Here is a 60948-nt window from a genome sequence, read left to right on the forward strand (position 1 = left end):
GGTTTGTTGTTCTTTGGCCAGCTGTTCCTCTCTCTGCCACCGCATCCTCCTTTCAACGAGCTCCTCATCCGTATACTCTGGCTCAAGACGGTAAGAACATCCATCATAAACAAAGTCGTCGCCCACAACCTCAGAATCAGAAAAATATTCAGCAATGCTGCAAAAAACTAGCAGTAGCAAATTACAGGTAAACAAGCTGCGTGGGGTGCTCAGATATGACATCATCCAGGTCAGAGGTTAGTAGGTCAATCTACAGACCCCGGATGCTGATAACAGGTAACTCCGGACTCAACGGGGAATAGCACTAGCGTATCATAACAAAATATTGGTGAAATGAACGAGTTTTGAGGCAGATAATGTGTTATTTAGAGGCTGCGTTTCGGTGCCCCAGTCACTCCCACTATATGGATATACGCGGCGCTCCGCTGGATCTAAATATCTTTCAAACGACTCCAAATGACACCAAAGTTACATGGGTGTGTCCCTTTAAATGGGTTGCATCACACAGACATAATCTTAGGTGTCCTGTTTTTTTGTTTGTTTTTTCCCTTTAGCTCTTTTGTCGCTAACTGAAATAGCTAACTGGAAAAGATAATGTTACCAGAATGACGCTTTATATTTTGAATTAAGGGTGGGCCAGAGGCCTCACCACAACGGAGCAGGTACAATTCCTGCTCCCTTCTCTACAACTACAACAATGAGGGTAATCTAGATCCGAGCCGCGATCTCTAACCTGAGACTATTTATTCATTTTAAACCAGGGATCCAGACACATGTGGCCAGCCGTGACATCTGCTGTCCACTACTTGCGCCCAGATTTTGTCACTTCCCCTAAAGGATATATTTGTTGTTATATATACAAGACACCACAGCCGTGGACTTAGATGGGATTCAAACCTGTGGCTTTATGGTGCCAGATCTGTTTCAATCTGTCCCCAGAGTAGCACCACATTTGTTTCATGTGCATTTTTTTCTTATTCGAAGAAAGAAAGTTATGCAGAAACATAAGAATTCACTTTATAATGTTGCATTTCTAAATATTCATTAAAATATTGTCCAGTCTCCAGCTAGGAACCAAAAAGTAGGAAGCTCCTGCTCAATAAGACAGACTGCTGTTTTTCTGTGAAATTGTTTGTCTTCCTGCAATTTCATCCAGATCGACATCACTGTTTCTTAGAACAAATTACTAGTGTTTTCCTGGAGGAAATGGTTAGAAATCATTTAGGAAATCAGCTAGGCTCATTTGTAAGCTAATGTAAAACTCTATCAAATGCCCTCATCCATCGTGCCGGTGTTATTTCAGACATCCACAATTTATGCTAAAGCTGGAGGTGAATGCTTTTGATTGGACAACTACAGGGATTCTCTCAACAACTATACACATTACTCCAGGTTATAAAAGCTGAGGCATTATGAACATTTAATGCTCACTATGAATTTGGGATTTATTAATGGACATTAATTGATCCCTATTGATGGATTTATGAAATGATGGCAATAATCCAAGCAATGTAAACTGAAAGAAAGAAAGAAAGAATGAATCACATCAATAACACGAAAAAATAAAACACTGTGAAGACGGTTAGACTCTTATCCAGCTGCAAAATGTGTTTGCAGACAGAAAGGCTCCCAAACTTATGCCACACCTGGCCTAATATACACCAATCAGCCACAACATTAAAAAGTAAATAACATTGACCATCTTGTGACAGTTCAATGTTCTGCTGGGAAACTTTTGGACCTGGCATTCATTGGTGTGGATGTTACTTAGACATGTACCATCCACCTAGACCAGACCAGGCACCCCCACCCCATAGCAATGACACTCCTTGATGGCAGCAGTCATCCCCAGCAGGATGCAGCTTGACACAGACACAAAAACAATAACAACATTGTGTTTCCAGACACCGCAGGACACCCTCAGAAGGACCGTGTCCATTTTCTGATGAGTTCACCACTGTTTTGGAGGCACAATATTAGGTCATAATGTTATGCCTGATCAGTGTATATCATTCCTACATTACTGCCAGTCTCTTGTCTGCCTCCAGACAGCATGCACCCATCCACAGTCTATGGATTAAAGACTTTGGAGGAATAAATAAAAGTTTAAAGTGTATTTTTTGGCGTAACGGAAGAAATAGTTTCTAGTGAGAAACATCATTACGATCTTTACCAAGACGCCTCTTCTGAAGAATTGCTGAGGACTGACAGAATCCTTCATCCAATGGTGCAGCGACGATCACCTGAAGCTCAACACCAGCAAAATAAATGAGCTTGTGATGGACTACCGTGAGGAACAGGAGGCAGTCTGTCTTAGTTTGTCCTCTGGGGAGAGAAAGTGAAGTACGTGGACTCCTAATAGACATTTGTCACATTTAGGAATTTGGTCCTAATTAGTGTATGAATTCCTGAGTTATGGCCATAACAACTGCTTAGTGAGGTGACAGTGAGTGAAGAAAGTCCCTCAAGGTGTTGCTGAGCTATAACCTATGTGACAACGGGACTGATGGACAACCTGAAAACACAGCCAAGGCCCTCACTGAGCCCGAGGCACGATTTAAACAACCGAGGTAGCATTTCAGATTTCAGTTCAAAACAGTGAACTCCTCCTTTAAAGGTGCAAGTCGTGAACTCTCAGTCGTAGTGTTTATTTCTGAAACATGACGCATAAAATGTCCCACTACATCCCGACGGCGCTGCCATTCTCCTCTTTGTATCAGTTTATATGTTATCTTATCAAAACAGCTTCTTTACTGAAAATGAGACTTCCTGATTTCAGTCCAGAGCAAACAACGGAGTGCTTGTAATTACGCACCGTCAACAAATTAATCTACAAGGTTACAAAACCGGAGCACTGATGTTTCCGTGTCAGCCAACACCCAAAGACGAAATACTAGCTTCACCCCAAATGCCACTAAGCAGCAGGATGGGCAGAAGTTACTGCAGCTGCTGTTTATTCATGAAGGCAGAGAGACAACAGTGAGTTTCTTTGCGACCCTTCCCTCTCTCTGCATCCTCTGCTCCTGCAGTTTTCTTCTCAATTATGCTTCTGCCTAAATGACTAAACCATCATCAACTCTACTATAAGACGGCCAAAAATAAAAAATAAAACTGTGTTTCCGTGGGCTAAGCCACTGAAGGTTAAAATGCTTGCACGCGTCTGCAGAATGGACTCTGCACTTCATTTAATCTGTCTCTATGGCAGCAGGTGTCTGTGTTTAATGTTTTAATCAGTTGTCCTTGTTCAGAGCGCTCTGAGCGTCTCACTGTGATGTATGTGTTTGTTTTTGTACTCGCACCGTGTATGCAGAGAACAGTAAGATTATACCTCGGCTGTTGGACACGAGTGGACGAGCAAATGACCGGGGCGAGCGTACGGATGTTCACAGGCTCAAACAAGCAAACAAATACGCATTCCTCATTTTCTCCGCTAGCCCCGTTGTCGGCCAACTGCTGGCGATAAAGCACATGAATACAGATGGATAATTACCCAACATGCAGCGAGCTAGGCTGTCAAAGGCGACAAGCTTCCAGGGCGGAGCGGGGGTGTGGAGAGGGTGAAGGCTTTTAATTGGCATAATGAGCCTTTCCTCATATAGGGTTCATTTATACACTCTAATCCAATTATCCACTGCCATGTTCGATGCATGGAAACCCTCCAGGGCTCTGGGAGGAAAGTGGGAGTTGGTGTCAAGAGTTGGAGACAATCACATCGAATCCTAACTAACTGAACAGCGGCTGACTCAGTGCTTAGTGTGCCAATAAGACAAGGACATGTCAAGCAGTCTAATAGCTCCCAGACAATGAAGATTAAATAAGCCTGTATGAAGAGGTCAGTCCGACTGGCAGAGGTATTAAGTTTTTGAGATGGAGGTAAGTGATCATGGAAACTTTCTAAGGAAAACTACAGCGTATATTTATCACCAACAAGATTTAATACCACCAGACACCAACCAACACCAACAATTGCCTTCTTCTTCTTCTTCTTCTTCTTCTTCTTCTTCTTCTGGGAGTTTGGCTGTTTTGACACTACTGGGCGTACTACTGCCCTCTGCAGGATAGGATTATTTATGTCCACATTTCAGATTTTATTATACAGACCTGCAGGAAACTTTAAAATGCTTTTCACAATCAGATGGTGGTTCGTATTATTTCCAAAAGAGGATTTAACACAAAAAGATAAAACACCTAAATCTGACGTTCTCTTGCACAAGTTTTGTCTTTCTGCGTTATCCTTCCGACAACTGACTGAAGCGACAGGTGATTTAGAGGGAAACAACATCACATGAAACTGAATATTTGCATAAAACCAGCACCACATTGAACCAAACACATATGATAAGTATTTACATAAATACGTTTTCCTCTCAATACATACTCAACCAAACTGCATAGATAGATAGATAGTTTCTTTATTAATCCCAAACTGGGAAATTCCTCTGTTGCAGCAGCAATGTACAGGCATTCAACCATACATAAATATAACAAGAGCTAAAAATCAACAATAAAAATATAGAACTAAAAAAGAACAAAAAGTATACACAATATTAACAGAATTATAAGATAAGTGAATAAGTGAATATTAAAAGTGAATATTAAAAAAATGTTAAATTAGATTGCAATGAGGTGTACTGAATTTAGGCAAGATTAAAAATTTACAACCAACAACCAAACAAGCATGTGCAAATGTGCAAGAAAAAAAAAAAAAATCCAGAGTGTCATCTGTCACACACGGATGAGGAGTTGTACAGACTGATGGCTTGGGGCAGGAAAGATTTCCTGTAGCGTTCTTTGAGACAACGAAGTTGTCTGAGCCTTCTGGAGAAGGTGCTCCGTTGTCTGTCTATTGTGTGGTGGAGAGGGTGGTCAGGGTTATCTATGATTGATAACAGTTTGTTCAGAGTCCTCCTCTCCACCACCGATTCAAAAGTGTCCTGTCTGCAGCCAATGATAGAGCCAGCCTTCCTGATCAGTTTGTTCAGTCTGTTGATGTCACTGGCTGTGATGCTGTTCCCCCAGCAGACCACAGCAGAGAAAAGTGTGCTGGCCACAACAGACTGGTAAAAAATTTCCAGCATCTTGCTGCACACATTGAAGGACCTCAGTTTCCTTAGGAAATAGAGTCTGCTGCAGCCCTTCTTGTACACAGCAGTACTGTTGGTCCTCCAGTTCAGTCTGTTGTCGATGGTCACTCCCAGGTATTTGTAATCCTCCACCTTCTCCACATCCCTACCCAGGATGCTGAGGGGCAGAGGAGCTGTTCCCTTCCTCCTGAAGTCGATCACCATCTCTTTGGTCTTGTCCACGTTAAGCAGCAGGTGATTCCTTCCAGCCCACCCCACAAATCCGTCCACCAGCCTTCTATACTCCTCCTCATCCTGTCCACCGCTTATACACCCTACAACTGCAGAGTCATCAGAAAATTTCTGTATATGACATGACTCTGAGTTGTGCTGGAAGTCAGTGGTGTATAAGGTGAACAGGAACGGAGAAAGCACAGTGCCCTGTGGGGCTCCCACACCACTCACCACCACATCAGACAGGACATGACCCAGACACACGAACTGTGGCCTGTCTGTCAGGTAGTCAGTGATCCAGGAGACAGTGGACGCACCAACACCCATCGACCGCAGCTTCTCACCCAGCAACAAAGGCTGGATGGTGTTGAAGGCACTGGAGAAATCAAAGAGTGTGATTCTCACTGAGCCTCCACCACCATCCAGGTGTGAGTGAGCTCGCTGCAGAAGATAGATGACAGCGTCATCCACCCCCACACGGCTGGTAGGCAAACTGTAGGGGGTCTAAAGAAGATCTCACCTGTGGCTTTAGGCGGACCAACACCAACCTCTCCAGCACCTTCATCACATGGGATGTAAGGGCAACTGGACGGTAATCACTGAGGCCAGATGGAGATGACTTCTTAGGGCTGAGGCTCAGGTTGAATCCCCACTGGTTCAAAATGCATTTCTGTATTCATGTGTGTCAGTGACTGGACAGAAAGAAATGTCCAACTCTGTAGCCCTAATCTCTGAACTGAAAACAATTAGATGAACTCTTGTTTAACTAATCTACAGCCTTACTGTTGGACTTGCTGGCTCTGATTCTGTCAATTTGAACTATGGACTATGATGTAGTACGCTCTGGAAATAAAAATCACTTAACACCTTCCCTCACAGAGAAGGGATCAGAACATTTTCCTTTCAACGCAGCAGCACCGCTGAATCTCCACATTCTCTTGGGGCCGGTGAAGAGTAGGTGTAATCACATGAGGGAATTAGGCGTGTGATTAGACCACTGATTAGCTACATTAGCTTTTAGCTGGGAGACAACAACGTCCTCCACATGAGTGTAAAACAGATCAGCGACTTAAATAAGTCGGCCATGAAGGAGTGCGTCTCTGCATGCACACTCACTCACTGCTAATTGAGAGCTCAATTGACATTATCAAGAGGTGATTTGGTTCAGTAAAAGATTCACTCTTTTGAAGATGCTAAATGCTAAATAAAACACTGGAGCAGATTTTGTTGTTCATGTTTGTACAGCGGGATTTGAAGGCTCCTTGCAGACGACAGCCGGAGTCTTACACCTGCCAGATACAGTATATCTCCTCCATAGCTCCTGTCCACGACTCTCCGTGTGATCAGTCTGATTTATAGCAGAGGGCCGGTGGAATACAGGGTGTTTTTCTTCCTGCTGGTTGTACTGACAGCGCTGTATCATCCATTTTTAGGTTACAGAAGTAATCAGGGCCAATCACGCTCACGACCACGTATTCTGTATCGCAAATTGAGCTCACAATCACAGGCAATCACAAGAGAGAACATTCAAAGTCGCTTAGCGTAGTATTCTTCATCTCTCTGGGTCTCTGTCCGCTTCGTGGAACTGGAAAGAAAAAATAAATGTGTGTCTTCTTTAAAATAAGGAAGAATTAACATTTTCGAATCAATAGTGTCAAAGGACAACACACTCAGAGGTAATGAACAACCCAAACACTGATGTGATTTTTTTTTTCTTTCGCTTTCTCTTTGTCTCTTACTCTGCTGCTTTCTGAAGCACTCTTGTGAAAATGAACCTGTCCTATGAGCCATTTACATCAGGCTCTCTCAATCCATTTTCCACTCTTGCACTCTCTCACACACACTCAGCCTCACTTCCCTGCAGCAGAAAATTACAGTTCTCTTCGCTACCATCTACCATTTCTATAATCTCTCTTTCTATACATCCCGGTCCTCCACTTAGCTTTTCTTCTACTTGGGGTCATATAGAAGAAGACGTTTTTCTAGTTTCTTTTGTATTGCCTCTTGTGCAGGTTTGTGTCTATCACTCTCTTACCCCAGCTCTTCCCACTTAATTTCCATCCTTTCGTTTTTTTCTTTTAATACGACTTGTGGTGAGTCCACCACACCGGTTCAGAGCAAACTGCAACCTCAGGTCTAAAATACAAGCACTGAAAAAAATAATGCAGCTCCTTGAAAACTGTTAAAGCAGAAATAAACATATTGCAGATTTTCAAATTGGCTCATTACTCATCCAAACAATAGAGCAAATAAAGATTTGAGTGACAGTCAAAATCCTGCTGACCACCTCTAAGGCATGGTACTCTACCGCTCACCCACTCTTAGTTATAGTTATAACTTAGTTATAACTTGAGTTACAGTTATATCTGTAACCTTTTGTGCTTGATAGATAGAGGACAACTAAAAATATGTATTGTTATCATCACATTGAAACAATTGTCACGTTTCTCTGTCATTTAAGGGGAATTACCGTTTTTTACAACCTGGATCTTATTTCTGGCATAAAATATGATCGTTTACTCACCCATATAACTTTGGTGTCATTTGGAGTTGTCCATATATATCCATATAGTGGAAGTGACTGGGGCACCGAAACGCAACTTCTAAATAACACATTATCTGCAACGGAACTCTTCAAAATATTTCACCAATATTTTGTTATGATACGCTAGTGCTATCCCCCGTTGAGTCCGGAGTTACCAGTTATCATCAGGTCTGTAGACTGACCTACTAACTTCTGACCTGGATGACGGTCCACGATGGTCGGCTTGTTTACCTGTAGCTGGCCAAAGAACAACAAACCGCTGCAAGTCCGCGAATAGATAACCAGTAACTCCGTACTCAACGGGGAACAGCACTCGCGTATCATAACAAAATATTGGTAAAATGAACGAGTTTCGAGGCAGATAATGCGTTATTTAGATGCTGCATTTCAGTGCCCCAGTCACTCCCACTATATGGATATACGCGGCGCTCCACTGGATCTAAATATCTTCTGAAGGACTAAAAATGACACCAAAGTTATACAGGTGAGTAAACCATCGTATTTTATGCCAGAAAGAAGGTCCAGGTTGTAAAAAACGGTAATTCCCCTTTAAGTGCTCGTTCAGACCGTGCGTTAAAACAATTAACTTTTCACTCTGCTTTGAGGTGAGGCCATTCAGAACAACCATAAACACTATTGCCCTCTTCCCAGCAAACTATGGCCTAACATCTTGTTTAAATGTATGCAGGATTTTCATTTTCTGGTTCTCCTTCCCGACAGCTACTGCATTGCTCTGTCTGTTATTTTTTCCCCCCAAATTAACCCATGAACACAATATTCTCTGCTTCATCCACGCTCTGTCTCTCATTACCTTCCACCAGGGAGGAGATGAGAGCTCCCACTATTACACATCATCTCCCCCCTCACCTCCAGCCTCGCTCTCATTACTCTCCTTTTCAGTTTATAGCTTAATACGAGGGGCCTTTACAGCGCGCTGCTGTCCTCCCTCGTCCTCTTCCTATTTCCAGAAAATTAAAATCCCTTTTCCTCCGTTCCGCTTTTGTCTCATTACAGCTTATACCTCGTCTCCTGTGGCTGCAGTATGAAAAGAGGACTCAACCCAGGCTTTTCATGAACACTAATTCCATCCTCTGCAAGAGACCTCCAGCATTTGGGTGGGGGTGGGGTGGGGGTCACTGCACCTCATGGGGTTACTCAGTCCACTTCACACATATCGCAGAGGTGGGAAATCATTTTCCGTGCAGCCGGTGTAATAAAAAATGGACAGATTTGTGGGTTTTCACCGAATGACTGTGGATAATCTCCTCCGCAGTGAGTATATCTTCACTCCGGCGAAATAATCCAGCAGTGGCCTTTTCTCGAGAGTGTCATTTAGCCAACGGTGATCTATTAATTTATTAACATTAAAACTTCTTCTCTGGAGTATGCATGCGAATGACAGGAGGTCGGAGCGAGTGCAAAGCAATCTGGGCTTGACTGTATTTTTAATCCTTTGAGCCAGCGGCCCACGATGCTCATTTAGATAAGTGATCTAGTTAGAGCGGCCAAATGAATCTTTATATTGACGCCTGCAGAGATGAGGAGATGTGTGATCAGGTAAGTGTAATAGTATCACAAGTGTCGCCCTGCAGAGCATAAATTTGCCAGCCGAAGATTAGATTAAGGTCCTTTTAATGACTGTTTGATCTAATAAGCATTAAATGTTAAAGCTGAAGGAGACGCTGGTCACTGTGTCTGAAAGCACTCATTAATACAGTGGGTCTGTCAAGGGACAGTAATTGAGCAACATGAAATGTGAGGACAGAGTTAGATATAGACAGCTGCTGGAAATGTTTACCTTTTGACAACTGATAGACCGTTTACTCCTCTTTAAACAGGAAGAGGATTTGAAATTGTTGTCATTATTGTTGTTGGTGTTAAATTTGATCTATTTTACTGATCACCGTGTACAGTCAAAGAAGTGGTTCCAAACTAGGCCACAGTTTCCACATATAACACCTTATATGGTATATATCACTCCTTGTGGGTGGTCTTTGCTTCCTCCTTTAAGCTCACATCCTATACCAGAGGAACAGGGAGCTTGAGGGTCCGGCGCAGTATCTAACTTGTTCCAAGTACTGCACTCTTTGGGACAGAGATCTCAGATGTTGTTCCTGGAATCTGCTGGAGCCACTTTTCAGGTGTTCTTACCTCCGCTGCCTTCACCTTACACATATTTTCTAGTTCCTCTTTCAGACCTCGGTATTTTCCCACAGGATCTTGGCTCGGAGCTTCTCCACTCCCTTCGGAGGTGTCTCCCATTTTGACCTTGGGACTTCAGGTCCATGCTCTGCACAGATGTTTCTCTACAGTGCTCTAGCAAAGTGGCCATGGCTCTCTCTGAAGGTGAAAACTGGCAAACAAATGGGAAACTAAGAGAGGTGATAAATATTTCCCCCTGTTCACTCTCCACAAGAAAAGCAGAGTCTCCATTTTTAGTCAGTGTTTAATTGCATTTAAAGACGACGGAAGACTGTGCGACTGCATCGTTACAACAAGGGAAGCTTCTCAGATTCTCACGGCGTGATTGACAGTGGATGATAATCTTGAAGCTCAGAGGGCCCGGTTTCTTTGTGGTCTCACACTGAGACATGCCGGTGCATTCCTGCTCTGACAGAGGAACAGAGCTGCTGCTGTGAGATTAGGTACCTCTGGGATCCCGTCATTTTCCTGCCTTTTTGTTTGTGACCAGAGCCTCTGAAGCGTGTGCAGAGGAAGGCTAATGTGTAACGGATCACAGTTGATAGAATTTACTCAACTGATTACAGTCCCAATTTTATTTATGTTAGATAAAATACTGAAAAAAATAGCCTATACAAACTAAAATCACTTTCACAACCACAGGTGAACAAGTTAGAAAGGGTTCAAAATGAACAGAATATTAAGTTTATTATAGATAAGCACAGTGGCCTTTTTATTTAGCCTACTTTCTTACAAACCCTACAACACTGTCCCATCAACACACGCATAACAAAGTGTTTTTATCACTTTTATTTTCCAGACGTCTCTCATAAAGCCCATCTGCCCAGCAGCAGAAAGCGCGAAGTGTTGATAACGTGGAGAACAGCTTCTCGCAGGTATAATTGCAGGTTGCGAAACGTTCTTCGGCTGTTGTCGTTGCAAAGTCAGGAACAAACTGGTTTTCAAAACAAAGCAGTTTGCCTTCACCACATACGGCTACGGGAGCCTCTTCTTCAAGCTGAGAACCAGAGGCACAAATGAAGTCGAACAAAAAGAAGCCGCATGAAAACACTCCTCTCGTCTGATACGCATATAACCAACTATCAAATACATTATGGAGAAACTGGTGTGTTCTCCACAGTTATTTGAGTCTGATGAGGTATTTGGAGGTTTCACAAAGAAGGGAGAATTGTCTTTTATTTTCTCATACCTGACGTTGTTGTTCAGTTCAAGAGCCTTTTTAGAAAAATCTTAATATTGCATCTCATTTGTCTGAGTTGGTCGACACACTACGTTAGTCCAGACTGAAATATCTCAACAAATACTGGTTAGACTGATGTGAAATTAAAGACATTCCTTGTCCCCAGAGGATTGAGCCTACTGACTTTGGTGCTGTCTTAATCCCCAGGACTGATGCATGAATTCGGCACAAACGTTTATGCATTTAATCAGAATTTAAAGTTCCTTACTGACCCGCACATTAAGTAACGAGCAGCAGATTAGTATCAGTCTCTAGAGCTGAATTAGATGAATCGGGACATTTGTGGATAAATAATAATAAGGTTCAAACGTATAGCTGAAGCTGCCGCCGAACAGACACGAGGGAGGGACGTGAACATCGGAGAAAGCTTTTCAAAGGCTGCAAAATTAGTACACGCCCCTGAGTGCAATATGAGTCATGAACACTTTAACGAACTCAGACTTGTTAACATTGTTGTGTTGAAATACTATAAAAGTAAAGTAAAGTTTAATGCAAACATATTAAACATCATTTAAACACTAAATTTGGTTTCATGTTAGAGTTTGTTTGTCTTTCACACCTTGTAGCTTTCACGCTGACTCATAGGTTGCTTTTGTGGTTCACGTGTTTCAACGTGCATTCAGAGTTTTTCCATCTCTTCTGTCTGCTTTTTCTTTTTATATTTCACTTTCTCAAAGAATAAAAAGCCTCTGGTTCATAAATCTCACCTCAGGTAAAATGTGCTTAGTGTTACCGTTCATTTTTTTCGATTATTATTTTCTTGTAGACGTCATGAGTCCATTACCAAAACTCTGACCTGTCCTCTGCTCTGTACGGCGTCTACAGAGGCTCAGCACAAGCACAAAGAATCTCTATCAAGGAATTTTATAGCTGAACTGACCCCTGTACCTCCATTGTCGCTGAGCACGTCAGTAGCTCTTAGCTGCAGCTCCTCGCCGTTCCCTAAAAGCGTCATAACCAGCTCAGCTGTGATTCACCGCATGTTGTGAAAACCCTATTAAAACACTAAAGGCAACACATGCAGTCAGACCATCATCTGATAAGCTAGTTGTGGGTAACAGGACCCAGATGAGGAAGTGTTGATATGAGTGTGCAATGTTTTAATTAACAGTCGCTGGGTTTGCAGAAGAAACTGTGAGAGGGAGTTTTAACGCCAGCACGTGTAAAGTCATGTGGAGTGAGTCCAAAGGCTGAGGAGCGGCTGCTAAATGCTGCTTCGTAATGTGAGAGACGGGTAAACAGCGTTGACGAGCTTTTAGCGTTTCTAATGAGTCCATTTGGTTTGCTTATGAGTGTCACTTTAATAGCAGAGACTGATATTACTAACCATTGAATAAGATCCAACATATAAACTGAGGCTGTTGGGCTGACTCCTGTTGTACAGGTTTGATTCCACCCTGTACTCTTTGCTGCATGTCATTTCCTCTCTCCTCCTGTCTCTCCCCACTAGGAACTATCAGAAAAATATAAAAAGTACCTAAAAAAAACTGATTGTAGATTGTAGAGTGTAGATTGAAGGTTCCCTGTAAAGGTTTAGGGTTCTGTGGAGCTGTTTTTGGAGTTCAGTCATGAGGACACGCAGACAATACGTGCTGTAACCCTGTCCTGACATCTGAACACTCCAGTGGCAGCCAGTCATGTATACTGTAGCCCTGCACAGTCATGAACACTGCGTTGGCAGCACAGAGCTCAGGAGAGATGCATGAATAAATTTGGATGAAATACAACTGAAGTCTAACTGAACGACCAGGTTGACTCAGAACTTCTCCCATCGGGAGCATCGCAGCTGGACGGTAAGGAAACCAACTTCAGCCTGACTGAAATCACTCTGACTTAACTACACAACTTGGCTGTTCACATGGATGCTAAATAAAAATGATGTGGTAATGCATTGATGTTTATAAATCCCAAAACATCAATCACAACTTAATCCAAAGTGGGCTGTGCGCTGCGGAGCACTGAATCTGCCAGAAATTTAACAGAAATGGTTAATTTTTATCCTTGGAGGAACATAATCAAGCAGGATTTAATGCAGTTAATCAGAAGAACCGCAGCTGAGAGACAGACAAGCCATAAAATGACAAGAATAGGCTATTGGGAATAATTTTATAAGATTAATGGAAAAGATTTAAAATTTAAGTCTGTGATTTTGATAAAGCCCTGACTGCCCACCACTGAATTATTACAACTTTACTCATATTTATTAACCCTAACCCTCGAACAACTGCCGATTTTCTTTCTCTCCCAGAAACCGGTCACGGCGTCTGATATTTACCCCACGTGGAGCAAACGCGTGCAGTAACAATTCATTTATTGCACCCAGAAATAAATATTCTAATATTTTCCTATTTAACGTTTTATCAATGGGTTACACCACCTCTTTCAGTCCGACCGAAGATTCCTGCAGTCTGTTTAGACTGAGGTGGTGTCTTAAAACTGTGATGAAGGTTTGTGTGGTGGGAAGAAGTTATTTGAAACCAGCAACACGTTAACTTGCCCTGACCAAAAACATGCATGAAGTTGACTCCCATAGGGTCATCCTGGCTTTCTCCTCATGTCTTCACCCCCTCAGGCTGATGTATCAGGAGTCCAAGTAACAGAATTTCTTTTCTTTTTCTTCCAGCACTTCCGTCAGTTGTCCAGCATATGATTTCTGTATATATGTGTGTGTGTGTTCCTGCAAATATCGCCCTATAAGATAAGAAATAAGAAAGTGCGATATAAAAAGAGATCACTGGATTGCATCTGTCTGTGTCCACTAACCAGTCAATGTACAGTTAACATCCATGTGTGCCCTAACCTGACCTCTGACCTCTGACCTTTGACCTTTCCTCTTTCAGTGTAAGTTGGGGTTTGTGTCAGGTGTAATCACGCTCACGAGAACAAAACGGACGCGAGGTCAGAGCGACTTTGAATTTTTACCTCTGAAATTCAATCAGCGCGTCGTTGAGTCCCGGTGAACGCTTGCAATGAAAATAGTAGAAATTCCCTCAAGGCATTTCTACTACATCACACTGGAGGGAGTGAGACCGTGAAGATATAAAGCCATCCATGTCTGTCTCGGGGACTGAGACATAATAAAACTAAACTGAAATGCTTTTCTCTCACAGAGCAAACCTGAAAACATAAATCGCTCTCTGTGGTATAAAGAGATTTCATTTTTATATCATGGGTTTATTAATGTCAACAGATCGTTTATTAAAGCTTTACAGATCAGACGAGGATTAATAAAAATGGACCACGGTCTTGACCTGACCTTTAAATCACATCTCCAACTTTTTCAGCGAATAAAACATGAACAAATGGCAGGACGACATAATTTGTCTGTTCCGTTTTACATGAAACATAAATGAAAATTTATTACAGATATGACGCGATAATCAATGTTTGCTTGGACTTAGGATTATTCTGTAGCGTTCAGGGAGAGATCACAGCTCTGGATGCTGATAACTACAGCTGTATTTTTGGGGACCCTTGTTGTCACGGTTACAGTAACAAACATATGGTCAAGGTTCAGCGAGAAGCACAGGTGTATGTTGGTTGGAAACAACTGAGGCTGTCGTTCTTCTTCCCTCATTCATTTCCCCACTTTGTTCAGCTTCACAATGACAAAATGTATTATTTTAACTAAGTACATGTCATCATACAGTAGATACAACATTCATTCATTCATCTTCTGTAACCGCTTGTCCTGTGAAGGGTCGTGGGGGGGCTGGTGTCTATCCCAGCTTATGACTAATATTTGTAATAAACTGTATTAAAGCATTTAGTTCTAACAGCACCTCATTCAGCACTTCATCTCAGCTGAGGAGAGTCAGCTGGTGCCTCAGGTGTAACAATACAGCTGATTGGACGATGGCAGTGAGAAGCATCACAGCTGGGACAGTGTCATGTGTTCGAGGTTAAAGAATAAAAAAAGCTGCAGAGTGAGGAGAGCTGATTTTAGTCAAGTACTCAAAGTGAACCTACGAGAAAGCATGTGTGCCATGGTGCTGAGCTTTACTCTGAGCCTGTGTTGTCTGATCCTGCATGGCCTCTAAAAGGATATTTACCGACGATCCAGTGCTTTTAGAGCTTCATATGCCAGAGGTCTGAAACTAAAGGTCTTGGCTTATGCAGTGCCAGTTTTCTCCATTTCTCCACAAGCTATGTATCCAATGCCAACATCCCTCCCATTAATTATCACTAAACATTATATTAAACAATACATATTAAGTTACTGACGCTAATATAGAATTTTTCCTCCGTTTTGGTCACCACCAACTCCTTAGAGAAGAATCTGTCTCTTTAGCTGCTAAACGTTTACTAAGAGGGTCTCCCCCCCTCAAAGACCACACTGTAAAGACACACTTAACGCTCACGGAGGCCAGCGAGAAACTGGTTTGTAAAGTCCCTCTGTCTTCAGGTCTCAGTAGCTTCTTGCCGGATGTCTGCGGTTTGGATTCAGTCCTGTGTCTCTGTTTGTATATTTGGATATTTGGATATAGCCCTTTTTATTTTCATTTTTTAAAGTTAACAGATTACAGTTGTACAGCTGTGTTGAGTTGCTGCTTACATAAAATGAACCTTGAAGCTTTTCACTAGCAAACCACGGCAGGATGCTTCCACTGTGTAAAGTCTCCACGGCTCCACCAAAACCAAAATCTTCGAACTGACAGTTTGCCGTGGAAACATCACGAGAGCGGTCACACTGAACCGACCCAGCAATGATTCAAACACTCTCATTGGATGTGTCGCTATAAACAGCGTGTGTGGTCTCGTCATTGATTCATGCAGCTTTAATGTCCAGCAGCCAATAATGTGCAGTGTCCCTATAGTCATACAATATGAATACATTGCCACTTTATTAAACCGCATAAACCACTCATGACGCAGTTCGACCTGTTTCCACGGCAGCCTTTGTGTCCCTGAATGCATCGTATAGAAAACAACCACAACTAGTGTGTTACTTATTATTCCACTGGTCAGACATTGTTTGTAGACACAATGGGGAGAGAGAGAGAGAAAGAAAAGACATGGCCACATTGGATTTGTCATCAAATTCCAGTTTTACATTGTCAGAATAATGTGTTTATTTTAGTAGATTGCTTGTGTATTTGATCGGGATTTATTGACTGACAGAAAAGTAAAAGAAGACAAAGTAAGGCACACACACAATAGTCACCTTTCTGAGAACAATACTTCTAACCACCAAACTTCTAAAAACTAACAGCTCTCCCCTCCTGAGTCTCACTCCGAATCTATTTTTGTTCCTTCTGCTGAGTTTTCTCTCAACTCCCGTGTAGAGGGTCCTTCTGCTGCTGTGCATACATTCTCAGCAGTAATGGTGTTTTGACACGTGTTTTTCTCCAGCGACGTACCTGCCATCATCACCGCACACACACACACACACACACACACACACACACACACACGGATACATGCAAGGCCCTTAGAGAAATCTCCTGTAAAGTCATGCACAAGGCATAGAGCGCCCATAAATAAACCGGTTCCCTCTCTGCCATTTCCCTCTCAATGCTCAGCGCCGGGAGCAAAGCCAGACTCCTCAGCGTGCCCCCAGGGGCAGATGAAAGAGAAATACTGATGAAGAGGAAGCAGGCGGTGGATGTCAGAGACAGTGAGGTGAGGGCGACAATTGGGAATGAAGTCGAGAAGAGTGAAAGGTCAGGTGAGAGGAAATACGTGAAAAGCCGTGCAGGAATAACCAAATACGACAGGAGTCTGCACACTGAGCCTGGAGACATCTGGAGAAAACTGCTTATCTGCCGTACGGCTCTGAACACATACTACCTGCATGACACACATGATTTGGAGCGAGATGAAAGAGGATAGAAAAATATCTGAAATACTAAAATCCTGAGGCTCGCACATTTCAAACTCGTGTTTTTGTTTGTATTTTGATGTTTAGCAGGCTGCACTTCAAAAGGTTTCTGGAGGTCATTGTGGTTTTCTGGTGCTGAAGACATGAAATGTGCAGAAAAGCTGCACGGTGGATTGTTGTGGTGCTGCAGTAAATACAGTCAAAAATCATTAAATCGGGACAATGCGAGCCTGACATTTTGAACATAAAACAGAGCATGCACAATGTGTTGCGAGAAAGGGTTTTTAACAACATAAGGTGTACCTACTCTGGTCCTGTTCACACTTTAGAGCCACAAAGGCCATAACTGTGTAAACTCTGGATTACGGTCCACCCACGCTCCACTTAAGAGCTTCAACTAATGACTCCATCAATTAATCTGCAAAATATTTTCTAGGTTTGTTGTTTGGCCTGTAATGGTCATAAACAATGAGAATTGTCCGTCACAGTTCTTTATTAGAAACTATACAAAAACTGGAAAGTGTGGATTCACCACTTTTGCATCAGAGGGACTGATGCACATGAGTAACTGCTACATCTCAAAGTGTTCCTGATGGAGATCAACCCATTGACATGTGCGTTCAGCTGCCATAATTCAGTCAAAAGACTTTAAATCAGGGTCGTCTCAAAAGTCGACCTTGGAAATAGTTTGAGAAAACAATGCCAACTCCAGGTCCATGTAGACATTTGTGTTATAATTAATAAAAGGTTTCTTCAGATTTGACCTAAAGTCTTCAGTCAGTTGTCCCCAGACCGAAAAATATACATCAAATTATGAGATTAAACCTGAAAACGCCATTAAAATCATGATAATAATATTAATAATTAATAGCAGATTAATGTTAGAGAAAAAATCAAGAGATGGTAGTGGATTTCCGGAGGTCCAGGCTCCACCTGCAGCCCCTAACCATCAACGGGGAGTGTGTAGAGGTGGTTCAGCTGGATCAAAAACTGGACTGGTCGGCTAACATGGACTCAGAATACAAAAAAGGTCAAAGCCGTCTCTATTTCCTCAGGAGGCAATAGGAAGATTGTTTAATATCAGAAGGCGGCGTCTGTAGTAGGGGCAGAGCTGGAGTCCCTGACATCAGTGGCAGATACAAGGACTTTGAAAAAAATCCATACTATTATGAATAATGTCCACAACCCTCCACACGACGCCATAGTCAGGCAGAGATGTTTGTGGTCAGTCGTTCCTCTCCATACTCTGAGAACAGCTGATGATAGTCAGCTGGTGCCTCAAGTGTGACAATAGAGCTGATTGGACGACGGCAGTGAGAAGCGTCACAGCTGTGACAGTGTCATGAGTTTGGGGTTAAAGAATAAAACAAGCATCAAGAGTGATGAGCGCAGATTGTAGTCAAGTACTCACAGTGACAAAGCCAGATAACAATGAATCTGATGAACATGTAGAAAACCTGTGAGAAAGCATGTCTACCATGGTGCTGAGCTTTACTCTGAGCCTGTGTTGTCTGATCCTGCACGGCCTTGAAAAGGAGGGGTCTGCTGATAGAAGATATTTACTGACGATCCAATGCTTTTAGAGCTTTTAACTACCACAGGTCTGAAACTAAAAGTCTTGGCTTATGCAGTGCCAGTTTCCTCCATTTACAAGCTTTAAATCCAATGCAAACATCCCTCCCATTAATTGCCACTAAATACTGTATTATATCAAACAATAAATTACATATTAAGTTATAAAATACATCATTTTTTCCTCTGTTTTGGTTCCCACCAATTCCTTAAAGAAGAATATGTCTCTTTAACACTTTACTAAGACGGTTTTAGTCAAGGGGTGAGCGGGTAATGCAGGTAGGACCTAAATGCAGGACAGAGCGGGCTGAGGCAGGAGTTGGCAACAAAAGGTGTTCAATGAAAAAAAAATGAGCACAGAAGGGTGACAAGTAACAAGTATAGAGACAAGCACGACATGACGGCAAACAAAGGGGAAGGCAGATCTATATATACACACAGGGGACAGAGGGGTGACAAGACACAGGTGAAACAAATCAGGGCGGAGCACAACAGGAGAAACCAATGAACCCATCAAAGGGGAAAACATGGAGTAACACCAACAGGAGACCAAGAACTTAACAAAATAAAACAGGAAACTGAAACCCAGGAAAACCAATCACAAAACATGACCGTTTTCTCACACAAAGGCGAGTAAACCAGAAGAGCTTCTATTAGCTTGGAGGCTAAAGCGCTAGGTAAAAGCTACAAACTGTACTACATAGCTGTCCTCTCCTAAATCATACAGGTCAGTAGTTCTACAGCTTATTAATTCTAGATGATCACATTGTGAAAATATTTGTGTATTCAGTTAGTTGAAAGTGTGAACCTGACTTGCGGATAAACAGTATATTGATGTATTTTTCATATGTTTGTCGATATGTATTTGTGAAAGGTGCTTGATATGATTTTGACATGATTTGAAAACTCATACATATACCAAATCTAATGCAAATGTTATATTGGGCTATTTTCCTAAATCTAGCACAAAAAAAACACAGTGAACTGATTTTATTTGTGCAGTTGTGTAGTTGATATTCACATAACAGCACAATTAATAATAAATCTGCCTCTGTAATAATAAAAAAAAGATGACTTTATTTGCCTTGGCTCAGGAACAAGTCATCACAAGCCTCTGATCTACAGAGGCCCCTCCCCTCAACCCATAGGACCCAAAGGCCCCCACTAACAACATTATGTTGCCAGACACCACAGGACACCCTCAGAAGACCCATGTCCATTCTCTGATGAGTCACAACGAGTTCTGGAGGCACAAGGGAGACCTACACAATATTAGGAAGGTGGTCACAATGTTATGCCTGATCGGTGTATGTCTGATGCTTGGACAAGGAAACAAAGAGATCAGTATCATGTTTATTCGTCAAGCACCTGTGCTTCTTCTGTATTTCACCAGATTTTATTCCTGGAGGCAAAGATTAGAACTTAGACCGTTTCAAATCCTTCCAAACCTCCTCGCCGTCTGTGTTTCCGCCTCAGCCAGATATATGGGGCTGAAATTCTGCTGAATGCCCCTCATCCTTCCTCACTCCTCCACCTGTCTCTTTGTTGCTTCATTCGCCATCTGAGCGCCGACTGCTTCTGCGTGTGTTCACGGAGATTTGACAGGTCGACGTATGAGGCTCTCTCATGGGAGAAAGCCAGTGAGCGCACAAACAAAAGAACAAGTAGGAGGTGATTTAAAACACTCAGTTTATAACAGAAAATACAGTCAAATTAATACGTAGTTTACATTTGTATTGAGTTTGGACTCAATATGGATCAAAACCTCAGGGTAAAAGAGTCACATGAGGTAAATGTTTTAGAGGATTGTGGGATTAAACTGCGCCTGCCTCAGGGCAGATATTATTTATTTATTGGAAAGCAACAGAAGCTGAAAGGCAAGAGATATGACTGATAAATAACCCAGAACAGAAGTGCTGTGTTACATTTTACTGAATAAACAACGTCGTGAGACCATGGAGACCAAGGCACAAGTGAAAAATGTAAGAGCAAACAGAAATGCACAGACCTCCACATCAAAACGATGAATAAGAGACATTCATTTGATCATTAGAGCCAGAAATGTAAACATCCTTAAGATACACGACAGATGGCCTGAAGGAGAAATAAAGGTCATCATGAGAAACAGTCCTCCCTGACAAGAAGAAGAAAAGCTGAGACTCAAGCTGTTAACCATCAGCTCCTAACAATGCTCTCGTTATGTCCTCCCTGCAAAGTCTCACACCAGTTCACACACTGATCCATGTCAGAGTCGACCCTCTCACCTGTGACGTGAGATATCATGTACATGGACAGCAGAGGTTTAAGGTCTGGGTTATGTGCTGCCTTCGAATGAAACCGGTGAGCTCATGGTCACGACAAGTTGTGCACACATAATGCTTGGAAATTCATTCCAGTGGTAACATCAGCTTTAAGTAGCGAGAACGCTGCTGCTAGGCAACTGTTGGTGTAGCCACTGAGGCTAATAGCTAGCAAGCTAACGACTGAGCAGCTTAGTGTAAGAAATACAACGGCGTGGTGAAAAGATGGGGCTGTTCTCTATATTTTAGAAAACTCCACTCACGTTGACTAGAAAAGTCAGTTTGAACGTGGAATTCACAACCTTGTAAGTGAAAATCTTCAGTAGCCTAAGGTTCGAGTTGTGACGTGTTTGCTAACTTTTCAAAAATGGTGGAGGTGGAAGGTATAGCCTACTTTAATTTAGTCACATAGAGTTTTCTTTACAATCTTATAATATGTCCATGGAAAATACAGATATTCTCATCAGCCTCATTCTTACATTAGGCCTTTGAATCTCCTACTTTATGTTACCTGGTCGTTAGCTTGCTAACTGTTAGCCTCGGTGGCTTCTACAGCAACAGTTGCCTAGCAGCAGGGTTCTCATGCTTTTTCAGTTTAAAGTAGCGAGGCAACTGTTGGTGAAACAGCCAGTGAGGCTAATAGTTAGCAAGCTAACGACTGAGCAGCTTAGTGTAGGAAATACAACAGCGTGGTGAAAAGATGGGGCTGTTGGCAATATTTTAGAAAGCTCCACTCACGTAGAAAAGTCAATTTGAACGTTCCTTTTTGTGGAATTCACAACCTCGTGAGTGAAAATCTTCAGCAAGGTTCGAGTTGTGACGTGTTAGCTAACGTTTTCAGAAATGGTGGAGATGGAACTTAAGTTTATATACTTTCATTTAGTCACATGGAGTTTTCTTTACAAATCTTATAATATGTCCGTGGAAAATACAGATATTCTCATCAGCCTCATTCTTACATTAGGCCTCTGAATCTCCTACTTAATGTTACCTGGTCGTTAGCTTGCTAACTGTTAGCCTCTGTGGCTCCTACAGCAACAGTTGCCTAGCAGCAGGGTTCTCACGACTTACAGTTGATGCTACCACCTGAGCAAATATATGGACGAACTCGGTAAACACAATCCCATCAATGGCGTACCTGTTTTTACGACACGCTAGCTATCAATGTCTGTCTGACCACTTTGAAAATCAGAAGTGAAGTGGTCATAGTTGTAATGAAGAGCTGACTGGGAGCTAAACTGTTGAAAACCTCGGAGACAGACAATTCACATTTGCTTCAGTTTTGAGAATCTGGTGAGAAGATCAACACCACAGTTGTGTATGTGTGGCATTTTTTTAGCTAGTGCTCAGAGTATGTCAAATGTAGCTTAGCATAAAGACTGACACAGTGGGAATGAGCTAACCTGGCTAGGTCTGAAGTTGTAAGGCAGTTTCCTTCCTCCTGCTTCCAGTCTTTAATGACATTATTGATCTTCTTCATCTAACTCTGGGCAGGAAGAAAAATAAGCAAATTTGCCCAAATGTCAAACTTTTCTTGTAGTAGCTACCGACCCAGACAGCAGACAGCTACATGTAATTGCCAGCATGGTTCGCAATCCTGTATCTCTAGTGGACATAATCTGTTTCACTGAGATTGCTGGTGAACAAAGGGCATGTGGTGTGTGTGCTTCCTCGAGCAAAACAAAAGTCAATGGTAACAAACAAACGCACAAATCAATGAAAAGACAGAACTGGAATCATTCCAGTCTTCCCCCATCAAGTCGTTACTGACATAATATCTGGGAAAAAAGTGCTTTACAAGCGTAAACATAAAGCCTCCAGACTATGAAGATAAAGACAGTAGATGGGGAATATGAGGGACCCTGGAGGCGTGATTTTATTCCAGACTGAGCAGATGCTGGAGAATAAAATACAGCAGCAGGTGTTCGAAAATGGATGAGCAGCAAGATACAGAAAGCCTGGAAGCAACAGTAATAATGCATCAGTTTCAACATCACTTTAAACATTCATTAATAGACATTTCCTGGTCTTTTATGGCCTGCAGAGAAACGGGGTCATTAACTCGGGGGGCATGTTGACCATGTAATGTGTGAAAATCCAGTTTTGATTCTCCTTTTGTCTCATTGAAGGCCTCTGGAAATTTAAAAAAAATATCTGTCTTTTGAGATGCTACACGTGCTACAAGAGCTAATGACAAACGCTGCCTGTGTCGGCTCTTCAGCGCTGTGCAGATGGTTGGAAAATCATAACTGATGAGCCTATTTATTTGTGACGCTGTAAAGTATTAATTTTTACAGGTTTATATACAACAGGAAATTATTTTTTGAGGACACAATTTCCACATAAAACTTACATCAGATTTTCCCTTTTACATGCAGACTCTAAAAGTCTTCATATACTCTGCAGTTACAAAATACAAAGTGATTGTTAGACGCCATCTGCCTTTTTTTTTTTACTTGTTGGGCCTTGATGTGTAGATTCGCATGTGCATGTTTACAGGGTAGGCAAGATGAAAATATGCGTAAATTATAGGTTGATAATGTTCTGCTTGGGAAAGAAAGGAGGCAGGGGGATGTTTTTTCTTTGAAGTTATATAGCAAAGTGTTTTTGGACAGAGCCAGGGCGGCTGTTTCCCAACTTTTCTTTAAGATAAGCTAAGCTAACCACGTTCTGTTCTTAACACAGAGATATGAGACGGGTATCGATCCTCTCACTCTGGGAAAGAAAGAAAACAACCACACTTATGCCAAACAAATAATTGCTCTGAGCTGAACTAAGCTCAGCTACTCAGTCACTGTCAAACAATAATAATGAGAATATGAAAATATGCATACAAATGGAGTTGTGTTCACCATGTTCTATGTTATTTGTGACCTTTGACTGGAAACTGTTCAGAAGGTCAGAGTTTACGAGTTGTGACACTTGTTTTGGAGGTGGACGGTAAGTTAATAATATTTAATAATTTAGTCATACAGAGTAATTTTTTAACATGTCTGAGGATAATGTTGCCTCAGTGTTTCATTATCATTTACAACACTGAGTTTCCTGCTCATTAGCTTAGTTAACGGCCTCTAGACGGCACCTGTTGCCTCGTGTAGTGGATTTTTTCACTACTTCGAATAAAAAGATCTCAAAACAAAGGTCTTGTCTTTGTGAGTTTTATTGCAAAAAAACAAAGGTATACCGCTCATGAAGGGGGAAGAATCATCTGTGAAAAACTCCGCAGATTCTCTCCACAGTTTTAGTTTTGCAGACGGTTTTTATCTTTGAAACAAGGCGTTGTACAATTACTTTCTGCTCATTGGTTCTTGTTCCTCTCGTACGAGGTTTTGTCTCTATTTTTTCAACAACCGTGGGACCTTGAGAAGGTTCTCACAGAAACGGCTGAGCAGGTGCAGATATGTTTTGGCTTGTGTGAGCAAAAACAAGACAGTCAGTGCTTAAGGATTTTTCCACTACGGGAGTGAATGGGGCATCGAAACACAGCTTCTAAATAACACACTATCTGCTAAAAAACACGTTCATTTCATCAATATTTTGTTATGATAGTCAGTACTTAGAAAATTTCCACTACAATTACCAAGTGTTTTGTTTACATAATGTAACAAATTCACGGGTAATTCAGTGCTGGTGAACCAACTTCATAAGAGCAGCAGAGCGTGCATTTATTTTCAGGTAAATGGATTTTTTTTTTTTTTAATGTTTTCCAGACTTGAATCTCTTAAACCGTTCTGACTGCATCGTGTCCAAACAGTCCTCTGAATTTGTTAGTAGAAAACAAACCATTTCCAATCTCCATCTGCATCTGTCATAGTTGGGGATTAAAATACTACCAATAATTGACAGCTATAATGTATATGTGCCAATTTTTATTTATTTTTTTCTCATACAAGTATGGAACGTGTAGTTGCTTGTCAGTGATTTGACTTTCCACTGAATTACAACCTAAGGCCTCAGAGTGACAGTCATTCAGAGCCCTGACAGGCCATCAGCTCTGAGCTGTGATTAGCATGTCCAATGCACAGTCACTAGATCGACTGATCTGTCTCTTCTCTGAAAAGCTCAGATTAATTGATTGGCCTCAGGTCACAGCAGGTCACACAGTTGTGTAATGCCATATTTATTCCCCCGTCAGTTCCTGTCCGATGCTCCAGACAAAGGTGAATCAGTGTGTGCATTTGTGTGCTCAAGTAATGACATATCGTGTGTGACCATAATATTGACCTCTCTGCTGTTTTTATAGTTGTACCAGTGGTTATTCTCTGCAGCCTTCCAGAAATCAATGAGAAAACACGATTTATCTGTGCACGGCTCAAACCTTGGCGTGCCTGTGTGATACAGGCTGCTGCTTCTGGTAACTGCAGAGGAAATATCAGCAACATCAGCAGGTAGCTAATCGTTTCCCCTGCTGTGGTCAGTGTGCTGGGGATCAAAATGAAGTGCAGTTGATTCTAAAATGCGTCAAAGAGTCAGTTCATCATTTTGTGCACTTTATGAAACTGAAAGCTCGTTAATCTCTGGTGTTTTTGAAGCCCTGAGATAAATTTGGAGGCAGCAGACTTAAATCCTTATGACGCTGGGAAGAAAAATGTGGCAGCAACACCACGGTGTCTAGGTCCTAGGTTTTCTTTTATTTAATAATCAATATAGACTTTTATTTTTCTTACCTCATTTTCAACCATTTGTTGTTAATTTACAACTTTCCACATTACTATTACTATTGGGGTTAATTATGTATTTTACCTTACAAGGAGACGTCTTTGGATTTGTGGAAAGATTTAAAAACCTTGATTTAGGCTGTTCATCCATCACAGATGATACCATCATCTTTAACTGGTGTCAAAGTTAGATTTTCATTGTTTAATATATATCTCAACCTTTTCTTCTTGTGACCCCCCCCCCCCCCCCCCACCCACACATACCACCACCACCACCACCTGTGCTATAAATATACAGCCAAAGAGTGAAGAAGTCAAATATTAAAGAAACAGCATAAAGATTAGAGAAAGTCTGATGTGTATGCATGTGCATTGGTTTTTCCTACAATGCCCCCATGATTTCTGATGCATGCATGGTCAGCAGTTTTCCACCAAAGCCCTCTGATGCGTTAACATTCAGTAATTACTTCTCCGTATAGTTGTATTCATTGAAACAGCCAGAGCCTGACATTCCTGGGCTGCATTCAAATTCCCGGGAAATGAGGCACGCATGTAATCCAGTTTAATATTATCTCCCACATATCAGCCTCGTTGCTCACTGCTTGCTCTGTTTCCGCCTGTCAGAGCGTCAGTCACTGCAAGCAGAACATTTCCTAAAGCCGCTGCTGCTGTGCTAAACACTAGGTGGTCTTTATTGTGAAACAGCCACAGCTAGGAAATGCACAAGAGTCCCAGACTGTAAGAACTGATCATAAATGCAACATTTTTAGCATTTTGTACATCAGATCTGTTTGAAAAATTGAGGTTGTGACCTGCTGTGCAGCGGGAAAAGCATAAAGTTTGAACAAAGTCAGATTGTGTTTGCGTATGACACAAAAACAAAGGCTGATTAGTGTAAGAAATAAAAGTCACAAAGGTCAGCTGATATAAACTTTAAATGATACAGAAGATTTGTCAGTTACCTCGTTCAGGCTTAGAGCAACAAGATTAAAACAAAATACGCAGCTTTCGTCTTCATGAAATGGAATTTCACCATTGATTCACATTAATTCAGCCTCATTTAATTTGGATTTTTAGTTTGGGCTCAGACTTGCCCCATTACTGAAGAATGTGTGTTTCAGTGTTTCATAAAAGACTCTGCACGCTTTCTGAAAATGCAGCACACATAATCTATGTTCAGGTTCAAGTGTCACCGTCTATTTCCTAACGTGGTCCCAGTCATACCAGAAAATAACTGAATCATATTTACTTTTGGCACAAACACTGCTTTTTTTCGTTCTCCCGGTCTTGCGTCGGAAGAGAGGAACTGTTACAGTTAGCTTGATTCTCCCTCACTCTGTTTCCTCGTCCAAAAGTCTTGCATCTCGCTCCATAACGATCATTGAAGGACTTTTATCTGATTAGAAATGTGACCGATGGACATTAATGTCGATTACGCAACTCCGGCTTCTCCGGCAGGTAAATGGTGTTAGAGTCAGGAACCCGTCATCATCGGTAACTCTCCAGTCAACCACATCAGCCTCCAGATGGATGAACAGACGAATGAGATGTGAGAATGATTCCAGAGAACGTTATCGCAGTAACTAATTGGCAAACTGCTCTCAGATCTTTGCTAGGAGCCAAAACTGCATTTATGAAGTGCTTCTCCGTGTTTTATGAGGCAGCTGAAGGCTAGTGCTCTCTAGACTGACGCTGAGGAGTTTTTATTTATTCTGATGGACTCATCTCCCGACAGAGCTCTGAAACTGGTGATTAGGTTTTATTCAGTGCCAGCTTTCTAACGCACATGCTCACACACTCACACACACACACAACTAAACTCAGCTAAATAAAGCCTTGCTCAAAACTAATTTTAAACTTTACTCTAAAACCAAGGCATAACAGGTTTTAACCTTGAAAATGTTGTGAGGCCCAAAAAACAAAAAAAAAAGGCCCCAACATTAGTCTATAAAATCAAGTTTTGTTTGTTTGCTGTCAGTCTTTAACTCTTTCAATGTACAACACTGTATGTGGACACCCGGGTTCTAATCAGTCGGCCGACTGGGCCTTTCTGTGTGGAGTTTGCATGTTCTCCCTGTGTCTGCGTGGGTTCTCTCCAGGTACTCTGGCTTCCTCCCACCGTACAAAGACATGCTTTTTAGGTTAATTGGTGATTCTAAATTGGCCGTAGATGTGAGTGTGAGTGTGAATGGTTGTCTGTCTCTCTATGTTGGCCCTGCGATAGACTGTCGACCTGTCCAGGGTGTACCCCGCCTCTCACCTGATGACAGCTGGGATAGGCTCCAGCACCCCCGCGACCCTTCACAGGAACAAGCGGTTACAGAAGATGAATGAATGAATGAATGTATGTGGACATCGATCATAAACTGAGAACCAATTAATATCGACTGATGTCAAAAGGTTAAAAGTTATAAAATTTAATTTCCCCCTTTTTTCCTTTTCTCCTCTTTGTGTTTCTCATCAGCTCATTATCATCGATTCTCATATTGTTGTTTTTAGCTAGCAATGAATGCTAGCAGCATTTCATTGTCGCCCTCTACTCTGGTGAGGCAGCTGCTGCTGGTGTGAAAAGTGAATATAAATTACATGACTTTTTTTTAAGTTATTTGCAAAGCTTAACACAAAACAACATGTACTGAAAATATATACCCTGTACTGAAAGCATGCATCTGCTAAAAAAATGTAATAAACACAATTAAAATCAGAGAGCTTGGAACAGAGAAGCACAGAGGGGAGGGGGCCCGAAAAATCTCTGCTGCATCGTACCATACAAAGGAGAGGATCAGACAAAACACCCTGATGAAGGTCTCAGCATCAATGCCCTCATGAAAAGACACGTGGATAGGCTAGCTTACCTCAGTGGTTAGATAGATATGGGCCAGCTCATGCCTAGTGACGTCAGGGAGATCTGAGGCCAGCCTGGTGATGTCCTTGGGCCCTTAAGAAGCTCGTCAGACAAGCTGAGGTCTTCTCTAATCCTGTAATCTGAAGAAGTTTTATCTTTTTGCCCAACACCACTCACAACTACAGCCATTATGATTTGTGCAGATGTGTCTTGCACCCAGAGGAAAATCCTGATAGCTTTGAGGATCCCTTTATTCCTACAGCACCGCTATGAGTTCCCATCAGCCATGGAAATATGTGTATTTTATGTTTAGCTCTAGCAAACATTAGTAAACTCAGATAGTTCTGTTATTCGTGCTGCAGAGAGCATTTAAACAAGGATGAACACGACTGCAGACTCTAGTTGCTGTGTTCATGTTATACACGAGGGATGCTGAGTCGACAAGATGTTGTGTGAATATCACAAAATATGAAAAAACATTACGGGCATTAAGTCATAAGGTAATTCAATGGTATTTATATAACACATTTCTACCTGTTGGTACTCAAAGCACTTTACAGTGACAATGACACATCTGACCACTTGCACCATGTCAAGCACTGGGAGCAACTCTGGGTTCAGCGTCCTGTTCGAGGACACTTCAGCATGAGCTCCGTGTACCGAGGATTGAACCGCACAACCCGTTCTATGTTCTGTTTAGTCCCAAGTGGTATACTTCAGAGAACTATTACACAAACATCAGAGTTTTCCAGCTCTAATCGTGACTTTCAAAACAGATGTGTGTACAATTCGCCATCAGTATTTCTGCTGGGAACTTGTAATTAACAGTAACTCCAGCATGACTCAAACACAGCGTTGCCAATTTCGAGTGTGGCTCTGGTGCGCGCTGCTCTCCCATAATGCAACACCCCAAGGAAATGGAGGAGCTAGTGAGAGCTGGAATTAAATTAAAAATCAATTCTGGCTGGTGGTGAAACGCCAGAAAAGTACGTGTTACTGTAAATCTTAGGAGAAAACCTTCTGTTCTGATGACTCCTTTAAGAAGTTTAACCAGCATCCACGGTTAAAATTAAGGATCGGGAAAAAGCAGAGGTTCCCACACTGTTTAAAATACTGTTTCACTTGAATTCGACATTTGTATGTTATTTTTAAAAGTACAAGCATGTCCTTCCCTTCCCTCAAAGCACATCCAAAACAAGCAAACTGTCGTCTCCATGTTTTACGACTCCGGAGAAGAAGCCTGTGTCGGCGATAATTAGCAGTAGAGTGGATGTTTGTAAAACCTCAGTGTGGAAAATCCATAAATGTCTCACTCACTCAATTGCACCCTTTGGCTCTTTGTCAAGAACAGTCACACACCAGCTCACCCGCGCGCATTCACACATGCCCAGACTCACAAAACGCATGCACGCATGTTTTCCTCATGTACATGTTTGTCCATGCAAACGAGAAGAGAACGATGCCTTTGGTTACCCTTCATTGGAAATTCCCGTTTTCGATCTTACTTGCTGTCGCAGGCCCGGACATGCACCAGACACTTGCAAGCACAAAGACGGAAGGAAGGAAGGTAGGTAGGAAGCCTCCATCCCTATTAATCTGTTCTTTTAGTCAATGCCTTTTAATCAATACCTGTAAGTGCTCTGTATGCTGCACTTTCCCTGCTTTTCTGTTCAAAGCTGTCCTTCAGGGCTTCCTCTGCCTCCACCGCTGAGCCTAAAAAAATCACTGGGGCACCCTCAGATGTTCATAATGAACACGTTCTGACTTAAAGGGAAATAGGTTACAGCTTAATTCCTCCTGCGCTGTGTGGTCAATATTATTCCATCACTGTGCTTTTGTGATAACAAATCCTGTTAATTGTGCAGCTGAGGCGGAGAACTGACAGCATATTAATCTGAAGTTAATCAGCAGGGCTCCACGGCACAGACGGGGCTCGTCAACGTGACGTTAATAAAAATGATTCTTTAATAGCACACCTCCCCACTTGGTTCACAAGACTGTGATTTTTTATTTTTTTTACTCTGAGGATACAGTGTTGGTGGTTCGTCTTTGTGCAGCATGCATGTGGAACGCTGCTCACACAACCTTCGTGTAGTTTGAGTTAGGAGCAATAGAGCTTGAGGTGGAAGAGCAGGAAAAGAAAGTGTCTTATTTATTATACGCATGAATATAGAAATCTATCCAATTCAAACAGATGCTAAAACGTTGCTCTTAAAGTGTGACAGGCAGAGATGCGGCGGTGAGATGAAATGTTGAAGAGAGCGGATCATTTTAAAGAAAACGTATCTCAACAACTGCTCGTTATTAACATTATGATTTAATCTTCTTCTTCAGCGAATCACCTACTTCCATCTCACCCTATCCTCTGTAACCTCTTCTCTCACACCAACTACCTTCATGTCCTCCTTCACTACATCCATAAACCTCTTCTTTGGTCTTCCTCTAGACCTCCTGCCTGGCGGCTCTAACCTCAGCATCCTTATATATAATATGTTCACTATCCCTCCTCTGAGCACGTCCAAACCACCTCAGCCTGGCCTCTCTGACTTTATCTCCAAAACGTCTGCTACTGACTGAACTAAAGGTAGTTAGGGTTTAGTGTAATATTAGCAACATTACCAACATTTGCTAACTTAACTTAAAGACCAGTGATGGAAGTATTCAGATCTTTAAAGGGGAACTACTGTTTTTTACAACTTGGACTTTATTTCTGGCATAAAATACAGTCGTTTACTCACCCATATAACTTTGGTGTCATTTGGAGTCGTTCGTCAGATATCTAGATCCGCGTATATCCATATAGTGGGAGTGACTGGGGCACCGAAATGCAGCCTCTAAATAACGCATTATCTGCCGTGAAACTCGTTCATTTCACCAATATTTTTTTATGATACGCTAGTGCTATTCCCTGTTGAGTCCAAATAACACCAAAGTTATATGGGTGAGTAAATGATGGTATTTTATGCCAGAAATAATGTCCAGGTTGTAAAAAACAGTAGTATCAAATGGAAAACTCATTTATTCATTCATCTTCTGTAATCGCTTATTCCTTTGAAGGGTCGCGGGGGTCTGCTGGAGCCTATCCCAGCTGTCATCGGACGAGAGGCGGGGGTACACCCTGGATAGGTCGCCAGTCTATCGCAGGGCTAACACAGAGAGACAGACAACCATTCACACTCACACTCACACCTACGGCCAGTTTAGAATCACCAATTAACCTAACCAGCATGTCTTTGGACGGTGGGAGGAAGCCGGAGTACCCGCAGACACAGGGAGAACATGCAAACTCCACACAGAAAGGCCCCAGTCGGCCCATGGATTTGAACCCGGGACCTTCTCGCTGTGAGGCATCAGTGCAAACCACCTCGCCACTGTGCCGCCCTCAAATGGAAAACTCCTACAAGTAAAAGCCACATTCTGTTGGGTGTCTAAATCCACAAGATAGCAGTGGTAGTAAAATGATAATGCATGCAAGAGTATTTACAAATTTTATAAAAGTATATTTTTCTGGTTCTTACTAAGAACTCGTAGGCTACTCAGTGGACCACCGCTCTGTGACCTCTTGACCTTTCTGACACTGATCTCATTTCATTAGCTCATCCAGCTCACCCTGGTTTTTGACGTAGCATCACTAGCGATCACAGATCATAGGGGAACACGAGCATCTCTACCAAATGTCAGGGCAGTCCAGCAGTTATATCTTAGATATATTTATTTGACTGATGCTGCTGTCGTGCCTAAGGATGGGGAAAATAAACTGGTTAAATCATGAAGTCTCAATGAAAAGCTGCTGGGGTTTAAATGTGAAATATTAATGATATTCATGACAACAGACTGAAAAATAAGTCAACACAGGGTTTAAATATGAGATAAGATGCTGATTAAACTAAACCTATTAGCCTGTTAGACTCTACTTCAGATCAAGGCACTATGATTTTATGAAGGGGGTGTCTGGTGAGTTTATTTCTGTGGATATTTAAGATAAAATCTATAATATTAAAATAATGATTTGACATTCTGCGATTTATGCTTATCTAATTACCGCTAGAAGGAAGATGTTCAGATTGATACCACTCTCATGTTTGTCCTTTCCTTATGAAGCCACCGCCAGCAGCTGAGATTAAAGCTGGGCACAGTTTAAACTGAATCTTCCTTCCATCACATCTTAAAAGTCACTAATTAACAGGTTACTGTGTATTATTCCTTTAATCTGTTCAAAGACCAAAGAGATCTTTGTGGACTCAAAACATGTGACTTTGGACAAGACTCCCCCCTTTAATCTATAATTCATAACTTGAGGAATATTTCTAGTCCAAACCGGGGTAGGTGTTTTCCTGTTTGCAGTCTTTGTGCTACTCTAGGCTGACCTTCATATTTAGTGTCTTACTGCAAACTCTCAGCTAGAAAGAAAACGAGCATGTCCGCACGTACGTAATAAAAATCATAAAATCTATTTCCAGTATTGTTTTGACGCCAACAGATGTTTTTATAGTGATTAAAGTTTGCCCTGAACAACATACAGATAAACTCTGCGTGAACAGACCTGCATCTGCGTCTACTGGTTAGTGATAGCATCTTGGTATGTAAGCAAAAGTATTTTATTTTTTTTATCTTGCATCTAAAGAAAGAATCAAAACAAGTCTTCTATAAAACACTATGTCTCTCCTGTCTACCACCACCCCACCCTGAACCACACCCGGCCTCAGGCACCAAATGAAAAAAAAGATTAAATGACTGTGTCACAAATAGAGCAAAGTCTGATTATGCACATTATTTTCAAGTGAGGTAATAGAAGCGCCATCTTGGCCGTGGGCACGTGCGGGGCACTCTCATCCCAAGAGGCCACGTTCAGTCAGTGTCGTCCATTTATTAAGCTTTTCATCTTTATCTGTTTAGACTGAGACAGACTCCTCTGTACTCCTCTGTGATAGATGCGTATAAATATCTTTCTGTGCCAGCTGTGGTATTCACTGTAATCCTGTCTAATGAACTGCTGAATGATTTTCTTTGCTGCAGCTTGATCCAAATGGGTGTCTTGCCCTCCGTCTGCCTCACAAAGCGGGGTTTAGTTTAGTGGTCAGCTGGAAGGGAGGTTCAGGTTCAAGGGTGTTCCCGGAGAAAATGGAGATCAAATCCTCTAGTGCTGGGTCATGTGCAGGGGAAACAGATTAGATCGTTTTTCTTGCGGCCGCAGCAGACATTCAATCCTGGCTTATGATTAGATTCTCTGGTCTCTGTTTCACATGGGGAGCTGATGGGGACGAGAGCACATCATCTGTTTATATAAATAAATGTGATGACCTCTGGACTGGGCGAAATTACTCTGCAGGTGGGGAGGCAGGCAATCATCCAGAAAGCATCTGTTCTCAGAAGTCCCATCACAGACCAAAGTTCAGGAAAAAGTGACGATGACTTAATTTCCCGGCTCTGCAGCTGGAGGAGGAGTGAAGAAAGTGAACTGTGTGCAGCCAGGAAACCTTTTAGAAGACTGCTGGAAAAGTAGAGTGGCATTAAAGGAAGTAAGTGCACCGCCTTGTGACTGCTGCGCTGAGAATCACGCGTGACGCAGGTGCTTTCCTGAAGAAGAAAAAGTTATGAGTGGAGTGAAACTCAGAGGAGAGGGATGCGTAATAACGCAGACTGGATCACTGGACACGGAGAGCTGAGCGATGGGAAGCGGCGTTAATGGTTATCTCACAATTCACGATTGTTAATGCTGTCAGGACAGGATGAAGAGCCTTTTCCTTCTTTGCGTTTTTCTGTGGGCGACGTTGCAGCGAAGCTACATGCAAATGACTGTACCTGCCGCAGGTGAGTTGATAACCTGGCTAGGACACAGTCACGAAAAATAAGAAGTGCAGACAGGTGGCCGAATGACACAGAAACATCACATAGTCACGATACACAAGCAGAAACGTTGCACTCTGATCTTATGGATTCAGATTGGCAAATTTTGACATTTTTTGCATGGAGTCTGGTCTGAAAGAGCAACAGTCGCCTACAAAAACTAGGGAGCCGCATTCACTACAGTGAGTAAAATATTTAGAGATGCCTGTTAATAAATGTTGATGATTTGGCTCAGAAGTAAGACTTTATGTGAGCAAAGCTGGTTAGCTATCACAGGCTTGGATCATTTCCACATGGAGTCCAGATGAGAGGCGTGCATTTTTATTATATGGCTGCCAACAGTTTATGATCTAAGATGGGTTATTATCTGCAGTAATAATGATTGCTGTAAAAAGCCACTGCTCCAGGCTACACCAGTACGTGAAACCCAGCATGAGACCCTGCTCTTGATTAGTGATTTTAGTGGTTTTTAATTGTTTTTATTTGTCTTGTGTTCTTATTCTCACCTATGTACAGCACACTGTGTCAGCTGTGGTTGTCTTATTTATAATGCTCTATAAATAAAGTTGGGTCTAGTTGATGCATTTCTAAGCTAATGTCAGTGCAGAATATTTCTCTTTATTTCATGGGAGAACAGGTTTACAGTGTATTTACTCAGAGCACTCTCGCTTCACCACATTTAAGAGAGAAAATATTGCATTTGTCATTTATCTGGAAACTGTACTAGTGTAATAGTGTAATATGCAGATTGGGATTCAACATAAAAATATAAGATTACTGGATAAAATGTGTTGTTGGGTAACATTTTAGTCAAATATAAAATAAATATAAATGGTTAAAATTGTAAGATGCACTTTATACATTCATGTATCAGTAACAATAATTTAATTATTATATAATTATTCCAAAAGAGGTTCTTTTTCTGCATAATTATTACTCATATTTCCCAGAATAAACGTATTTTACATGAGTTACACAAGTAAATAAATCTCCAACCATTTAAGATGATCTCAGTGTTTCTAATGTTTAATTTGGGACAAAACAGAGTTGTTTTTGTGAGTTCCTAAGGGGGAAAAAATTATTGGAGTGTATTAAATGTAACAAGCTATGGACAATGTCACATTTTCCGCATTAGGGCACCACCTCAAGACTTCCCAGTCAAACTGGACCTCAGCCCGTTTGAAGAGTGCACCTAAATAAGTCGTCTAGCTCTCAGCTGAATGTGACTGCCTGGGTCCATATGGGATGCACAGCACATGATTTTTGCTCCTTCATAAAGCTGGGAGATAGAGAGAAACAGCATGTCAAAATTGGTGCAGCAGAAGTTTTCCAACTCTTAGGGGTCAAGTTTTAAAAAACCCCGGATCTGTGTCGGCTCAACGTCTGAGCGTTATAAATCTGCGGTCACCAAGTTTATTAAATTGATGGCATTCTCCTTTAACCGCAGAACTACTTCTTGTATTTGGATGCAGCTTGGAGTTTAGACAATGTAGAGCAGGTACATGTATTTTTCTGTGGACTCGCGATGCTGCTGGACAGAGGTCGTCACGACCTCCAAACAAACAAGCAAATCTGAAGTTACCCATGAGGTTGGATGCTAAAATAATGAAATGGCTGAGAAACGGAAGTACACGATGTGCATATTGCACGTAGAAGCAACAGATGAGTCATAATGATAAATATGCAGCTGCAGCCAGTAGGTGGTTAATTTAGTTTAACACAGAAAGAGCTGACATGGGACAACAGCAACAGAATCCACTACTACCACCCCCATGAAGCTCACCAGTAAATATCTTGTGTGTTTAATCTGTGCATAATTAAAGTGTAATAATACTAATTGTGGCTCTAGACTCTGTGGCTCTGTGATTCTCTGTGAGGAGTGGCCAGGCAACCAGTGAGATTTAAGGGAGATCGTGCTTCCAGCTAATAGTCTTGCACACAGTTCACAGTTGAAACCACAAACTCATTTTAGACTCTTTGCACCAACGAGACACAACATGTTAATTAGTGAGCTTTAAAGGTGGGCCGGTTTTGTTTGAACAGAGCCGGGCTTGTCAGCAAACCCCCACCTCCCCCCCCCCAGGTTTCCGTGCACAGACCCACTGCTTGATCTAGCATCAGTGAATCTGTTTAGACTACAGCTATACGTTAGTCTGTGCAGTGATTTGTTTGCAGATGTGATAAGTACACAAGGATCCCAAAGATTAAAAACTGGAACCCCCCCCCCCTTTATTTTTTTTCAATTACAGCTTCTGCGTTACTTCAGTTATGTCACTGCCCTCGATGAAAAGTCCTTCTGTATTTTTAAGAACAATAGAGGCTTTGTCCTAAATGCTGACTTTGACATAGAGAATGTGGTGGTGCTCACAGGTGGCCACGGTTAATTAAAAGTAAATATTTTAACTTATTAGATGAGTCACAGATCCTCTTAAAAAGAACCAGTGTGGAATGTGTGGAATTCTTAATTAATCTGCAGCTTTCTCCACGAAATCTGTCATCGTTTAGAGAGGCATACAGTTAATGTGTAAAATGTTCTATATTACCAGGAGTATAGAAGTGGCCATCGCCGACTCTGATCTAACATGGGTTGAACGGTCTACCATCTGTCTGTCTGATGTCAGTGCATGCTGATGGCGCACGCTGTAAACTTCACAGGAAGCATTAACATATTTTTCATTCATCTCTCCTGCGTTGCACCGTGGCATATGGCCTTGGCACAGCTTGAGGCCAGTTACACGACAGATGACATGCTCAAATCTCCAGCACGCATGCACGTCCGTATGCACTTTTCCTCTGAGGAATGCAAAGCTAGAGCGATTCCTCTGCACCTCCTTCTGCAGCTCTAATCTGACTATCTATCCTCATTTTTCTGGCTTGTTTGTGCGTTGCCTGTCTCGTTTCTGCCTTTCTGTGTGTGGCTTTGCATACGTTTCTTTCATTTTGTTCACCCCTCTACCTTTTTCCCCTCATCTTTCAGTCGATTCAAGTTATCAGCGTTTCATTCAGGTGTTGCCTGACACCTGTACGCTTTTTTTATATTTGCTGTTTAATTACTATAACGTGTGTGTCCTGCAGAGGAAATACAAATGAAATGTCAATGATATGGACAAATTGATGCAATAACACGGATGTGTACATCATGTTATGCAACAACCAGGAATTACTTCTGAATGTCAAGCACATTTAACCAGTATTTTATTTACTAGCAGTCACATGCACTGAGCGCTGATTTCCAGGACGAACAAAGCGAGTCATTATTGGACGTGTGCAGGATGGTGCTTGCACGTAAAATTGATTTGTATGTGAAAATTATTCCAGTAAGACGACTGTTTGATGACAAAATGGAGCACAATTGCTTCTGAGAAACGAGGCGGGGTAAGATGGAGAAAGCAGTATGTGCTCATTCAAGCGGAGAAATCCCAAAGAAATGATATGTGTTTTTTTCTTTCTCTTCCTGCACTGCTTCTTTTCTCCCCCACTGGTTTACCTACGGTGTAAGATCCAGTTTCCAGTTCCAGTCTGTGAACAATTCGACCATTTCCTGACTTTCATAAATCCCCCGGTGTAGCTCCATTTAAACTATTCTCAGAGTAATATTTTTCTGACGCCTTGATGCTGTTGGAGTCATGCATAAAATAAGACATCTCATATTCCTGTTATTATCTGTCACTCTTTTTATTAATGCTTCCCCAAGGAGAGTGACTGTGCCCATGACAATTGGATCAGCCTTGCCTAAGATCCCTTAAATCAGTGTCACTTTTAGTTTTATATGACAGAGAAGATATTAAAGCAGTCACAAGGAGATGATTCATCACTGCCATGAATTTATAGTATCTCTGTGGAAGTGGCGTTGGCGCTTAATAAGTCGCCACATTTGATTAAAACTTCGGGTTAATGATTAAAAACGTGGCGGTGTTTGATGTAATCCAACGTCTTAGGGAGGATGTTGAGGCTTCTTTAAAGCTGATAACGTTGATCCAGACTAACATAATAGCTATGCAATAAACAAAGACAAAAGATATTTGATAAAAGTTATGTCATATTATGTATCTCAGTGCTGTGCCAAAGTTCAAAGCTGCTAGTGTGGCCATAGATAATATGACAGATATATGGACTGAAGACATACTTTCCTGTTTTTCTCCCTGTTGTGCACAGTGTTGAACTGCTGTGAAGGGGACATTCTCATCCTGCTGGACTCTTCAGGAAGCATAGCAAACTACGAGTTCTCGCGCATGCTGCTCTTCGCCGCCGACCTCCTTCGCCCCTTTTCACTGGGCCGTGGCCATGTGAGAGTGGGGCTGCTGCAGGTGGGCACCAACCCTCACCTGGAGTTCAGTCTGGATGTCCACAACAATCAAGGAAGTCTGCAGGAAGCCATGCAACGTATCACACAGCTGCAGGGAGACACCAACACTGAGGCGGCACTAAGGGTGGCCAAGCAGCTCCTGACAGAGACGGAGGAGAATGTGCCAAAGGTACTGCTGTGGCTGACTGATGGAGTGCAGCCTGGAGACGTGGACAGTCCGATGTCGGAGCTGAAGGCGCGGGGTGTTTCTGTGTTAGCTGTGTCGACAGTACATGGCAACAACCAGGTGTTACGACGTGCGGTGACACCGCCTCTGGAGTCCCACCTGCAGTTTGTGGACATAGATAACATCAACATCATCACGGATGACATGAGGGAGGCCATCATCAGTATGTGTGTGTGTTTGAAATGTGGCGTTTAGTAGAAAAAGGGTCTCCAGGAAGCTGGAGATAAGTGATATCTTTTGACCGGAAAATTACTTTTAATAATTCATTCCAGTGGATTCATACTTTATCTCTGTCTTCCCTTCACCCTCCCCCCGTTTTGTCTTATCTGTAGAAATTATTCGTGCAGATCGGCTGAGGGTTGTTCACTTGACTTCCCACAGTGCTGTGCTGGAGTGGCGTCCTGTTCTAAGCGCAGGCAGTGGTTACTATGAACTATTGTATAACTCCATTAGAAGAACCGACTCTGAGGTCAGACGTGTATCCAGTGACTCTAGCAGGGCAGAGCTGACCAACCTGCAGCCTGAAACCACCTACACAGCATCTCTGCGCCCAGAGTCCAACCTGGGGTTGTTTAGGACACTGTCTGTAAACTTCACCACACTTCCTGGTAAGAAGACTCTTAGGGAATAATCTCTTTTAATATATGTGTCTTTATAATCCTATAATGATAAACAGAGGAAGAGCTAGGATTAAATAGTTTACATAACCACCTCATCTGAACGTTCATTCAGTTAAAGAGATCATTCATCATTTCTTCCTTTGACAGAGTTTATTTAACCATCATTGAGAGGTAGATATTAAAATGTCCACCGTTATAAAACTGGAGACCCAGTTATCTAACGGGCTGAGCACCTGTCAGGAGGGTTTTTTTCTACATGGATTTTCACGCCATCTGGGAGCTATTGACCTTCCTGTCTACTAATTTATAGTTTCCAATAACACACACAAGCTTTGACTTATAGAGCTGCAGGCTGTAAATCACACAGCTGGTTTGTGCAGGGCGATTGTTCATTTTGTGCGCGGTGTACAAACATGTGACCTCTGCACCGTTATACTTCATCGTTTGATCGTGACAGTCATCTTCTCACCTTTGTCCCTTCCTCCCCTGCTCCCTCAGAGGTGTTAAGTCCAGCAGAGGTCTCCCTGTCAGATTCTGGCTCTCATCAGATCCGTGTCAGCTGGGGTCCCCTGCAGCCGGCTCAGGTGCAAAGGTACACGGTGGAATATGGAGCGATTCCAAGTGGTCATGTCCGCACGGTGACGCTGCAAAGCCAGAAAAACTCAACCTTACTGACGGGCCTGGAACCGGGGACTCAGTATCTGGTCACAGTCAGCGCTCTGTATGCGGATGGAAAAGAAAGAGCCATGTCTGTGAAGGCATGCACTCAGGAAGGTACACTGTCAGATTGATATTTGTATTTCTGTGTGCACGAATTTCAAGCAGTTCAAGATAATTCAGGTTAAAAGCATTGCATTTTTCTCATAATTGAAAGCTGACATTTAGAAATTGCCACTTTAGAGTTTCTAAGAAACATTCCTATTTGTTCTCGCTGTATCAGCTTCGCTTAGCCAGATTTAAATCCTGCTTCGCTTCCATCTGTTTCCCCCGAAACAGCTATGCCTGCCTTGGGTGACCTTCAGCTGGCACCAGTGGAGCGACAGGAGGTGCAAGTAGCATGGAAGGCCGATCAGGAAGGATTGAAAGGCTACTGGGTCAGTTGGGAAAGAGAAAACTCCCGCAGCTCCACCTCAAAGCCCTCAGTCTCTTCCATCTACCTGCCTCCCACCACCCGTTCAACACGGCTAACTCACCTGGCACCGAGCAGCCGAGTGTGCGTGTCCCCGGTCTACAGCTCAGGACGAGGAGACGGGATATGCTGCACTGCTAACACTCAAAGAGGTCGGTTGAGTCGAATATTACCATGTACATTTTATCTCTAATTCCTGCAGTTACGTTCATGCACGATAGTCCAGTTCATTAGAGGAGGTATCACTTTCTATTTTTCTGTCTTCTCTCTTTAATAGGTTCCAGCCAGTGGGGTTAACAACCAGATACTATAAGAATCAGCCAGCTGGAGCAAAAGATGGGGGAAATTGTGCATTTGAAGTGCTGGACACACCAGATAACTTGTGCAGGATTAAATATTATATGTGTGTTAAATTAAGTATTCATCTGGACACGAATTCTAGAGACAGCAACGGCTTTGTCACACAGCACCAGCAACGGATGAGCAAATACCTGCATAAGGAAGTCTTTTATTCTCTCTGCATACACCGATCAGGCATAACATTATGACCACCTTCCTAAGTTTTTTTCATTCAAACATATTCAACGTTCAGTGTGTAGTATTGTCCTGTTATGCGTTCACTTACCTGGTTGCTCTGGTTTTGGCTTTTTTTTTTTCAGTCAACTCTAGTTTTAAATCCTCAGAATAAATCAGCGATTTATTTTCTGAGCCAAGTCTTCTCTCAGCTGAGACTGTAGTTTGAACAGAGACTTGGTTCCAATGCCTGAAATGCAATCTGTGGTTAAAATCTCTGCGGTACCATAAACCCTTAAACATCCTCTTTGTGAACTGTAAAACCTAACAGCCGCAGTTAATTGCAATACAGTGATAATCAGGCTGAAGTGCATCTTGTTCTTCCTTAATTATCCAAATGAATAAAAAAGAGACGTGGGAATCAATTCAGAGAAAATTGAGTGTGAAATTGTCACGCAGTCTTTACACCAGGTCACAACAACCCTCCATCATTTTTACTGCATGTTTTTTTCTCAACATTTACAATATATTTTTTCTACTTTTCACAATAATAATATTACATGGATTAGTCTATTATTATTATCTTGAAGCTGAAGAAGCTTTGAATGGAAGACAGAGCATTGTGACCTCGGTTGTACAGTTTTCTCTGACCGATTCATTTTATGAATTCTTCTTAAACCAGTTTGTGTAAAGTACCCATTAATATCTATTAATATAAAAAGGAGATGTTACATACTGCAGCATCAATGTAAGATCCCATCTCATTCCAGATTTACATCCAACAAACATGTTGGAAATAAATGACCGTCATACGCATCAGTGACAGATTAGTATGCTGGAGAACATCTATTCTATTATCGTTCAACAAATATATAACAAATCTTATAATCACGAATGACTCGGAAAAACTGTTACCTGCCTGGACAGACACTGTTCTCTTGATTTCTCTCTGTGACGGATGTTTAACTACTGGATCACATGCTTCGCTGGAGGAACACACAGATGTCACAGTCAGGTGTGTTTCTGCATCGCTGTCAGTGATAAAAAGCAGAGAGGAGGTGAATGTGGCGCCTGTTATCGACTCCTCTCATCAGAGATAAATCGTTTGTCTGTCAGTATCCAGATTATTTGTGGTGTTTATAATCTTTTATGGCCAAATGAAAATAGGTTTGTTACATGGGTTTCATACAGTGTTCCTCTGGGCAAAAGAAAATAATTGAAAAATGCTTGTGCAGTGTTGTTAAGTATTTGATTTGATATATATATATATATATATATATATAAATAAACTAAAATACATAAAATGATTACGCCACTCTGCTGTCCTGCTAATTTGTTGTTTATGATGCCATCTAGTGGCTGTTTGCTGTAATTAGATGTTGCAAACTGAGTAAATGGAAACCACCATGAAATACGTATGTCATAAATAAGCCCAGTCACTGAGCATGGCTAGAGGTCATATCCTATTATTGTAGAGTATTTGAGGACGCCCACAGCCATCAATGCAACGGTGTTACAAGTGGAACGGGGCTAAAGACCTTAATGGGAACATTAAAGTGACATTTAACCTGTAATAGACATGAAGCATGGGACTGAAAGTATCTGTTCATGCCCTGTATGTATTAAGTGTTGTAATACTTTAGACTGACATAAAGTTACTTTACATTGATAGGACTAGAACTAGGTTGCTGATCTTCACTTCCACTTATCTGCTTTAGTTCTAGTTTAAATAATTTTTATTAATTAAATGTCTTTTGTTGACTGGGACCTCTCAGGACTCTCAGAAAAATATCCCTGGACCCCTTCACATGCCTTGTTGTGCTGCAATATTAAACAAGAGCATTTCCAGTCTTGGAGGAAATCTGGTCATTGTTGGCGGATACCTGTGCCCTTGCAAGACAGACGGGTTCCTTATAATTCATCTTCTGTAACCGCCGTGAAGGGTTGCAGGGGGGCTGGAGCCTATCCCAGCCCGGACAGGTCGCCAGTCTATCGCAGGGCTAACGCAGAGAAACAGACAACCATTCACACTCACACTCACACCTACGGCCAATTTAGAATCACCAATTAACCTAACGAGCATGTCTTTGGACGGTGGCAGGCACAGGGAGAACATGCAAACTCCCAAAGTTCCCAGTCAGCCCATGGATTCGAAACCAGAACCCTCTTGCTGTGAGGCATCAGTGCAAACCATCACGCCACTGTGCTGCCCGTTTTTTTATAATCTTAGTGATTATTTCAGTTTGTGACTGTTGTGGTTTATGACTGCTAAATAAGACAAGGAGGAATAACGCAACCAAATTTACTGTTGCAAAAGTGCCATTAAGTTAAATTGATTCCTTTATGGAAATTAATTTCTCTTCACAGCCCGTCGACAAGCAGGGGCATAAGGCCCACACACACACACAAAAAGCCCTAAACTTCCCTGTGGTACAAGGAATAAAGCAGCAAAGGAAGCACATTTCACTTAGGGAAGCTGATTAATCTCTTGTGTTTCATTAACATGCACCTCAAGCTCCCTAAGGCCTCATACATTGTAGTGCTTTATGGCTTTCTGCGGTTTTGTTTTTGTTTTTTGCTGTCACAACACAGGTGAGCTCCTCTTCTTCTATTGGCCCTAAGAAGGAGTGACTCGCTCTCCTTGATTTCACATGCAAAGACCAGGAGAAACAAAATTTTCTACCATTAGAGCTATTCACAGGTATCCAACATGTTGGCAGTATGTTGGGGGATAAAACTTTATTCAAATTCTCCTCATCTAAAATGAAGATGGCGAAGACTTTAAGACTTTTCACCAGCTGTTAGAACTACTACGCATTTTTTTTGTTGTTGTTTTGTTTTGTTTTTTTAATACAATGTCCGGCACTATGGAGCAGGATGAAAACACAGAGCTTGTTGGGATGGGACTTCGTGTCTCCGTGTCCCCTGTACAAACCACCTTTTACGTTTTCCTGGTGATGCTGGGCGTTCTGGGCAATGCCACCGTGATTGTGGTTATAGGTAAGAGTGTATTAATGGACCGCGGAGGGGGACGTAACTCGGACATCATTATTATGAACATGGCACTGTCGAACCTGTTGGTATCTGTGTTGAGGAACACACTGCTTGTCATCTCAGACATAGGACTCGAGGTAGGTGGTCTTTGAGATCAGTTGTTCTTAAGATTCATTGCAGTACTAATCATGTCGTTTGTCAAAGATTTTTGACAAAAAGTCTCAGCAAACCTACAATGGTTTATTTAAATGATTTCAAATGAAACATAAAAGGGTAATTAGATGATTTAATTGGTGATCTGGAGCCCATCTCTTTATTTTACAGCTGTACTCATCCAAAGGGTGGTGTCAGTTTCTCATGGGAATCTGGGTGTGGCTGCGATCGGTCAACGTGTGGTCAACGCTCTTCCTCAGTGCCTTCCATCTCCAGACTCTGAGGCGCGTGGCACCAACTGCTGGCATCCTTCATGGGCCCCGAGGCGTCCCTATGACCCTACTGCTGAGTCTGGGCCTCATCTGGCTCCTCAACTTTATTTATGCCATTCCTGCTCACATTTTCTCCACTAATGGGAACATGAACACTACAGAGGTGAGCCCAACAAGAGGGCTGCTTTGGCTTAAATTTAAGTGCTTGTGTCTATGTTTGGCTCTTTATTTTGTACGGCTCACATTCAAATCACCATTTGCTGTCCATTGCTTCCAGGTATGAAAAGCAATCGGCACATTAATGCGCAGTCTGGATTTATTTTAGTAAAGCTGACGGACATTTCAGTGAAGAGTTTTAAGTTGCATTTCCAGCAATGATGCAGAACTGACTAAATGTATGCAGACTTGATTTACAGTGGGAGGAAACCAGTACCTAAAATCTAAATCTGATAAGCATGTATTAAAAATAGTGAATTTGCTTTTACAGGTACAATTGCCATTGTTCTTTACAGCTTACTGTGGGTGCATTCATGAATAAAACGAGTTTTAACTTGGAACAAGAATGGTTAGAGGACATGTTTGTGCTGTTTCCACAGCTCTGTGAATGAAGTTAGGTTAAGGTCATTTAAGGCTCAACAAGGGTTTGGTTACTAGACAGGGATCTTTTAATGCTAACAAAGTTCTAGATTCAATTCCTTTGACAAAAATTAAATAATTAATCTCTGAATTGCTGAGTAAGAGTAGGTTGGACCCTTTTTTCTCCCTGTTTTGACCCTTTCTTCCTCCTCCTCCTCCTCCCTCAGACCCTGATGCTGGTGAGCAGTACGACGCGACCCCTGCTGGGCTGTGTGTGGAACTTTCCTTCCAGCTACAGTGGCCTGGCCTATGCCACCACATCCATGGTGATACATGAAACTATTCCCATCATTTTGATGGCGTTAACCAACTTGAGCTCCCTTTACACACTCTACACCCATGGTAGAGTGCGGAGCTCAGTGAAAGATGGACCCGTTATAAAGCGAGTGCCAGCTGAGAGACGAGCAGCCAAGGTGAGAAACTGGAGTACTTTTAGAGCCACGGGAGCTCTTTGAATGTAAAAACTGAGTGAAGCCATTAAAGTAATTAGTAAATTAGTAAATTTGAATGTTAAATATACAGAATATTTACATTGGTCTCTCAATATGTGAATGTCCACTCTTTTCCTTTTTTGTGATTTTCCAGGTGATTCTCGCTCTCATCATGCTCTTCATTGCATCTTGGGGAACCAGCATTATCTCTGTCAACTATTTCAACTACAACCGCGGCTCCTCTGCTGAGTTTCTTCTGGTCATTGCTCGGTTTGCCAACATTATCTTCATTGCCATGTCGCCTGCTGTTCTGGCAATAGGACACCGGGGGCTGCGTACTTGTATCAAGTCAACGCTCACTCACTGACATGGCTGCTGGCTGACACGACACTGCTGATTCACTGGGGATGCAACTAACGCAACACTGCTGATCATAAAGCTTTGCTAGCACCGTCTTCCTTCATAGGCAGAGACTCTGTAAGCTTCCATGTGTGCTTGCGTGACTGGAGATAGACCGGTGCGTGTAATGAAGCAATCACAGTTACAAAGATTTGTTTTAGCGTGTTTATGTTTGTGAGACGTCCAAAGAAAGACACCATAAAATGACATTTAACAAAATCTCAAGGGAATATATTGTAAGGATGTACTCTGGCTCATCATTAGAAACATTTGGATGTTCATAAGTATTTATAAAAGATTGTAGACCAAACACAACAGCTAAATTTAATGAAATTATACCAAATTCCAAAATATATTACTTATATCAAACCAAACAGCAAATTTATAAGGATTTGTTCTTTCTTTGTGCTACATTTTGGGGAGTATTTCTTTGTTATGTTAGAGACTGTCCTTAGTTTTGAACTCTTGTAAAGTTGCTATTGAGACAACATTTGCAATATTCTCTTACACAAGCATGACAGCACAAAAGATGAGTTACAGAAAAATCTATATATTATTAAGATACATCTAACGATATCATATGCTTGATGGCACTATAATTATTTCTGACTTATCCATCATATTGAGTCTCAGTCTGACCTGCAATAAACTGTTTCTGTCTCTTAAAAAGCTAAAGTAACACTTGACAATAGTTCTGTCCAGAGGAAAGATAGTAGTAGTAGTAGTAGTAGGAATGCTTTATATTCAAATGGTCGATGGTATATTATCATTTGAGTAACTCTGTCCTTCCATCATTTGTTTGCCTTAATTTTTTCTTCCACTTTTATGACCTTCACCTCTTTTTGAAGAACAAAAACTGTTTCTTTACCCTTCTTTCTTTTAGTCTCTGGGGATTTACTCCCCTCTGCAGTGTCCTCACTGCGACCATGAAGAATTTTAGTCCATCCCAGTATCATATTTGTAATTTTTCTCCTTAGTTTGCCATGTCCCAGGGCCACCACCATGGGACTGAATCCTACAAACAGGGAAGCAGAGAAATGGGCGACAGTCAGCAGCCCTTCGGCATGGTGCCCTCCGTCATGGTTGTAGTATGTCACTGCCGCAACCTGCAACGCCCAGCAGACCACAAAGAGGGACACCAGCGACATGATTACATGAGCTGCCTTACGTTCTGAGGACACGTGTTTGTCCAGCTCCCCATGGGCTGCTCCTGAGTCTCCCCCTGAGGTAACAGCGCGGATGTGCTTGGCCAGAGCGTGCAGTGTGGCCAAGTTGGTGCAAACCATCAGCACCAGTGGCAGCACCTCGTTGAGTGCAAGTGAAGCAGAAGCGAACGCCGAGCCTTGTTCAATGGAGGGGAATTCCCAAATGCAGCCGAGCAGAGGCCTTGTGGTGCAGCTGATCACCATTAGCTCCACCGTGGCGTTGCCATGAACATGAGTGCTATATACCAGAGCAGGAATGGAAAACGCCAGGTTTGCCCCCCACACCACCCCCAGAACAATCCATACACGCCGCCTCTCCCTCTGCAGTGCAAGAGGACCAAAGGCCACATGAGTTCGCCTGAGGGTAGTGCAGTGGAAGAGACTAAGTGCTAGAGTCACCCAACATCCCACAGCTCGCCACCACACCCACAGCAACATGAAAACTCTGCACCATCCCGGGGACAAAGACACATCCAAGCCCAGATCCGACACGAAAATAGGCACTGTGCGGAATAGTGAGGTCAGGAGGTTGGCGAGTGACAGGTGTGCCAAAATAGTGTCGGAGGGAGGGAGTTTCCGAGATGGACTCTCGATGGCTGACTTAAACACCTAAGAGCAAAAACAAGACAGACTGAGAACAATCCAAACCAAAACATTCAGCCCACTTCACAATTAAAACGTGTGTTTTCTCACCACATTGATGACCAAGATGTTTCCCAGAATGCCAGTAAAGACCAAGAACCCAAACAAAATAGCGTCGATAGTGAGGACCTCTGACATGGCATCATCCTCTGCATGTCGACATAGTTTGCTTTTTCTTTGTGACCAGCATGTATGTGAGAGTGAGACATCGGGGCTTCACACTCACCGCTACTGCTGCAGGTGACCCTCGTGGTGTTTTATATGCGCACACGCAGGCTCACTGCACATGAATTCATCTTTGCTGACCAGGCTCAAGGTCAATTTCATCTCATTTGAGTGTGAGGTGGAAGGCATTTTCCACGCTGTCGTCCTGCGTCATCAACCACCTGCAAATTTAATGCTAACCTGAACAACGATAACATCAACAACAAGTGGGAGCTGTTTATGAGGTTCATATTAACCACATCACATAACTGTATATTGTTATGGACCAGAAAACTGTCCCGGGTGACTCCATCATTGCTTTTCAAAGTTCAGCTTGGCTAAACCGGCTAAAATAGCTAGAATGAAGTAATCACATAGACCAACAACTAATGATCACGCAGATTTAACCAATGATGCTTTCAGGGACATCTAACCCAGCTGATTCATCACTTTGTTTGATCTTTTTAGTCAGCCATTTACCCTCTCCCTAGGTGCCAATTATTTACAGGGTTGCCATGTTTTTCTCTTGGGACAATACAATTATTGCTCGGAATAATCTCACCTAAGCACACTGCTAAATTAAATGTAGCCCACAGTGCAGAACAATGAAGCCTGAGATTATTAATCATCATGAAAAGACCATCCTGTAACTCAAAGTAAAAATGTATTTATTTTATGTTCCATTTGATAATGCCTATCCCTCATTCATGGTTATATTAAAAAGAGAACACAAGACTTGGGTGAACTAATGGCTACAAACCTTTCTTTTATTTGTTCCTTTGCCTCTTGTGAAGATCACAGTGTTCAGTTTTTATGGGTATCCTACATTTCAAAGCTCAGATCTTGGCCCTAGGTGGCTCTGGAAATAACTTTGTTGTTTGTGTTATCAGCAGAAGAAAACAACCTCAAGATCTTATAATAAAACTCCATTTAGTAGAACAAGACAGCCTTAAAAATTACCATAAAGCTGAACTCAGCAAAACTGAAACTGTGGGACTTGGTTGAGCTTCTTCCACACTCCTTGATCCATAAACAAAAACTGCATTTACTGATATGACTCTAAACCAGGAACAGTAAGCAGCAACATCTTTCTGTTTTTCAAAACAGTCAATTGCTACCATTTTGTGCGTAGAAATTTGTCAGTTACACAATTATGTAAACTATACACACAAAATTTAAACACTTGTATATTAATGTTACTGTTGTAAAAGGCCCATCTCTTTCTGCGAGACATCACTTAAATCATGCAACCAAAAAATGCCCAAATGTCCCTGATGCTTTGGTTAATATGCTCTAAATGTGTCACTATCTAAATACTTTTCACTGATGCGTTCTAAATTACAATCAGAACTACAAATACAAATGTAGCTACAGGTATATGTGAATAGTTATAAAGTGTCCTACCAGAAATTAAACCAACATTTAATGTTGGTTGTATCTGGCACTTAGGAAATTCCATTAAGGAAATGTTATCAAAAATTAGAAATGGAATATTTTTTATTAATATACCCTATTTTCTTGAATGAAATGAAATAGTGGAAATAGTGAAATAGTGGGATAGCAGAAGAGCAACATTTTAATCTGTAGACTACCTAAACAGGATTATTTCAAATTTATTTGACTCCCTGGAATCGTACTGTAAGTGTTCCAATCTAAAGGGGGGATAATGGCTTGTGGAGAACAGGTTTTGAGCCTTACAATAGATTTATTTTTACAGGTATGGACACGTTAGTATCTCCGATATGTTTTATCCTATAAATGCAAGAGATATGCAGGTGAGCACTGGATCCAGTGATGTTTTCAGGACTCTGACTGTTATTTCTGTCACTGACAAACACTTGAAGCTCTGAGTTGGATGATGACTGTGAATATTTTGTGCACGCACCCACGCTCCCAGTAAACTCGGCGACGCGCTCTCCTCCACGTGCACTCTCACACAGCGGGCATCGAAGCTTTTACGTCAAGCCAGACAGGAAGAAGAAAGCAGATCTGATGGCACGATAGCCCGGGTCCTCGGGTCCCACCGCAATAAGTAAGTGATTTTCATAAATGCCTGTGCGGTGGGCGCGACTCTGACTTTTAGCACCGTCTACGCGCTTTATTAACTTCATCCTTATCCTGTGCAAGGTCAAAGCTGCTGACTGGATCGCCGCATGATTAAATGTTATTTCTGTCGCAGATACATGGACGTGCTATCCAGTTTCGCACCGATCTAGAGCGGATCTTATGGCATACATCAGCCCGCCTTGCGCCATCGCCCATCTGATCCACTGTGAAAGAAAATAATTCGACGAGAGGCAGGGAGATGAAAACCCGACAACGACCATCACTGCTCGCCTTATCGGCACTCCTGCTGTGCACATTACACCAGGCAGCTGGGTCTCATCGCAGCAGCTCAGCATCATCATCATCATCAACATCCTCATCAGAGGTGAGAGGCAGGGATGATGTGGGAACTGCCCAAAACTGGCTCAGACAGACAAACATCAGCTCCACTTATGGCAATCACAGTCATGATAGTAGGCCATCACCAGAGCTTGAAGAGATAACAGGCCATGCGAAAAGCTTCAACACCAGCCGGGGCAATAATACTACTGTGATATTTGAAAGGTCTATCAGGGCGCTGAGCGGGAGCCCAGAGGAAGAAGTGTCACCAGTTTGTGCCTACCGAGTAATGGAGGATGGCATTGGGGGGCAGCTGTGTTTTCGACACACACTGTTTGGGTACAAGTGTCATAAGGGAGACTGCAGGACATCTGTCTCTTTGGGGAATCTAGTGGCAAATATTCTTATTAACGGCAGTGTACTGTTGCAGTGGACACATGAGGGGGAATCTACAATGACTGGCCAAGATGTAAAGACTAAAGAGACAGCAGCTGGTCAGATGAGCAGTGTTACAAATTTAACAAATGAGGAAGCTCGATCAAGCGCTGTTTTCAGAGGCCGGCGACACAGACGCGGAGGCTTCGAGTTAAACTGCTGGTGGAATGGAAGCTACACTCAGTTTGAGTGCGCCGGTGTCCATCTTGGATCGGGCTGCAGGGACTTTCTCCTGACCGAGCTGCATGAGAACATCCCATACCGCATCTGTCTACGCTCCGTGGCTCACCCAGATCCGGCGAAGAGGGCAGAGCAGCGGGACTGTGTGGAGTTCACACTGCCGCCGTCTGGGATGCAGGACATCGTGATCGCCATGACAACGGTGGGGGGAGCTATTTGCGTGATGCTGGTCATCATCTGTTTGCTGGTGGCATACATAACGGAAAACATCATGAGCCCAACGACACAGCACACATACTCCTACCGCACTCACTCACATCACTGATGCACTATTAATGACATGGCCTACATTTAACAGCCACCACGGTCATAACTAATCTCACAATCGCAGTCACCAACTCTAACTTTTCAGTGTGATATACTTTTCCCGTTATGACCAGACTGAAGCACAATCTACTGTGGATCTGAAAATAACATGCCTTGTCAACCTCTGCGAGGGTGCACTGAACCAAAATTACTGATAAACTGCATTTAGTAAATACAGTAGTTTACTGTGCTAAGTTTTTGTTAAGTGTTGTCTGTGATTGAATCCGTCAGTCTGCAAGCAGGCAGCATTTTACAGCAATACAGGTGATTAAATGGCAGAATCAGCAACTAAATGTGCAGCCTGTGAAAGTGTCCTTGCTGGGACACACGAAGAAGAAAACTTTACCGAATTTCACTTTTCCACTTGACTAAATCATCCAGCCACTTTGCTTATAGGTCTGCATACAGTGTGTGTTTGTAGCCTACCAGTTTGTGAAGGGCAATAAAATCTAATGTACAATCTCTAAATACTGTGCCACACATCTTGAGTTAGAACGTCTTTCTGTCCCGCTTGTCAGTGAATAAAGTACCATGAGGCCATTTTTATTACACTACAGTTGTCCTCCTTTTTTTGCTTGTCTTTTGTGTGCTGGTTTATTCGTTTGTTTACATTACCATTAGCTGGCTGTACCAATAGCTACTCCTCCTGAGGTCTTAGAGTCGTTTAGTAATAGAAAAGTACACATAATTTTTCATCTGTAACCTAACATAATGACTCTAAGTCGACAACAGCAACAATTAGCATCGCAATCCACCAAAGAACAAAAAAAAACATATACTTGCGCCAACAGATGCAAACAGATACAGCTTTTTATCAGAACATGTGGAATTTTTCAAAACCACCATTTCAGTTAGATTGACAATAGGCCAATACTCCAACAGAAACACGGAGATTGCATTTATGTAGCTATAGTAAGAGAAGTTGTCAATTCAGAGCCACTTAATGGTTGGAGACATAAAATACTGCTATGGAAAAAGGTTTGCACTGTTTTCTTATGACCTCTCCACTGTATGAACTACACACAACAGCCACAACATTAAAACTTCTGACAGGAGAAGTAAATAACTTTGGCCATCTTGTGACAATGCAATGTCCTGCAAACTTTTGGACCTGGCATTCATTGGTGTGGATGTTGCTTAGACATGTACCGCCCACCTAGACCAGACCAGGCACCCCCACCCCACAGCAATGACCCTCCTTGATGGCAGCAGCCATCCCCAGCAGGATGCAGCCTGACACAGGCACAAACACAAATAACAGTTTAGGAACAACTAAAAAAATAAATGAAGCACAAAGTGGCTTCATGTATTTGGCTTCCAAATTCCCTAGATCCCAAACTGATCCAAAGTATCTGTGGGATGCACTGTGGGATGTACTTTGCTGGGGTTTGTTGGGGGAGCAGCACCAGCAAAAAGGACATAAGTAGGATCGACAAATTGATCCGAAAGGCTGGTCATGTGATTGGCAGTAAGTTGGAGACGTTTGTCTCAGTGAGGGACAGGAGGACACTGGACAAACTGCTCTCCATCATGGACAATCCGTCATATCCACTACACCAGACTATAGAGGGGCAGCGGCGCTCATTCTCCAACAGGCTGAACGCTACAGGACTACTTTCATACCATTCTCTGTCCAGCTCTACAACAACTCACCTTTCTGTGACAGATAACTCAGTGTTATTAATGTTAATGGACACTATTGCACCTTACCCTGTATATATAATTTATATTCTTCCTTCTCTATTTCTTGTACATTTGTTCATATGCTAATATGCTAATTTGTACATTTTCGCTTATACTATTTCTATTTTTTCTTACTAGATTTTATTCTACTTATTTTTTATTTCTATTTAATTTAATTTAATCTTTTCTTTTTATCTGAGGTTCTTAAGAGTGTGTTTTTTATGTACAACTAAGCTACTGTGACCAAGCAATTTCCCTTGTGGATCAATAAAGTTTATCTAAGTCTAAGTCTAAGTCTAAGTCTAAGCCTGATCCACAGATCCCCTCCCCTCAACTCATAGGACACGAATGCCCCCACTAACAACATTCTCTTGTCAGACACCACAGGACACCCTCAGAAGGCCCGTGTCCATTCCCTGATGAGTCACAACTGTTTTGGAGACACAAGGGAGACCTACTCTACTTTCCTATAACCAATTCAGATCTGTAATCACAAACCTTCCTATGTCAAATTGTACCTGTTTTATGTAAGTGTTGTTTTATTATTATTGTTGTTACCATTATTATTATTATTTTATTATTTTATTATTTTACTATTAATATTTTCTGTATCTTTATTTTTCCCTTCCTTCCTCCTTTATAATGTTATGTAGGTTATCTTATTATTTGTTTTATTTTGTTTTATTTTCCCCAATTATTATTCTATATCTATTGTTATCCCATTGTTACTGTGTAATCTCGGCTTCATTGAAAATGAGGACTACCCTCAATGAACCTCCGAGAATAAATAAAGATTGAATGAATGAATTAGGCAGGTGGTCATAATGTTATGCCTGATTGGCATATGTTGCGTTTTTCAGGTTATAGCAGATGTGTCAGTATTGGATCACTACATTTTAATCACAAGTGTGTATGTTTGATTTACAAAATGTATAATGTGTTATACTGGCCACTTTATAATAGCAAAACATGCGACTATTAAGTAAAAGCAAGCCTTTCACAGCACGTTCGTTTACTGACATCACGACTACGTCTCCGCATTTTTGGCGTGACAAGCCCCGCCCTCAAGTGACGTCGCTTCATAAAGCCGTCTTCGACGCACGGCTCTCCGCCATTTTAACTTCCTGCTTCAAAAGAAGACGAGCCCTACGCACAGTATTTGTATTCGAAACGCTTTCTCGATCAGCTTATTTTTTAGGGGTTTGTCTTGTTTAGGTTTTCTTAATAAGAATCGAAGCAAATACCTCTTTAATAGTTTCTGATCGCTGGTATCGGTTAGTTTCAGCCGGAGAGTCGCAATGCCGAGCCACCCGCTGCGTGTAGCGGTTGTGTGCTCGAGCAACCAGAATCGCAGTATGGAAGCGCACAATATCCTCAGGTAAAGACGAGCCGCCGGCAGGAGGAGAAATCAAAAGCGACCGCGAAGTGAACGAAATCTGTGCGGTGTCGAGCGGTTTTCTGGGCCGGTCACGAAGCCGTGTCGCCACAGTGACTTGCAACCCGTCGGGCCTCGACGCACTTTAACAATGGACTCATACTTCTGGGTGTCTCACTGGGGCGGCAGCGCACTTTAAACCCAGCTTTCTGACCGGGGTTCAGGTTTACGGCTTCCTAAACTCGTCGTCCACATAGATTTTTACTTTCAAACCGATTCCGTGATTTAAAGAGAAGGCCCGAGTTGTTGTTGTAGTTTTATTTTTTTTTCTTCCACCCTTCCACATGTGGATAAGAGCGCCCCCTTGTAGGAATTAATCCGGAAGTGACAAACTGCATCTGTGGCTTATCAACTCCGACCAGTCACTCCCTTTACAACATTCAGGAGTTACGTGTTTAGATTAGTTGTTACATAAGGGAGATGTGCTGTTTGTACATTTCCAGAAGGAAACGACACTGGATTTGGAGCAAAACAAGTCTAATTTAACGCCTGTGGTCTGTTTATTGGAGCAGTGTAATGATTTAGATATGTAATCCCTGTGGTCATCTGAAATAAAAAGTTGGTTTTATGGCAGTCATGACCTTTGGCAAGTTTAGACACTTTGATTTCAGCGTCTATTTATGTCCATAAAATAGTAATAATGGGCTGACAATGTCTTGTAACATTAGATTTTGCTGACTTGTCTTTGAGCTGATGGAGGTTCAAACGGAGGCAGGTATAATGTGTTCTTGATGTTAGGGTGTGCAGTACATTCACACACTCCACGGACTTAAAAGCTGACGGCACAGGAGAGATGATCTGCATTCGGTCCTTTCCTCCGAAGGGAGCAGTGATTCAGCTTGTTTTTCTTAAATGTAGTTTAGATCTTATTTGTGAGGAGGTTGAGTTTAACAGGTACCCCAAAGACATGGAGACACGGATTGTCTGCTTTTATGTTATTTTGTTTGGGCGGGCTAAAGTTGCTCATTAATTTACTCTCTTGTTCTTTCCTTTTTTGCAGCAAACGTGGATTTGATGTGCGTTCATTTGGGACCGGCTCTCATGTGAAGCTACCCGGTCCTGCCCCGGATAAGCCAAATGTCTATGACTTCAAAACGACATATGAACAGATGTACAACGACTTGGTCCGCAAGGACAAGGAACTGTATCCCCATCTCACTCACTTATTCCACACACGCACTTAACACGCATACCGGTACACACAAGAAGCCAGACCAGTAAACATGGCCCATGCAGGTGTGAATTGATTAGATGTCAGTCGCTGTTGGAGCACCGCAGCAGATGAGTGTGCCAATCACGTGCTGGGTTTTAAAAAAACAAAAAAACAAACTGTGACTTTATTATTAAACCTTTATAATACAGGGTGGAGAATCACCTTGCAGTACAACAGCTGAACAGTAAGTGCAGTTTGGTGAAGATCATAAAGTATTTGCTGAGACTGGATTGAAATCTACAGTTGCCTCTTAACCGCAGTTTATGTTTATATTTAACAGAGTTGTCTTGTTGCCTCTGTTCTTTGCTAATGCAGTTTCTCTTTGTCTAAACAGGTACTTTTGCAGTTACACACCAGTAATTAGTTTTTTTGTTCTGGTGTTCAACTTAATGCGGCTCATGTGTCTTCTAGTTAATTGCAGTAATTAACTGAGTCGCTTGTGCCTCAATTATAAATATTGTAAGACGTGGTATGGGGGAAATTATGGAACGTTCACAGGAGAACTCACTGAACAAAGATGCACAGTTGTCGCATGTAGATAACAGACTGGGGAGTCTAGAAAAAAGTAAATAAAAACGGACGATCATGATGAAGTCTCAAATGGAGTTTATATCACACCATTGACCTTGTTAAGACTTAATTACTGAGACATCTTTTTGAGTATAGTGCCCCAAGGTAAGTTACAGACAGTTATAACCAGTTGCTGTCACTGTGTGTAATGTGTATGGAAGTGGCTTTAAACTGGGCACTAAACAAGCGTCATTACGAGAAGGTAATAATTTGGAAGATGGGTAAAAAAAAATAAAAATACGGATTTTGTTCATTGTGTATACAGCAACTATGTAAGGAAAAAAAAAACTGTCATCGGTCCTGTCAGGAAGTAGTAGACTGGCAGGTGTTTATCATCTCCAACAATTATTGTTGCTTCTAAATCTCGTGATTATAGGCGTTTGGCATATCTGGGAAAGCTTTAGTGGATTACTGTGCTTATAAAGGCATTTATAAGGCACATCAGGTTTTAAAAGTAGAGCAGAAGTACTTCACCAGGTATTGTTGTTGCTACTGTACTGCAAGTGTGCCCCCCCCCCCCCCTCCCTCTCCCCAGCCCATGGTAAGTTGAGGTCAGCTCTGTTTCCCTGTATGTGAAAAGTACATCACTACAAAAGCTGTTCTTTAAAGTCTCAATGTATGAACAATAGGTGTTGCACAAGCTGCCCTCTGTGTTACTAGTGCTTCTTGTAGTCTTGGGTTTAGTCTGCTTATAGTGCTGTATTAGAAATTATGTAAAGTGGTAATTTTTTTGCTCTGGAATTGCCTCTTAAGATGGCTGATGCCGTGATGGAGTGCTGGCTGTTTTAGAAACATAAATTATACTCCGTTATTACAATAACTGCTTCAGGCTGACGGTATCAAGAGTGGCTTGATGATGACAATGATATTAAAACTGTTTAATGGATAAATTGCTGTCTAAAGATACTGTTATTTCCCTGAGAATCCATTCTCCTACCCATCTTGTTTCTTTAACCGAGTGCTCACTGATGAACAGTTGTCACCACTAGAGGATGCTGTAGCTCTGTAGTGGTGCGGACGCCACTCAAGTGAGGATTTGCTTACTCCTGTGGTTTCACTTAGATGCAGTTGAACTAATGCGAATGAAACATACAGTCTTGTTCAGACAAACTCAGGCGTTTTTTTTTTTTAATTTATTTATTGTTTTGTCTCTGTGTGGTGAGTTTGTTGTGTTACCTTGGTTCCTGCTGTATTCCTTGACCTCCCCACTCTTCAGATACACACAGAATGGCATCTTGCACATGCTGGACCGCAACAAGCGCATCAAATCAAAGCCAGAGCGCTTTCAAAACTGCAAGGACAAGTTTGACCTGGTCATCACCTGTGAAGAGAGAGTCTATGACCAAGTGCTGGAGGGTGAGGATTCGTAGAAAAATGTCTACCGCTGGAGAAACTAAATTTGTACTGTTGTGGGCTCTCAAATAATATTTTAGACTATGCAGACGCTGTTTTACCCTAACCTGTCCAAATCTGACAACTTGTTTCTCTTGATGTCGTTCCTCCCCAGATCTAAATTCAAGAGAGCAGGAGACTCTACAGCCTGTACATGTAATCAATGTAGACATTCAGGATAACCATGAGGAAGCCACGCTGGGCGCCTTCCTCATCTGTGAGCTGTGTCAATGTGTGAGTGTTCTCAGATACTAGTATATGAGCACAGCTGGAGCAGATGTTAAGGCGTGGAGGTTTTTTTTTACCAGCGTAATTGTGCAGTTGATCTATTGTCTGAAATAATTAAATATTCTTTAAGTGCTGTCAAACAATTTATATTTAAAATGACAAATTCGCCTAATCAAAATGATGCTAGTGTCTTAAAAGGGTACTAGATTGATTTTAGATTATTGGTGGAAACGGGCTGTGTTAATATGCTTCACTCTCCTCCCATGCAGATCCAGCACACTGACGACATGGAGAATGAAATCGATGAGCTCCTACAAGAGTTTGAGGATAAGAGCAACCGGCCTTTTCTTCACACTGTCTGCTTCTACTGACAACACAATACACAGTTTGCAATAAACACAGACCAAGAGGACAAGCAATCAGAAAACAGAAAAATGGACATGCACGCTTCATACTCCTCAGTTATCCAAAACACAATGTGCATACATATTGTGTGCCTACAGCTACACACAGAGCTTAGGGTCAGGACCTAACAAATGGCTGCTGTTGGACATATTGGTCATAATGGGTTTTTCCTCTATGCAGAGGATGGACTCGCTGCTCTCACTCTGCCTTTATTCCTCCAGATCAAGGTCAGGCCAAGGTCCTCCCCCATCCCAGTCCAGTGAAATCACTCAACCATGTCTCCTCAGGGAGAGCCATAACACCTACACCTCAAATTCAGCAAACTCTTCTACAAATCCCTCTCATTTTTGTTCAGCACAGCTTATGTATGCTGTTTATTTTCTCTTCATACGATGATATACAAATGTAATTGATTCAAGCATAATATGTCAGATTTAAATTCCCGACCTGGGAAAGCGTGAAAGTGTTTACACACAGGAAGAGTTATTATTTGAACTGTATGAGTGTTTTTGTGCGACTTTGTGTTGTAGATTAGTTAGGATTAAGTTAAAGTGGATGGGCAATTTAATGAATAACCAAACACAGACCCCTCAGAGGGTACTCCTCCAGTTTGTTTCCAATATAATGTGTTGATTCATATTTAAACTCTGATATGCTGTCTTTCAGGGCTTAGTATTTTTTTTTTCCTTTTGTAAATGTTAAAAGAATTGAAGCATTGTAATTATTTTCAGATGCGAGCTCAGCTCAGAGTGCCTGATTTTTCTGTATGTACATATGAATCTACTAAAGAAAGAAACATCTCTAAGAAGCATTTCGTGACTCTTTATTGGCTTTGTGACATTTTTTTTTCCACAGTGGTTTGATTAGAGGGCATTACTAGGTATTGTTTGACTAAATATTAGTAGATTGGTTAAGCTATTAACAGAGCTTTCACCATGGTTATTTGCACATTAGACGTTATAAACATCTTTGTTCTATTTAAGCAGGTAATTAGGGTTAAGCAAAATGTAAAGTTTAGCTCATAGGCTGTACATGAAGATATTTATGTGGTTTGGCTTTGTTTTCATGGTGTGGTTGACCGCAGACACCTTAAAAACCAAAATACACCAAAAATAACACTGAATGTGTACGTATAGTATATGTATTTAGCAAAAACGTCCTAATTACTCGTCTACAAAGGTTTTCTAACTAGGCTAATTTCTTCTAAAAACATAATAAATTAAATAATCAAACTATCAATCAACAGCTTACCTAACGACCGTTAGTTGGTTGCACTTGGAATTGACCTCCTCCAGCTAAGGTAACCATGGCAACCCGTTTCATTAGCCTGAACCTGTCATGACCGTTGATGACCGTTGAGAAGTGACCTGTCGTGTATCCGTGGTGTGGCTCAGCCAGTACCGACCACACGGTCAGCTACCGTAGACTCAGTCCACTAATAGACCTCTCTCGGTGCGCACTATTATGTAAGATAACAACCGTTAAGTCTAGATAAATAAGACATGACGGCGTTTCTTTGCCGGTTTATGTAACGGTTACAACAAGCTAATGTCTGTTTATTTGCGCGTCCACCTGCAGCTAAGAATAAATAACACACTCAGTCTGTATCGTGTTTGGAAAATTTCTCCGTCTTTCTGTTTTTTTTGTTTTGTTTTTTTTTTACCTCAACTTTAGTTTTGTTTCAGACTGTGATTTTCCTGTCGGGCATGGACGCGCTTTTTCAACGCCTTCACAACCTCATGTTACCGCTGATGCGAGGGGAGGACCACGTCTGCCAGTGCACCTGTGGGAGGTAAAATACAACAATATCCATACACTTTCTGTGAGATAATATTCTTAAACTGCAACGACTGTTTAGGGTTATCCTGAGAAGGGTAAAAAGACACTGTTTTTTTGTTGTTGTTGTTGTTTGTTTGTTTGTTTGTTTTTGAATAACCGAAAAAACTGTTGATTTACCTGCACATGTATTGTTAAAAGTGTTATTTGCAGCCTTAAAATTGTTAAAATGTAGTAGCTAGTGGCCATGTCCATGAGTTCCTATGCTATTGGTTCAAAACGCCAAAAAGAGACTCACCTTACACTAATGTACAGTGGAAAAACCTGTATATCCTCCCCTTAACAGTCATGCACCATCAAGCATTTCATATTGTGGTTAGCTCCTTTATCAAAGTAGCAGCTGATTCATTTTCTACTGATTGATCATATCAATCATTTGCCCTGTGTTGCAGTTAAATCTGTCATGAGGTATTGTGGTCCGAGCTGTGTGGCCATCATAAACCAAAATAGGTTTGCTTAACATTTTAGGAATCAAATAAACTACAATATCATAATATTTTCTGCTAATGACATCTTTAAAAGTAATATTAATGCAGTTCCATGTTTTATGGAGAGGTTTTAGGAGAATTAACGATGGTACAAATGTTAAATTATTAAGGATTTTATTCCTGAACCTAAAAAGTCAATACATAAATAGAGTCTCTTAGTTCATGAACAAATTAGAAATCTGTCAACAAAAAAGTGTCCCACTATGTGTGGAGAAAAAACAGAACATAACCGATGTTAATGTGAATAAATTCCTCTAATTGCAGGTGAGTATGTG

General features: G+C 41.8%; 5 protein-coding genes across 5 annotated transcripts; 4 read left to right on the plus strand and 1 right to left on the minus strand.

The window, feature by feature from the left end:
• Positions 1-33826: 33826 nt before the first annotated feature.
• Positions 33827-42781, plus strand: LOC311487007 (von Willebrand factor A domain-containing protein 1-like). Its single transcript, XM_084543088.1, has 6 exons — positions 33827-34291; positions 38483-39022; positions 39192-39467; positions 39978-40253; positions 40476-40760; positions 40886-42781. Exons 1-6 carry the CDS (start codon positions 34210-34212, stop codon positions 40903-40905), a joined length of 1479 nt encoding a protein of 492 aa, XP_084399214.1. The 5' UTR covers positions 33827-34209; the 3' UTR covers positions 40906-42781.
• An 877-nt stretch (positions 42782-43658) lies between these two features.
• Positions 43659-46140, plus strand: ora3.1 (olfactory receptor class A related 3, tandem duplicate 1). The gene is made up of 4 exons (XM_084542038.1): positions 43659-44252; positions 44440-44703; positions 45344-45589; positions 45762-46140. Exons 1-4 carry the CDS (start codon positions 43977-43979, stop codon positions 45972-45974), a joined length of 999 nt encoding a protein of 332 aa, XP_084398164.1. The 5' UTR covers positions 43659-43976; the 3' UTR covers positions 45975-46140.
• A 488-nt stretch (positions 46141-46628) lies between these two features.
• On the minus strand, positions 46629-47991 carry ora4 (olfactory receptor class A related 4; the record flags this gene model as incomplete). Its single annotated transcript, XM_084542157.1, has 2 exons — positions 46629-47820; positions 47905-47991. 2 exons carry the CDS (start codon positions 47989-47991, stop codon positions 46798-46800), a joined length of 1110 nt encoding a protein of 369 aa, XP_084398283.1. The 3' UTR covers positions 46629-46797.
• Positions 47992-50243: 2252 nt separating this feature from the next.
• Positions 50244-52077, plus strand: fndc10 (fibronectin type III domain containing 10). Its single transcript, XM_084542388.1, has one exon. It carries the CDS (start codon positions 50363-50365, stop codon positions 51380-51382), a length of 1020 nt encoding a protein of 339 aa, XP_084398514.1. The 5' UTR covers positions 50244-50362; the 3' UTR covers positions 51383-52077.
• Positions 52078-54220: 2143 nt separating this feature from the next.
• Positions 54221-59480, plus strand: ssu72 (SSU72 homolog, RNA polymerase II CTD phosphatase). The gene is made up of 5 exons (XM_084542564.1): positions 54221-54484; positions 55542-55685; positions 57541-57680; positions 57832-57950; positions 58214-59480. The coding sequence occupies exons 1-5, from the start codon at positions 54405-54407 to the stop codon at positions 58313-58315; spliced, it is 585 nt and encodes a 194-aa protein (XP_084398690.1). The 5' UTR covers positions 54221-54404; the 3' UTR covers positions 58316-59480.
• Positions 59481-60948: the final 1468 nt, after the last annotated feature.

This window comes from Chelon labrosus (assembly GCF_963514085.1).
Source record: "Chelon labrosus genome assembly, chromosome: 4".
NCBI classification, from domain to species: Eukaryota; Metazoa; Chordata; class Actinopteri; order Mugiliformes; family Mugilidae; genus Chelon; species Chelon labrosus.

Coding starts and splice junctions, on each gene's coding strand:
- ora3.1 (XM_084542038.1), top strand. CDS start 43,977: ATGTCCGGCACTATGGAGCAGGATGAAAACACAGAGCTTGTTGGGATG. Junction 44,253..44,439: donor TCTCAGACATAGGACTCGAG/GTAGGTGGTCTT, acceptor TTTATTTTACAG/CTGTACTCATCCAAAGGGTG. Junction 44,704..45,343: donor GGAACATGAACACTACAGAG/GTGAGCCCAACA, acceptor CTCCTCCCTCAG/ACCCTGATGCTGGTGAGCAG.
- ssu72 (XM_084542564.1), top strand. CDS start 54,405: ATGCCGAGCCACCCGCTGCGTGTAGCGGTTGTGTGCTCGAGCAACCAG. Junction 55,686..57,540: donor GTCCGCAAGGACAAGGAACT/GTATCCCCATCT, acceptor CCCACTCTTCAG/ATACACACAGAATGGCATCT. Junction 57,681..57,831: donor CTATGACCAAGTGCTGGAGG/GTGAGGATTCGT, acceptor GTTCCTCCCCAG/ATCTAAATTCAAGAGAGCAG.
- fndc10 (XM_084542388.1), top strand. CDS start 50,363: ATGAAAACCCGACAACGACCATCACTGCTCGCCTTATCGGCACTCCTG.
- LOC311487007 (XM_084543088.1), top strand. CDS start 34,210: ATGAAGAGCCTTTTCCTTCTTTGCGTTTTTCTGTGGGCGACGTTGCAG. Junction 39,023..39,191: donor CATGAGGGAGGCCATCATCA/GTATGTGTGTGT, acceptor TCTTATCTGTAG/AAATTATTCGTGCAGATCGG. Junction 40,254..40,475: donor GAAGGCATGCACTCAGGAAG/GTACACTGTCAG, acceptor CCCCCGAAACAG/CTATGCCTGCCTTGGGTGAC.